Source organism: Lithobates pipiens, unplaced genomic scaffold, assembly GCF_037356315.1.
Source record: "Lithobates pipiens isolate NorthernLeopardFrog02 unplaced genomic scaffold, aLitPip1_a1.2 Scaffold_19, whole genome shotgun sequence".
In the NCBI taxonomy this organism is placed as follows: Eukaryota; Metazoa; Chordata; class Amphibia; order Anura; family Ranidae; genus Lithobates; species Lithobates pipiens.
This window is the reverse complement of record NW_027507764.1, coordinates 35,507,762-35,568,709: the sequence shown is the minus strand read 5'-3', so window position 1 is coordinate 35,568,709 and position 60,948 is coordinate 35,507,762. Positions and strand designations below refer to the sequence as shown.

The 60,948-nt window shown below is 46.9% G+C and overlaps 1 protein-coding gene across 4 annotated transcripts; it reads right to left on the bottom strand.

The window, feature by feature from the left end:
• Positions 1-565: 565 nt before the first annotated feature.
• Positions 566-27,626, bottom strand: GFUS (GDP-L-fucose synthase). Of its 4 annotated transcripts, none has more exons than XM_077490647.1 (11): positions 27,547-27,626; positions 16,953-17,103; positions 14,614-14,728; positions 13,842-13,970; positions 11,586-11,659; positions 9,065-9,198; positions 5,760-5,824; positions 3,666-3,732; positions 2,835-2,914; positions 1,176-1,275; positions 566-931 (listed from the first exon to the last, which is right to left on the bottom strand). In XM_077490647.1, exons 2-11 carry the CDS (start codon positions 17,093-17,095, stop codon positions 876-878), a joined length of 963 nt encoding a protein of 320 aa, XP_077346773.1. In that variant the 5' UTR covers positions 17,096-17,103; positions 27,547-27,626; the 3' UTR covers positions 566-875. The 4 variants fall into 4 exon arrangements, with proteins under 4 accessions (XP_077346773.1, XP_077346774.1, XP_077346771.1 ...); XM_077490648.1 differs by having other exon boundaries at positions 16,953-17,100; positions 27,547-27,609; XM_077490645.1 differs by lacking the exon at positions 27,547-27,626 and adding an exon at positions 17,399-17,438.
• Positions 27,627-60,948: the final 33,322 nt, after the last annotated feature.

The following is a 60,948-nucleotide window of genomic DNA, read 5'->3' as shown; positions in this document are numbered from 1 at the left end:
TATCTATATCTATATATATATCTATATCTATATATATATATCTATATATATATATATATATATATCTATATATATCTATATATCTATATATATCTATATATATCTATATCTATATCTATATCTATATCTATATATATATATTTTTTTTTTTTTTATTCTCATATTTATTATAGCAAATAAGTAAAAAAATATTGTTTTTTCAAAATTGTTGCCTATAGGGCAAAAAATAAAAACCGATGAGGCGATCAAAATACCCCCAAAAGAAAGCTCTATTTGTGGCCGCACGACCACGTAATTATCAGTTAAAGAGATGCAGTGCCGAATCGCAAAAAAAAAAAAAAAAAAAACCGGCGGTCAGACGGCAGCCAAACCTTCCGGGGCTGAAGTGGTTAAGGAGGGTACAATTGAGTTTAAAAATGACTAAATTGCGTAACAATTGTAACAGATGACGGGCCTTACAAGTTAGAAGGGATGTAGGACAAAAAAAAAAAAAAAAAGTAGTTTCATAAACTTTAATAGTTGCGATGGTGAGGGGAGCAAAGTGTTAAAACAAAACAGACGTCCATTTGTTGGGTTTGCATAGTCAGATTTAATCAGAGGAGGGACTGAAGAGAGCGATTGGTACAGCAGCATATTACAGCACAGACTGGGGAAAAAACACCACCGGCACTGGAGGTTTGCATCAGACTAGCAATGTCCGCTCTTAAATGTAGAGACGCATCAAACGCCGGCGTGTAAACAGAATGGGCGGAGAATCGACCTCCATACACAATGAAATGATTTGTAGCACCGAAATATAAAATCCAATTCCCGAAGACCTGGAGAGTCTGAACCAGCAGGGAAGTCGTCGTCTGTAAACTCCGGTGGCTTCTCCCTCACTTCCTGGCCTGCTCATAGTTTGCATTAAACCAGCTACACGTCTCCTGGACCGCTGCAGAGATATTATAAAAAAAAATTAAATAAAATTTTTTTTTAAATAAAAACCCATGCAAAATAAATTTTATAAGCATAAAAAAGTAAAAAACAAAAAAATCTATATAAAAAAAAAAAAAACACTGTACACAATGTTTGTATCGTTTTCAAAACGATGGGTAAGAGTCAGATCTGCAGCAGCATTTTACAGATGTGAATTTACCACCCACTGATGCCCCCCTAAGGGGTGAAGAATGACTCACCTTGGTTAAAGGGGGTAAACTTGAAGTCGGGGAGGTACTTCCTCAGCTTGCTGTTACTTGCTGTTTTTTTAAACTGCCCGTCGGACTTTGTGCTGTCAAACTGAATGTGAAGTTAAGTGAAATCAAATGGCAATACAAACAGTATTTGGTTTCCATGGATAACGGGGGGCTGTTCAGAAAAGTTAAATCTGCTTCTTTATACTTCCCCCGGTTCCCCATTCAGCCCCCCACATTGCCTATCCCTTCCTCATCCAATCCCCTCTCACCATCCCTTCTTCCCAAAGTCCAAAACCTCTATCCCCATTTGCCATCCTCATTTCATCCTTGCCCCCGTCCCATCCTCATCCAGTCTCCCCCCTCCCCCCATCCCATTCTCATCAGGACCAAATCCATACTTGTTCTTTCTCCCCACCTGCCATCCCCATTTCATCCCCTTCCTCACCCAGTCTGATTTTAAGCCAAAAAGTTCTCATTTTGATCTCATCTGAGCAGAGCACCTTCTTCCACATGTTTGCTGTGTCCCCCACATGGCTTCTCACAACCTACAAACAGGACTTCTTATGTCTTTCTTCTTGTCCCTCTTCCATAAAGGGCAGATTTGTGGAGAGACGACTAATAGTTGTCCTGTGGACAGATTCTCCCCCTGAGCTGTGGATCTCTGCAGCTCCTCCAGAGTTACCATGGACCTCTTGGCTGCTTCTCTGATGAATGCTCTCCTTGCCCGGGCCGGTCAGTTTAGGAGGACGGCCATGTCTTGGTAGGTTTGCAGTTGTGCCATACTCTTTCCATTTTCAGATGATGGATTGAACAGAGCTCCGTGAGATGCTCAAAGCTTGGGAGATTTTTTTATAACCTAACCCTGCTTTATACTTCTCCACAACTTTATCCCTGACCTGTCTGGTGTGTTCCTTGGCCTTCATGATGCCGTTTGTTCACTAAAGGTGCTCCAACAAACCTCTGAGGGCTTCACAGAACAGCTATATTTATACAGAGATTAAAATTACACAGTTAGAATTACAGGTGGACTATTTACTAATTAGGTGACTTCTGAAGGCAATTCGATTTTAGTTAGGAGTATCAGAGTAAAGGGGGCTGAATACAAAATGCACACTTTTGACATATTCGTAAAAATAAATAAAATATTGAAAACCATTTATAGTTTTCCTTCAAATTCACAATTATGTGCCACTTTGTGTTGGTCTATCACATAAAATCACAATAAAATAGATTTACGTTTTTGGTTGTAACAGGACAAAATGTGGAAAATTTCTATGGGGTATGAATACTTTAAGTCTCACCCCCCCCCCCCCCCCCCGCCCAATCCCCTTGCTCACCCAGGCTTATCCCCACATTTTCAATCCCTACCCCCCATAAGCCTTCATCATGCCCTCCCCCCCTCTTCATCCTAGATCAGTGATGGTGAACCTTGGCACCCCAGATGTTTTGGTACTACATTGCCCATGATGCTCTGGCACTCTGCAGTGTACTAGAGCATCATGGGAAATGTAGTTCCAAAACATCTGGGGTGCCAAGGTTCACCATCACTGTCCTAGATCTTCTTTTAATACCTTCTATCCACCCCCCCCCCCCCCCACACTCATACTGAAAAAAAAAAAAAAAAAAAAAAAAACACACACACACACACACACATAAGGATACATTCACTTCTCCCTTAAAGTCCATGGCGGCTACGATACTCTCCGCAGCTTCCTTTATAGACACTTCATCTTCTTCTCCCACTGGAAGACAAAGAAATAACATCACTGTCTAAAAAGGTAAATCACTCAAATTCTGACAGTTTTTGCTTTCATAAAATCCCCCCCCCCCCCCCCCAAAAAATGCAAACAGTTGCTGTGAAAGTTTTCATAGCACGGGACATCACAGAAAACCCGTCACATTGCCCATTAAGGACAAAATGATGGGTCCTTTAGAGAAGGATCCCCTTCCAGCGAGTTCACTCTAGCCCAGCTCTCCCCCACCAATCACATTTCACCTACCAGAGGTAAGGCAGTTACAAATGACAAAAAAAAAAAAAAAAAAAAGTGGTTTAACCTCCACATACGGAAAGGCTTCTTTACAGTTAGAGCTGTAAAAATGGGGAACAGACAGCAGCAGGGTCTAGTTATAGGCAATTCTGTACCATGGGTTTAAGAAAAAATAAAATAAAATGCTTGATGTCTTTCTAAGGTCACTGAATCTAACTGGATACATTATATTAATATATATATATATATAAGAAAAAATTATAAATAATATTATTACCACTACACTGAATATTGTTGATCCAGAAAGTATTTACTTGCATTTGTATTCTGTTTAAACCTAAATGGACTGGTTACATAGTCAAGTTGGGGGGGGGGGGGACGGGGACGGGGGGACACACACACCACACCAGTCTGTATTGGGAACTATATGAAACTTTTTAAATGTTTTTTTTTTTTTTTTTTTTTTTTTTTAATACCCTGCCATGCAAAGATAAAGATTTCTCACCTGAAAGGATGATGGGCTCCACCTCGTTATATTCCCGCAACACCCATATGAAGAGTCTGGCCAGATCCTGGAAAAGTCATCATTTACTACCAGAACAACAAAAGACTATGCAGCCATTAAAAACTGGTGGACTTAAAAAAGGGACATAACAATTATTTATGAATAAACTGTATTTAAACAGTCTGCGGACATACAAAGGGTGTCATAGGAATCACATTCTTGTTGACCCACCCAGGGTACAAAGTACATGTAGCACTTGGTCACGTTTGAGTAGCGATGTGCAATAAAAGCACATCTTTATTTTGGTTTGCGTTGGCTGTAGCTCCACCCTATACTGAAGCCCAATTTACGGCCTTCAGCACTTTACCCACCCAACCGTTCTCCTCGATGTACTAGTTGCCACCTTGTGTTGCGATTCATGTCAACTGTCTATTTCTCTGCTTGTCACAGTAGAGGTTCTGAGTCAGGGACATGCTAGCTGGTATAAAAGTTAACATTCATCGAGTAACTTTATTCATGCTGACAAGCCGCCGCCTCCTCCTGCTGCGTTAAATGATGGTGCTCATATTCAATGTGTGTTTGCTGCCAAAGGCAGTACTGTCACCTCTCCCTCTCCATTGCATGAGTGCAGCCCTTCACCTCTCCCTCTCCACCGTGTGCGCGCCCCCTGTCCCGCCCCCTCTCCACTGCGTGCGCGCCGCCTGTCCCGCCCCCTCTCCACTGCGTGCGCGCCGCCTGTCCCGCCCCCTCTCCACTGCGTGCGCGCCGCCTTTCTCCGCCCCCCTCTCCACTGCGTGCGCGCCGCCTTTCTCCGCCCCCCTCTCCACTGCGTGCGCGCCGCCTTTCTCCGCCCCCCCCTCTCCACTGCGTGCGCGCCGCCTTTCTCCGCCCCCCCCTCTCCACTGCGTGCGCGCCGCCTTTCTCCGCCCCCCCTCTCCACTGCGTGCGCGCCGCCTTTCTCCGCCCCCCCCTCTCCACTGCGTGCGCGCCGCCTTTCTCCGCCCCCCCCCTCTCCACTGCGTGCGCGCCGCCTTTCTCCGCCCCCCCCCCCTCTCCACTGCGTGCGCGCCGCCTTTCTCCGCCCCCCCCCCCTCTCCACTGCGTGCGCGCCGCCTTTCTCCCCCCCCCTCTCCACTGCGTGCGCGCCGCCTTTCTCCGCCCCCCCTCTCCACTGCGTGCACGCCGCCTGTCCTGCCCCCTTTCCACTGCGTGCGCGCCGCCTTTCTCCGCCCCCTATCCACTGCGTGCGGCCTTTCTCCGCCCCCTCTCCACTGAGTGCGCGCGCCGCCTTTCTCCACCCCCTCTCCACTGAGTGCGCGCCGCCTTTCTCCACCCCCTCTCCACTGCGTGCACGCCGCCTTTCTCCGCCCCCCTCTCCACTGCCTGCGCGCCGCCTTTCTCCGCCCCCCTCTCCACTGAGTGCACGCCGCCTTTCTCCGCTCCCTCTCCTGTCTGTGCACCGTCTGTCACCGCTTCCTGATCTGCAGGCTTTCTGAGCAAGCACACCACAGATCAGAACAGCACCAAGTGCTACATGCTCCCGTTTTATTTTTTTCCCTTTTCTTTAAAACACATTTAAAACACCTCCACAGTACATGAACATTCCCACACGTTTCATCTCTTTAAACACCCTAAAAGTACAGAAAAAAAAAATAAAATTGTGCCAGAAATATAGTGCGCTCCTACCTTCCTCTGTGACATGAAACTACAGTGTGTTTTTGTCTCCGAATTCCAAAGCGCATGGTGTCAGCCCTGCCTACTTCATTTCTGATGGATCATAAAGAACACAAAGCTCTCCTCATCTCCTCCTTGTGAATGCCACAAGATCATAAGACAAGAGGTTGCAGCCCACCCAGAAGCACACGTGACGAACCTGCTGAATCTAGTTGCCAGGTGAGATCAAGGAAAACTTATTAGACTTTGACCGGCCCCCGCTTCCTGGGTGAAATTATTTTACTTCTGTAACTCAATAGGATTATTATGTGGATTTATCTTGGAGTGGTTTACTCATTTTACAAGATATCCGCCCGTTAGTGAGCTTTAGTTTATAGACCGTCATTTGACGAATTGCATTTATTACAGAAGGTGGCTCACCAGCGAATAGATGAACTGCCGCCGCGGTTTCCCGGTGCCCCAGATAGCCAAAGGAGTTCCGTTTTCTGAAATAAAAAAAAAAAAAAAAAACACACAGCATTTTATTTGTAAGGTGGAGTTGCGTTCCCCGACGTCAGACAAAAGCTCATCAATAGCCATGGGAAGCGATGCACAAAATGATCCCGTTCTGTGCTTCTCTATGCAAAGCAGGAAGATCTAGGCTGGTGGGAGGGGCCAGCAGGGCGCTGCACATAGCTTACAGAAAACATCACAGGACCCTAGAAAGGGAAGACCCCAAACGATGCCAACATCAATCCTTATAGATCACAGCAGCCTGCCTCAGCACTTCTCTCTGGAGCCCTCAGCCCTGGTGCAAGCAGTGGGCCGGCTCCTGGGAGTCGTTATGCAAATATCAAAACGGCGTGATGGGTGGGGTGTCAGTCTGGAGAAGTGGGTGTTCTTATTGGGCAAGCTGCATTTGCATGCAGACCACCAAGGTAATGCCCACATGTGATGATGACCCTCCATAATTTAAAGAGCTGAAATCCAGTGAAAGTAGTGATGCACCGATATATTGGGTGCTGAAAATTATCGGACGAAAATTGGGTCATCAGCATTCTGCGGATAAGAAATAAAAAAATAAAAAAAAGTCTGATAATCGCATTCTGCGTCCCCAAAATGACCCCCCCCCCCACTGACTGCAATGCAAAAATCCCCACCCCCTTCCACTGACTGCAATGCAAAAATCCCCGCCCCCCCCCTCCACTGACTGCAATGCAAAAATCCCCGCCCCCCCCCCCTCCACCGACTGCAATGCAAAAATCCCCGCCCCCCCTCTCCACCGACTGCAATGCAAAAATCCCCGCCCCCCCCCCCCTCCACCGACTGCAATGCAAAAATCCCCGCCCCCCCCCCTCCACCGACTGCAATGCAAAAATCCCCGCCCCCCCCCCTCCACCGACTGCAATGCAAAAATCCCCGCCCCCCCCTCTCCACCGACTGCAATGCAAAAATCCCCGCCCCCCCCTCTCCACCGACTGCAATGCAAAAATCCCCGCCCCCCCCCCCCTCCACCGACTGCAATGCAAAAATCCCCGCCCCCCCCCCTCCACCGACTGCAATGCAAAAATCCCCGCCCCCCCTCCACCGACTGCAATGCAAAAATCCCCGCCCCCCCTCCACCGACTGCAATGCAAAAATCCCCGCCCCCCCCTCCACCGACTGCAATGCAAAAATCCCCGCCCCCCCTCCACCGACTGCAATGCAAAAATCCCCGCCCCCCCCCTCCACCGACTGCAATGCAAAAATCCCCGCCCCCCCCCCCTCCACCGACTGCAATGCAAAAATCCCCGCCCCCCCCCCTCCACCGACTGCAATGCAAAAATCCCCGCCCCCCCTCTCCACCGACTGCAATGCAAAAATCCCCGCCCCCCCTCTCCACCGACTGCAATGCAAAAATCCCCGCCCCCCCCTCTCCACCGACTGCAATGCAAAAATCCCCGCCCCCCCCCCCTCCACCGACTGCAATGCAAAAATCCCCGCCCCCCCCCCTCCACCGACTGCAATGCAAAAATCCCCGCCCCCCCTCCACCGACTGCAATGCAAAAATCCCCGCCCCCCCTCCACCGACTGCAATGCAAAAATCCCCGCCCCCCCTCCACCGACTGCAATGCAAAAATCCCCGCCCCCCCTCTCCACCGACTGCAATGCAAAAATCCCCGCCCCCCCCCCCTCCACCGACTGCAATGCAAAAATCCCCGCCCCCCCCCCTCCACCGACTGCAATGCAAAAATCCCCGCCCCCCCCCCCTCCACCGACTGCAATGCAAAAATCCCCGCCCCCCCTCTCCACCGACTGCAATGCAAAAATCCCCGCCCCCCCTCTCCACCGACTGCAATGCAAAAATCCCCGCCCCCCCTCTCCACCGACTGCAATGCAAAAATCCCCGCCCCCCCCTCTCCACCGACTGCAATGCAAAAATCCCCGCCCCCCCCTCTCCACCGACTGCAATGCAAAAATCCCCGCCCCCCCCTCTCCACCGACTGCAATGCAAAAATCCCCGCCCCCCCCCCTCCACCGACTGCAATGCAAAAATCCCCGCCCCCCCTCCACAGACTCCAATGCAAAAATCCCCGCCCCCCTCCACAGACTGCAATGCAAAAATCCCCGCCCCCCCTCCACAGACTGCAATGCAAAAATCCCCACCCCCCCTCACTGACTGCAATGCAAACCCGCCCCCCCCCCTCCACCGACTGCAATGCAAAAATCCCCGCCCCCCCCCCCTCCACCGACTGCAATGCAAAAATCCCCGCCCCCCCCCTCCACCGACTGCAATGCAAAAATCCCCGCCCCCCCTCCACCGACTGCAATGCAAAAATCCCCGCCCCCCCCTCCACCGACTGCAATGCAAAAATCCCCGCCCCCCCTCCACCGACTGCAATGCAAAAATCCCCGCCCCCCCCCCTCCACCGACTACAATGCAAAAATCCCCGCCCCCCCCCCCTCCACCGACTGCAATGCAAAAATCCCCGCCCCCCCCCCTCCACCGACTGCAATGCAAAAATCCCCGCCCCCCCTCTCCACCGACTGCAATGCAAAAATCCCCGCCCCCCCTCTCCACCGACTGCAATGCAAAAATCCCCGCCCCCCCCTCTCCACCGACTGCAATGCAAAAATCCCCGCCCCCCCCCCCTCCACCGACTGCAATGCAAAAATCCCCGCCCCCCCTCCACAGACTCCAATGCAAAAATCCCCGCCCCCCTCCACAGACTGCAATGCAAAAATCCCCGCCCCCCTCCACTGACTGCAATGCAAAAATCCTTCCCCCTCCACTGACTGCAATGCAAAAATCCTTCCCCCTCCACTGACTGCAATGCAAAAATCCTTCCCCCTCCACTGACTGCAATGCAAAAATCCTTCCCCCTCCACTGACTGCAAAAATACCCCCCCAACTGCAATGCAAACCCCCCCCCTCCACTGAGTGCAATGCAAAGATCACGTCACATCAACTTCAATGCAAAAAACGCCAGCCACATAAATTCCTTTTTTTTTCCCCCCTCCTTCAGTTTGCGTCCTGAATTTTCAGTTCGTGATTTTCATTTCAATGCACCACTAGATAAAAGGGGCAGTCCAAGGACAGTCAGTCTGGGAAGAAAAGCCAGGCTAGGGACCTATAAAAAGTCACTACATGGGGGTGGGGGACTAGAGATACCAAAATTCCCATCCGTGGATAAAAGCACAAGGGGCACCAATGATTGCCCCTCCCCCTCCCCAAAACACAGAGAGCAGCAAGCAGCATTGCTCACGTTTGGCCAGATACACCTTGTGGATGAGCCCCGGCAGGACATGTCCATCCTCGATGTTAAAGTTGTCGTGCGGGCCGAAGACGTTGGTGGGGATGACAGAGGTGAACTTGCAGCCGTGCTGCTCAAAGTACGCCCTGGAGAGGAGAGAAGAGAAGGACGTCATTACATTGTATATCGATATCCAGGAACATTAAAGTGGTTGTAAACCTCAGACATGAAAATTTGAACAAAGCATTTCCCTCTATAGTGTGTACTTGTCTCAGTCCAGAGCACAAAGTGCCATTTCTGTCTCCTGCCTCCTTCCTCTGCTATCGGCATGAATCACTGACAGGTTTTCCTGACACCAAGAAATAAAAAGGTGACAGGGGAGGGATCTCCAGCACACAGCCTGTGATTAACAGCCTCAGCTCTGTTCCTGTGTGCCAGAAAACAGAGCACGCCCAGCAAATGCACTTGTTAGTTGAGGAAATGGTTTGTTTGGACCACCTAGGCCCACACAATCTTTTCAAAGTTGCAGTAAAGGTGGAAAACCGCTTAACAGCTGAACTTATTTAGCCTCTAGTTAACATTTTGTTCTGATTTTAGCCCCTTATTAACCCTTAGTTTACCCTAACCAGCATTAAATTGATAGTAAACATGAAATCTGAGCAAAGCATATCTCTCTCTCAATCTCACCTGAGATCGAAGACCTGGCTCTGTTGCCCATACACCACTCCAGTGGCCAACATCACTCCCGGGGGTTACTTCCGGATATCGCGGCTCCAACTTGGCTGGAGCCGCGATGACGTCACTCTCACGCATGTGCACGGGAGCTGCTAACTAATGGCACACTCACTGAAGCAAACGGCACGTACTCGCTATTGCTTCAGTGCACATGTGCCAATGACGTTGGCACATGCAAATACAGGGGATATCTGGTGTAGGTACAGGTAAGCCTTATTATAGGCTTACTTTTAGCAAAAAGTGGTCTGTAAGGGTTTACAACCCCTTTAACTGACAATATCTACAGATAGAAGCTCATCCCTTTGATCTGCAGATAAATGAAACAGAGCAGACACAAAAGCAACAACGTTACTTTATATCTCTCCATCTCACATAAAAATGTTCATAAACACGGCATCAGATCAGCCCCTTTCAACCAGGGTGCCTTCAGGTGTCTTGGCAAAACGCCTAGAAATTGTATACAAGCTGGGTGGACGGATCGAGCCTGCCCATTAATGACATAAAACCACAAGTTTTCATTGTGCACCATTACAGCCTTCCAGCCACGGGTGTCCTAACAAACATCGACATCATCTATTGCCAAGGAGGACATCGGACACCTGCACATCATCCTCGTTTGCCCCCTTTAGTGCCCTTCTTCATCAGCTCTGGGATCACATTAACCGATTGAGGGGAAAGAAACTAAGGGAGAAGAGAAACACTGGAATACTAATCAGTACCAGTGTGTGCAAAAGTTGTGTTTGCTTTGGAAGAACAATCTCCTCCAACGTTTGGCGTCCTACGTGTGTAGTTGTTGCTGCGTTATGTAAAACGATTTGTTTAGTTTTTAAACTTTAGAATGGGGGTGCCTCGACTGAGGTGGAATTTTAAAGGAAGAAGAAGACTAAGAAGGAGAAGAAGAAGAAAGAAGGAGAAGAAGAAGGAAGGAGAAGAAGAAGAAAGAAGGAGGAGAAAGAAGAAAGAAGGAGGAGAAAGAAGAAAAAAAAGGAGGAGAAGAAGAAAAAAAAGGAGGAGAAGAAGAAAAAAAAGGAGGAGAAGAAGAAAGAAGGAAGAAGGAAGAAGGAAGAAGGAAGAAGAAGAAAGAAGAAAGAAGGAAGAAGGAAGAAGAAGAAAGAAGAAAGAAGGAAGAAGAAAAAAAAGGAGGAGAAGAAGAAAGAAGAAAAAAAGGAGGAGAAGAAAGAAGAAGAAAGAAGAAGAAGAAGAAAAAAGGAGGAGGAGAAGAAAGAAGAAAAAAGGAGGAGAAGAAAGAAGAAGAAAAAAGGAGGAGAAGAAAGAAGAAGAAGAAAAAGGAGAAGGAAGAAGATTTTTTTGACAGCAGCAGTTTCTACGTCTCCTGTATTTACGCAGCAACTCCCGGCTGTATTTTGACAGTTGGGAATTGTCGGAAAGCTTGAGGAAGGGAACTGCAGAAGGTGAGGACGTACTATACACACACCCTGTGTACTTCAGGTTTTTTTCCCGGACATACTGTATGTAGCACGTCCAGTCTAACTCAGGGGTCTCAAACTGGCGGCTCTCCAGCTGTTGCAGAACTACAAGTCCCATCATGTCTCTGCCTGTGGGAGTCATGCTTGTAACTGTCAGCCTTGCAATGCCTCATGGGACTTGTAGTTCTGTAACAGCTGGAGGGCTGCCAGTTTGAGACCCCTACTCTAACTGGTTTACCATTTCACCCTCTGGGTGCGGTCTACTGAAAAATGTGCAGTGACTGAAGGACCAGCAGTCAGCTCCCCTCCAAATCTCATGCACATCCAGTCACTGTTTGTGCTCCGGGCCAGTCCTCTAGCTCCAAGCTCACCTGTTCTGGACGTCGATCATCCTCTTGGCGTAGGAATACCCAAAGTTGGAGCCATGGGGCGGTCCGTTGTGGATCTGGGAAGGAGGTGAAAAAAAAAAAAAAAAAAAAAAATCAAACACGGAGCCTTTCTTATAGTACAGCCATGGTATGAAGCGCCAATAGCCCTTCCTGTAAATCCCCATCTGTATATACAGCAGAGTCTGACATCATTGGAAACCAGACTTCATATTGGAGAAATTAAAGAACAACTCCAGACAACAGGTGACACCAATTCAAGTGTTCCATTCAAATTTCACATGTTGGTGGAATAACTTCTTCTACAGAAGGGATCTCCAAACTACGGCCCTCCAGCTGTGCCGGACCTACACGTCCTATGAGGAGGCATTGTAAAAACGAACATTCACAGACATGATCAGGCATGGTGGGAATTATAGTTCCTGAACAACTGGAGGGTCGCAGTTTGGAGACCCCCAGCTCTACAGTAACTCTTCATCTTCTCATTGCTTAAAAATAATGGATTCCAAGCAGAAAAACGGTGAAGTCATTGAGTTTTTAACAAAGAAGGGGTTCAGGGCTGTCCAACATCCACGGAAGGATGCAGAATCTTTACAAAGAGGACACCATTGACAAGGACAATATGCACAGATGGATGAAGACGAAGATGAAGATGAAGCCAGCATTTAAGACAAAACCACGCAGCGGAGACCATCAATAGATCAATATCAGACAGCCTGTACCCCTCCTTCATCAAGAACTGGGAAAATTGGGTACTGTCAATTTTCATCAAGAACTCAATGACAGCGCATTGCTTCTTCTTGGAATCCATTATTTACCTGCAATGAAAAAGAAGAGCTACTATAGAGGAAGAGTTAGTCCACCGGCATGTGAACGTTAACCGCTCCTGGACCACCCCCACATACAGTTACTGCAACAGGGAGGCCTCTCTGTGCGCAATCATGTACCGGCACGCGACTTCGCTCTTCCTGGTCTGGGTTGAGCACGCACGCCGCCGGCGAGCAGCTCCCACTGCAATTGGAGCCAATCAGCGGGTCATGCAGACCCAAAATGTCCGCCGGGACCTGCCGATCGTTCCCAAGGCAGACAAAACAGTGGTCTATGTAAACAAGGCAGATCGCTGTTCTGCTAGTATGGGAGATGGAGATCCTGTGTTTCTGCTAAGCAGGAACACAGATCTCTGTCTTATCACAGTACAAGCACCTCCCCCACAGTTATAAAGCACTCCCTAGGGCAGTGTTTCTCAACTCCAGTCCTCAAGGCGCACCGACAGGTCATGTTTTCAGGATTTCCACTATTTTGCACAGGTGATTTGATCAGTTTTCACTGCCTTAGTAATTACCACAGCCATTTTATCTGAAGGGAAATCCTGAAAACATGACCTGTTGGTGCGCCTCGAAGACTGGAGTTGAGAAACACTGCCCTAGGGACACAACCCTTTGAGCACCCCTGATGTTAACCCCTTCCCAGCCAGTGTCATTAGGACAGTGACAGTGCATATTATTTAGCAATGATCACTGTATTGGTGTCACTGGTCCCAAAAAAAAAAAAAAAAAATATATATAATTTTTCATCACTTAGTGTCCTTCACAATGTCGCAGTCCTGCTATAAGTCGCCGATTGCAAAAATACATTCCACAAAAACATCCCATAGATTGTAGACACGATAACTTTTGCGCAAACCAGTCAATATGCACTTATTGGGATTTCTGTAAACAAAAAGATGTAGCAGAATACATATTGGTCTAAATTGAAGAAAAAATTAAATAAAAATTAGATTTTTTTTATTGGATATGTTTTATAGCAGCAAGTAAAAACATCCTGCAAGCAGCGTCTTTGGAGCAGCGGAGGAGCGGTGTATAGATTGCCCGTCATTAAAATCAATGGGCAGAGCTTCAGCAGCGGCACTTTTAACCCCTTGTTTGGGGTTAAAAGCGCCCCGTCCCCGCCCCCACAGCACCATTAATACACCACTAAAACAAGTGCCCCGTTCACTTTGACAACTTTCTTTTTTTGCTATATGTAGCACGCCCCGGGGTCCACTACTGGTTACAGAACCCTCTGTGTGTTTGTCAGCTGAGACGGACATCAGTTGTGACATAAATTATACCTTCGGATATTCAGAATGGCCTTTTAGTGCCCGCAGCATCTAACCATTCCCAGAGCTCTGCAATAAACATCCCTCTTCTCTCCACAAGTGATATCACCCCCATACAATCTGATGTGATAAAATCCACTTACCATGGTCTCATCGATGGGGTAGGTGGTCTTGTCAGGGAAGATGCAGGTAGAGAGACAGGAGACCACCTTCTCCACCCCTAACTCGTACGCCGAGTGCAGGATGTTGTCGTTAATCTGGAGATTGTTCCTCTGGAATGGAGACACAGGAAATGGTGTAGATTTAGGACCCGCTGGCCAATCACTTACTGCTTTACCCCCATCAATGCATCTGATATATTAATAAAATAAAAACGCTCTAGAGGGATTAACCGGCACATTTTTTCCAAATCCAGGTGTGTTCCCTGCAAGATGTCCAGCATTTGGGTTTCATATTTTGCAACAGGAAATCCAGAACATTGCAAGTTAAAAAGTGTATGTACCCCATAAAAATGTAAAAGTTGGGGGCTCCTTTCCTTTGTCACATACAACACTAGGTAAGTACTTGGCGATTCTGTCATTCCACTTCAGAGATGTACCCTTGCCGTTTCATTCTGCCCACACTAGGCACAGAAGTAGCTCCATACTAGTGTGGTTAGTATGGAGGAACGGCACCCCTGGTGTCAGTAGGGGGGGGGAGGGTGCCCCGGCACCCCTGGTGTCTGTAGGGGGGGGGGGGGGGAGGGTGCCCCGGTACCCCTGGTGTCAGTAGGGGGGGGGGGGGGAGGGTGCCCAAGTAGATCTCCATCTCTCTAAAGGTAGCCTACCCCTGATCTATATGTATTTTGATGGGTATTCTACGTTCCCAACAAATTTTAACATACAGGAGTCGCACGCTATATCCACCATGCCTTACCAAGAAATCCAGGTTATACTTCATATTCCGGAACAGTCCGCCCACCATGGCTGCCAAGTGAATGACGTGGGTGGGTCTGTGCTTCTCAAACAACGCTCGAGTGTCTGCTGCGCTCCTGGGGGAACAAAAAAAAAAAAAAAAGTGGAGATTAGAGGAGCCCGTTCACAGAATGACATCAAATATAAAAACTGTCAGTGATAAGGTTTCCCAGTATCTGTGATGAAGTGATTACATACTATAGGAAAATAGCTCCGCTTTCTTGCCGATGATTTAAAGAAAATCTGTCATTGTAGAAACAAGCGCTCTCACTATACACAAGTCAAGGCGATTACTGCTGTGCAAGAGGAACCCCCACATAATAATACGAAGCCAGGGGACAGACCTGTAGTTATGCACAAAATCCCAGTTACTAAACCTGCAGCCAGAGGAGTAATGTGTTACACATATACGCTGGGGACCTGAGGCCTTTGTGTACCCAGCCTTTGTATGCCCCCTGCGCTACCTGAGCACCCCCCCCCCAGCTGCCCCCTGCACCACCTGAGCAAGCCCCCCCCCCCAGCTGCCCCCTGCACCACCTGAGCAGCACCCCTCCCCCCCAGCTGCCCCCTGCACCACCTGAGCAGCACCCCTCCCCCCCCCAGCTGCCCCCTGCACCACCTGAGCAGCACCCCTCCCCCCCCCCAGCTGCCCCCTGCACCACCTGAGCAGCACCCCTCCTCCCCCCCCCAGCACCACCTGAGCAGCACCCCTCCTCCCCCCCCCAGCTGCCCCCTGCACCACCTGAGCAGCACCCCTCCTCCCCCCCCCAGCTGCCCCCTGCACCACCTGAGCAGCACCCCTCCTCCCCCCCCCCCCAGCTGCCCCCTGCACCACCTGAGCAGAACCCCTCCCCCCCCAGCTGCCCCCTGCACCACCTGAGCAACACCCCTCCCACCCCCAGCTGCCCCCTGCACCACCTGAGCAGCACCCCTCCCCCCCAGCTGCCCCCTGCACCACCTGAGCAGCACCCCTCCCCCCCCAGCTGCCCCCTGCACCTAACCCCTCCCCCCCAGCTGCCCCCTGCACCACCCCTCCCCCCCCCCAGCTGCCCCCTGCACCCCCTGAGCAGCATATAAAATATATATAAATATTTGGGAAGTTTGCGGTGACAGATGACCTGAGCTGCAGAGTCTGCAGATAGGAGACACCCGTTTTTTCACACCAGGTCGTCTGGAGCCGGAATTTGTGACATTGTACGCGCTGACTGACCTCCCTTAAATGGGGGGGGGGGGGGGGACGCTGATTATCTAGTAAGCCCCACATCTTATTAGTGGTGATTAAAAGGTGGCGGGTCCCACGTGGTCAAGTATATTATTTTTATTCAATCAAGTCACACTATCTGTTGGATTTTTTTGATATTTGTATGGACATTTATGATTTATGGACTCACATATGAATTCATTTTTATTAATTTTTTATTGCACATTTACATGTTAATATGGATTTCATTTGAATGCCACTTTATTTTGGTTTGTCACCATTTTTGCGCATTTCACTTGTGCGATTATTAAATCATTTATTGAACAAGGGCTGCACTTAATTTTTTTTTTTTCTTTGCATTTCTCTGCCCAGTATCTGGGTTATGGTGTTCAGCTGCTGTTAGTGGTTAAAAGTGGGGTGCCCCCTAAAAAATAAAAAAATAAAAAAAATGTAAAAAAGTCAGCAGCTACAAATACTGCAGCTGCTGACTTTTAATAAATCAGACACTTACCTGTCCCAGGGTCCAGCAATGCGGGGGAACGAAGCCCCCCCTCGTTCCCCGCTCCGCTCGCGACGCCGGCATTCTTACTGTGGGCACCCAGCTGTGGCTTCACAGCCGGGCGCCCACTGCGCATGCGCAAGCGGCGCCGTGATACACCGTGTGTATACAACTGTGATACTGTGTGGCGCCGAGGGGAAGTGATGTTACCAGCCCGGGCACTGAAGGAGGCAGACTACGAAAGACCCCCTAGCAACAGGCATTTAGAAGCGAGTAAAAAAAAAAAAAAAATTTGCAATTATTTTATTTTCTTATGAATTTTAAGCCATTTTATTTTTTGTTTGGTGGCGACACCACTTTAAGTTTAACTGAGTGCGGATATTTACCTACTTACACTCTCTAGTAGGCCTGCAATCTCTAACAGTTTCCTGTAGCATTTTGTACACTAAATATTAAGCGCAGCTCCTTGTTGATCGCAGAGGCCAGCCCTACATCTACTAAACCAACCACCACTGCACTAAATAAATCCATGAATAATAAAAATTATTCTACCTGTAAAAAAGAAAAAAAAAATTACGATAAACAAGGTTTTTATTCTCACTTAAGATCGGCATCCTTGGAAGCCACAAAGATCCATTCTTCATCAGGACGTCCCTCTCCGTCCTTCACCACCTTCTCAATGGCCTTCCCCACCAGGCCGGAACCACCGGTCACCAGGATCCTCTTTGGTTTCTTCTCAGACATCTTACCTGCTTTGGAAATAAAATAAGAAAAAGAAAAAAAGAAAAAAAAAAAGAAAAAAAAAAGGAAGATTACAAGTCAATGTTTGAGTTCCTTTCACTTATATGAGCAACGTGGACACAAAGCCCCGCCTTCCACAGCAAACATCAGGAATTACGGAGATATTTTAAAGCAGGAACTAAACTCGGTCAAACAACATTAACTAATGTCTAATCCTCATCCTGCTAGCTTTAGTAAACAGAGCGGAAGGTATATTATATTTTACTTGTTTTAAACCTTCAGAAACAAATTTCTTGTAGCTTTAACCTCTTGGCGCCGACAGTACCCACATACGTGGCCTCTCGGCGGGTGGACCTTAAACGGCGAGTGGCTACATACATGGCGTCCAGCGTAAACAACCGAGCACGCTCCTAGCACAGTAGCCGACCAGGATCAGCAAGCTCCCGATGCATACTTGCGATCGGCAGCTTTCTGATCATGTGACCTCCAGTCACGTGACCCGAATTCCCGCCTTCACCTCCCGGCTTTTAGAACTTTAAAGGCCCGGGAGATGATCGATGCCAAGGGGTTAAAGCCTAAATTTAACTAAACTGAAGAGTCTACTACTCTTTATGTGAAGGAAAAGGCGTAACTCCACCTTGGTTAAGAAAAATAAATAATAAAAAAAAACATTCCCCTCTGGGCGATCGATTTACATTGCAGGCAGTGGCGGCTGGTGGTATTTTTTTGGGGGGGCAAACAATCTAAGAATCCTAGTGCAGACTTCTGGGGAAAAAATAAATAAATCAGAGCGCCAATCGCACAAGCAGGAAATTAAATTTCTGGGGGGCGCTCTGTACACCATGCCATGTATACGGAGCGCCTCCGGGTTGCCATATTGAATTTTACAGGAAATTATAGATCAAGACCCCTTTCACACCACACCACCCACAGCGTCGGCGGTAAAACGCCGCTATTTTTAGCGGCGTTTTACCGCTGGATTTGTGGCGCATTTTGGCCGCTAGCGGGGTGCTTTCACCCCCACTAGCGGCCAAGAAAGGGTTAAAACCGCCAGCAATAGTGGCGTTTTGGCAGTGGTATTACAGCGCTGCCCCATTGATTTCAATGGGGAGCAGCGGTGGAGGAGCGGTAAACACACCGCTCCAAAGAAGCTGCTGGCAGGACTTTTCCCTGAGGTCCTGCCAGCGCACCGCTGTAGTGTGATAGAGAGAGATAGAGAGAGATAGAGAGAGATAGAGATAGATTTTAAGTAGACACCCTAGAGAATAAAATGGTGGTTGCAATATTTTATATCACACTGTATTTGCACAGTGGTCTTTGAAATGCAATTTTTTTTTTTTTTTTTTTAAAAAGGTCTAACTTTACTGGTTGTTTTTTTTTTTTTTTTTGTATAATGTGAAAGATTTTACGTCGCGAGAATCGTGATTTTTTTATTTTTTTTCCCCTCTCTTAGCATAAAATCGAGATTCTCATTTTGGCCAGAATCATGCAGCTTTACCATAAAGGCAACTGTTTTTTTATTTTTATTTTTTGTGGTTCCATTGCGCTGATTAGTCGGAAGTTTAGAAATGTCACCGGATTCCATCAATGACCACCTACACAGTGACAACAGACAGCCGCTCCTTTGTGCTGTAGACAGGTGCCTGGTGTGCCTACATTCTCGTACAACCAGCCTGGCAGCCTGTCACCTCTTCTTCCGTGTCGGGCGTTTTTCCTGAACGGCCAGGAGGTGTGTATCCGGCTATTCTCAGTGTTTGCACACTTAGGGAATCCACTGAACTGTGCTCAGATCACGCAATACGTGCTGCCAACTCAGCCTTATTATGGTGCATCTAAACCCAAGAAAAATAGTCTCTAATATTGCAGCTCATCTGTCCTTAGATGTGGTGGCTGCATTCCTTTTCTGTTGCAGGATTTTTTTTTGCTTTAACCCCTTGCCTACCGGGCACTTTTACCCCCTTCCTGCCCAGATTTTAAGCTTTCAGCGCTGTCTAACTTTGAATGACAATTGTGTGGTCGTGCAACACTGCAAACAAATTACATTTTTCTCTCTCTATTTTTTTTTAGCCAGAGCTCTCTTTTGGCAATTTTTATTCGCCACTGGGTTTTTTGTTTTTTGATAAACAAATGAAAAAAAAAAAGTTTTTGTAAATAAGTAATTTTTCTACTGCCCTGATGGGGCCCCTCTACCAGGGATGCCCTGATGGGGGGGGCCCATATGCCGGGGATGCCCACCCTCCCTCTGCCGGGGATGCCCTGATGATCCAGACCCTTATAATCAGTGCCCTGGTTATCAGTGTAGATGTCCCCTTTGTGGATTGCCGCTTACCAGCTCTCCTCACTCGCTGCCAGTGTGAGGAGAGGAAGGCCGATAACCGGCAAATGCTGTTTACACTGTGATATGCTGCGATTGGACACAGCTGATCACATGGTAAACCACCACTGCGATTGACTCTTTAACCCGATCCCAACCGATACAAGCTGCAGGGGGACGCACAGGAATCGTGATCACGCGAGGACCTCAATAGATGCCCTCTCAGAAATGCGCGACCGCACAGTAGCTGTCATTCAATGGCTATAACATGGTCGGGAAAAGGTTAATTTCACCTGGCGATCGTGCTAATAACACACTTCTGGTCATTGGGGGTTGACTTCAAAGATCGCTGTGCAAATACAGTGTGGCATAAAATATTGCAACAACCATTATTTTATTCTCTAGGGTGTCTACCTATATATATATTTTTTTTTTGGCCAGAAAGTTTCAACTTGAAACCAACAAATGCCAGAAAAGGGTTTATTGTTTAAGGGTTTAAGTGATTAAAACTTTTTTCACTCACACACCAAGTCTATTCCATTGACAAAATTGTTACAATGTTTATACTTAAGTTCAACTAAGAGCCCGTTCACACTGAGGCAGCACGACTTGCAGCGCGACTGCCTCAGGCGACCGGGATCCGACTTTAGCGGCGGCTTGTGAAATTACTTCTGTATCTGTATCTGAAGTCAATGCAAGTCGCCCCAAAAGTCGTACAGGAATCTTTTTCTAAGTCGGAGCGACTTGAGTCACTCCGATTAGAACGGTTCCATTGCATAGAGCGGGACGCGACTTGTCAGGCGGCTAAGTCGCCTGGCGGGTCGCCCCTGTGTGAACCGACCCCGATAAAGAATGTTGTGATTCTTGGCAGGCTGCCTATTTTTTCTCTTCCTTTCTTTTGAGGGCTTCAGAAGAGCGGAGAGAATTCCCTGCATAGAAAGAATTGTGAAACACTTTAACCACTTGAGATCCGCGCTATTGCCAAATGACGGATACAGCGCGGATCTCCTTTTCCGGGACGACGTCAATAGACGTAGTCCCGTGTACGAGCGGCCTGAGGGGCGCGCGCGGCACGCTCTGTGATCGGCGAGTCCATGAGACTCGCCTGATCACTGATCCGTGCAAGTGGTCGATCCCGACCCCTTATCACGTGATCAGCTGTCAGCCAATGACAGCTGATCATGTGATATAACGGAGCCGGTAATCGGCTATTATTCCTCCTCGCGCTGACAGCGCGAGGAGAAAAAAAAAAAGCCGATCACCGGCGGCCGTGATCGGGACATCAGTCCCGATCACGGCCAGCCCTGCTAATGCCTACCTGCCCCCTGCCAGTGCCCACCTGCAGTTCCACATGTACTAAAAGTAAGTGCCCCCCGTCAGTGCCACCCAGCAGTGCCCACAATCTGCCTCAAAGGTGCTGCACCCCAGTGCCACATATCCGTGCCCATCAGTGCCCACCAATGCAGCCCATCAGTGCCCACCAATGCAGCCCATCAGTGCCCACCAATGCAGCCCATCAGTGCCGCCTAATCAGCGCACTTCAATGAAGGAGAAAAATGACCCGTTTGCAAAATTTTATAACAAACTATTAAACATGATTTTTTTTTTTGCATCTTTTTTTGTTTGTTTAGCAAAAAATAAAACTCCCAGCTGTAACTAAATACCACCAAAAGAAAGCTCTATTTGTGGGAAAAAAAATGATAAAAATGTCATTTGGGTACAGTGTTGCATGACCGCGCAATTGTCATTCAAAGTGCGAGAGCGCTGAAAGCTGAAAATTGGTCTGGGACTGAGGGGGGTTTAAGTGCCCAGTAAGCAAGTGGTTAATCATGATCACGATAATGATTATTGGTGATTAATTGTGCAGCTCTACTTTATGGTAATCTGTCTGTTCTATTTCATTGTAGAAGTGAAATATAAAATCTAATATATATATCATGTACACTAATCCGCCATAACATTATGACCACTGACGGGAAGAACATTATCGTTACAATGACATCTGAAAACCAGTGGGATATATTAGTAGGGGTGCAACGGATGGTCACCGATCCGTATGGGTCACCCCGTTCGGATCGGTACACGCCGCGATCTCGGGCCTTAGGAAAGGCCACGGCTTCAGCCTAGTTCTGAAGCGGCGACCAACTTGGTGCACCCAATGGCGTTTACAATGTGATCTAATCTAAACAAACTGGCGTCATGATGGTTCCTCTCCTCTCTGTGTACAGATCTGTACAGTGGAGGGGGAAGAGATCGGATGGCAGCAGCACTGTGGGCTGCATCTGTAGTGCCCACAGCGCTGCTCTGTGACAAGTGCCGTCACAGCCATCCCTCCATACCCAGCCAATACTACAGTGGGGGAGATGGCATAGATATTACAGTGGGGGAGATTGTGGATATTACAGTGGGGACTATATGGTGGTGGAATTTTTACAGGTTTTTGCAAATTCAATTATTATTTGCTGATCCGAAAAATGATCCGATCCGTGACTCTGATCCGAGGAACGATCCGATCCGTGAGTTTTGTGATCCGTTGCACCCCTATATATTAGGCAGCAAGTTGATGTGATGAAGGCAGAAAACAATGGCCGAGTGTAAGGATTTTGTAACGGCCGGGTGGCAGGGTCAGAACATCATCAAAAACTGCAGCTTTTGTGGGATGCTTGGTGGTCAGGACTCGCCAAAAGTTCCTCGGGAGAGAAAAAAAAAAAAAAATCGTGGCAGGGTCATGGGCAGCGAAGGCTCATGGATGGAGGCGCGGGGGAGGGGGAGAGGGAGGGAGCCTCATATTGGGCAGAATTCTCTTCACTCCAACGCATTTCGAACAAATCTAGTGTCTTCCTCAGGGAAATTAGAATTTGCAAGTTAAACAAACAATCATTAATCGTCCAATAATATATATCATACAACTCCTGCATAATACACAGTATCTCACAAAAGTAAGTACACCCCTCACATCTTTATAAATCTTTTCTTCTATCTTTTCATGTGACAACACTGAAGAAATGACGCTTGTCTACAATGTAAAGTAGTGGAGTGTACAGCTCGTATAACAGTGTAAATTTGCCGTCCCCTCAAAATAACTCAACACACAGCCATTAATGTCTAAACCGCTGGCAACAAAAGTGAGTACACCCCTAAGTGAAAATGTCCAAATTGGGCCCAAAGTGTCAATATTTTGTGTGGCCACCATTATTTTCCAGCACTGCCTCAACCCTCTTGGGCATGGTTTATCTTGCAGATTCTGTTATTGCTGCACCTCTGAAAAGTGAGCTGTAGTGGATAGATTTTCAGAGGCGTTTGATAGGTCACCTCCTCACCACCTCCTTAGCCCTGTAAAATGCTGCAGCAAAACCATGGGCATTGCATGAGGTCACGGGAAGGTTGTGGCAGGCCCCCTAGTCACTTGAATAGGTTGCATTAAGCGGCAGTACTGACCGCTAAAGGCATCAAATTTTGCTGCAGCCACAAATGTAAACATTGCAGTCGCAGAATGTGTGCGCCCCTGTCCGGCTTAAAAGAGGTGCGGTAAAAACACGGTTCAACCACAAGTATCAACAATGAAAGCAGATGCGGCATGGCCCCCTTGGTTTGAATGGGTAGAGTCCAACAGGCAGTAAAGGAGGAGGAGGCGGGGCAGTTAAAGCATGGCTCAACTGCCTGATTTTACCCCCCTTAGTTAAGATTTAGTTCCACTTTCTTTTAAACAAATAGTTTGTAATGTTGTCTGTTGGAGGGCTGGGGGCGGAGCCTGCAGAAGACACTCAGCTGGTCTGACGGCAGAACGGCTCCTGTTGCCGTCAATCACAATGTTGGAGCCGACCTAAAAGTGGTCACACGGGGGCTGCTGTCACCAGAACAGGTGTCCCCATTGGAAGATACGGTGCCTTGAAAGAGTATTCACACCCCTTGAAATTTTCCACATTTTGTCATGTTACAACCAAAATCGTAAATGTATTTTATTGGGATTTTATGTGATAGACCAACACAAAGTGTCACATAATTGTGAAGTGGAAGGAAAATGATAAATGGCTTTCAAACTTTTTTACAAATAAATATGTGAAAAGTGTGGGGGGTACATTTGTATGACGCCCCCCGGAGTCAATACTTTGTAGAACCGCCTTTCTCTGCAATTACAGCTGCAAGTCTTTTTGGGGATGTCTCTACCAGCTTTGCACATCTAGAGAGGACATTTCTGTCCATTCTTCTTCTTTGCAAAATATCTCAAGTTCTGTCAGATTGGATGGAGGGTGTCTGTGAACAGCAATTTTCAAATCTTGCCACAGATTCTCAATGGGATTTAGGTCTGGACTGTGACTGGGCCGTTCTAACACATGAATATGCTTTTATCTAAAACATTCCATTGTAGCTCTGGCTGGATGTTTCGGGTCGTTGTCCTGCTGGAAGGTGAACCTCCGCCCCGGTCTCAAGTCTTTTGCAGACTCTAACAGGTTTTCTTCTAAGATTGTCCTGTATTTGGCTCCATCCATCTTCCCATCAACTCTGACCAGCTTCCCTGTCCCTGCTGAAGAAAATCATCCCCACCACATGATGCTGCCACCACCATGTCTCACAGTGGGGATGGTGTGTTCAGGGTGATGTGCAGTGTTAGTTTTCCCCCACACATGGCGTTTTGCTTTTAGGCCAAAAAGTTCAATTTTGGTCTCCTCTGACCAGAGCACCTTTATCCACGTGTTTGCTGCCCCTCCCCCACATGGCTTCTCACAAACTGCAAACAGGACTTCTTATGACTTTCTTTCTCCAATGTCTTTCTTCTCGTCACTCTTCCATAAAGGTCAGATTTGTGGAGAGACGACTAATAGTTGTCCTGTGGACAGATTCTCCCCCCTGAGCTGTGGATCTCTGCAGCTCCTCCAGAGTTACCATGGACCTCTTGGCTCTTCTCTGATGAATGCTCTCCTTGCCCGGGCCGGTCAGTTTAGGTGGACGGCCATGTCTTGGTAGGTTTGCAGTTGTGCCATACTCTTTCCATTTTGGGATGATGGATTGAACAGAGCTCCGTGAGATGTTCAAAGCTTGGGAGATTTTTATTTTATACCCTAACCCAGCTTTATACTTCTCCACAACTTTATCCCTGACCTGTCTGCTGTGTTCCTTGGCCTTCATGATGATGTTTGTTCACGAAGGTTCTCTAACAAACCTCTGAAGGCTTCACAGAACAGCTGCATTTCTACTGAGCTTAAAGGGGTTGTAAAGGTTTGTTTTTTATTTTCTACATAGGTTCCTCTAAGCTAGTGCATTGTTGGTTCACTTACCTTTTCCTTCGATTTCCCTTCTAAATGTTTTATTTCTTAGTCTGAATATCTCACTTCCTGTTTCTCCTCAGTAAACTTCTCACCATCATCCGAGCGGTGGTTAGTCAGCCAGAACAGCTTACTGAGGAGGAACAGGAAGTGAGAAATTCAGACAAAGAAAACAAAGAAAAAAAAACATTTAGAAGGGAAATCGAAGGAAAAGGTAAGTGAACCAACAATGCACTAGCTTAAAAGGAACCTATTTAGAAAATAAAAAACGAACCTTTACAACCCCTTTAAAATTACACACAGGTGGACTCTATTTACTAAATTAGGCAATTTCTGAAGGCAGTTGGTTCCACTAGATTTTAGTTAGGGGTATCGGAGTAAAGGGGGGCTGAATACAAATGCCCCCCCCCACACTTTTCACATATTTATATGTAAAAAAGTTGAAAAAAAAAACATTTATAATTTTCCTTCCACTTCACAATTATGTGACACTTTGTGTTGGTCCATCACATAAAATCCCAATAAAATACATTTACGATTTTTGGTTGTAACATGACAAATTGTGGGAAATCTCAAGGGGTATGAATACTTTTTCAAGCACAACTTCTTATTCTGGTGACAACATCTGAATTTCTGATCATTTCCTATCTCTGTGACGATGGTGATTGGGATAAACAGAGAGGACGGATCTCCAGAACACGGATCCGCTACAGAGGAGTGTTATGTACAGTGCTGGATGATGTACATTGTCACCTGAACTGTACAGTAACAAAGCAACATTCCCCTCCCCCCCCCCCCATGTTGTCTCATCAGACTACAATACCATGCGTGATCTGACCCACACTTTAGCAGTGTGACCGTTACCTGGAACCAGCACCTCAAATGGCCATTTGTTTGGACCAATCAGAAAAAAGGTATGGTCTCCCCCTGACAAGCCAAGCCAGTGATTGGATGGTCTGTGCCCGCCCCCCCAATATGTCCTGATCAGTAATTTCCAGGGGCAAAACTTACTGCGAGCCAATCAGAATGTACAAATACACATCCAACCAATCACTGCACACAGGAGATCACATTGTATCCCCCATCCTGTGTTATCAGATCAGAGAGATCCACAAGTACTGCATCGTATAATGGGATCAGAGAGCGTGTCAGTACACAGCCGGGGGCGGTATATAACCGACATGAGGGGAGGACATAGTACAGAAAGGGGGGGGTATATAACTGACACAAAGTATATGGGGGGCAGTATATAACTATATAACTGACAGAGAGTAGTATATGGGGGGCAGTATATATCTGACACAGAGCAGTATATGGGGGGGCAGTATATATCTGACACAGAGCAGTATATGGGGGGGCAGTATATATCTGACACAGAGCAGTATATGGGGGGGCAGCACATGACACAGGGCAGTATATGGAGGGGCAGTATATAACTGACACAGGGCAGTATATGGGGGGGCAGTATATAACTGACACAGGGCAGTATATGGGGGGGCAGTATATGGGGGGGCAGTATATAACTGACACAGGGCAGTATATGGGGGGGCAGTATATAACTGACACAGGGCAGTATATGGGGGGGCAGTATATAACTGACACAGGGCAGTATATGGGGGGGAATATATAACTGACACAGGGCAGTATATAACTGACACAGGGCAGTATATGGGGGGCAGTATATAACTGACACAGGGCAGTATATGGGGAGCAGTATAACTGACACAGGGCAGTATATAACTGACACAGGGCAGCATATGGGGGGTGGTATATAACTGACACAGGGCAGTATATGGGGGGCAGTATATAACTGACACAGGGCAGTATATAACTGACACAGGGCAGTATATGGGGGTAGTATATAACTGACACAGGGAAGTATATGGGGGGGCAGTATATAACTGACACAGGGCAGTATATGGGGGGGCAGTATATAACTGACACAGGGCAGTATATAACTGATGGGGCAGTATATAACTGATGGGGGGCAGTATATAACTCACACAGGGCAGAATATGGGGGGTAGTATATAACTGACAGAGGGCAGTATATGGGGGACAGTATATAACTGACACAGGCCAGTATATGGGAGGGCAGTATATAACTGACACAGGGCAGTATATGGGTGGCAGTATATAACTGACACAGGGCAGTATATGGGGAGCAGTATAACTGACACAGGGCAGTATATAACTGACACAGGGCAGCATATGGGGGGTGGTATATAACTGACACAGGGCAGTATATGGGGGGCAGTATATAACTGACACAGGGCAGTATATAACTGACACAGGGCAGTATATGGGGGTAGTATATAACTGACACAGGGAAGTATATGGGGGGGCAGTATATAACTGACACAGGGCAGTATATGGGGGGGGGCAGTATATAACTGACACAGGGCAGTATATAACTGATGGGGGGCAGTATATAACTCACACAGGGCAGAATATGGGGGGTAGTATATAACTGACAGAGGGCAGTATATGGGGGGCAGTATATAACTGACACAGGGCAGTATATGGGAGGGCAGTATATAACTGACACAGGGCAGTATATGGGTGGCAGTATATAACTGACACAGAGCAGTATATGGGGGGCAGTACATAACTGACACAGGGCAGTACTGGAGAGTGAAAAACCTGGTGCAGCTCTGCATTGCAGCCAATCAGCTTCTGACTTCAGCTTGTTCAGTTAAGCTTTTACAATAAAACCTGGAAGCTGACTGGTTTGTAGAGCTGCACCAGATTTTGCACTCTCTAGTTTTAGTAAATCTCCCCCAAGTATATAACTGACACAGAACAGTCTATGTGTGGTGGGGGATGGGGAGGACAGATAAGTGACACAAGAAGAGAAGACAGAAGTTTTGCTCTCACCTCTCTGATCATTCAATCCCTTCCAACACCACTTCCGGTTCTCACCTCACCCGATGCATGCCGGGAAATGTAGTCCAGCCCCTCCCCTCGCCGGCTTTTAACTCCTCCAGCGCCGGATAGAAGTGTCTGTTCTGATAGAAGAAAGTTCTTTTCCGACACCAACTGATGTGTGATGGGAGAATAGTGTCACTGTGCTCTGGGAGATCATTAGATTATCTACAGAAATCTTGTGATCAATAGTTATTAATCTATAACCGATTAATGAGTGTTCCGAGTCCAACATTTGCCCATTTATTTATTTTAATAATAAAAAAAAGTATTTTATACTTTAAATAGAATAATTCTTTATTATTAGTTAATATCTAGTATTTCAATATTTATTTAAATGGTTGTATTATTTAATATTTATTATTGTATTAGGCATTGTAACTATTTATTATTCATTTTATTATTTTTTAGTTATTTTATTATTTATTATTGTGATAGATATTTTAACTATTTAGTATTCATTTTAACTATTTTGTTAGTTCATTTGATTATTTATTTCACTTATTTTATTAGTTATTTTATTATTTCGTATTGTATTAGGCATTCTAACTATTTATTATTCATTTTATTATTTTATTAGTTATTTTATTATTCATTTTTGTGTTAGGTATTTTAACTATTTATTATTCATTTTAACTATTTTGATAGTTCATTTAGTTTTTTTTTTTTTTTTTTATGTAAATGATTTTATTAGTTCATTTTATTATATATTTAAATTATTTTAATATTTATTTTATTTTTCTTATTTCTTATTGTATTAGGCATTCTAACTATTTATTATTCATTTTATTATTTTATTAGTTATTTTATTATTTCTTATTATATTAGGCATTCTAACTATTTATTATTCATTTTATTATTTAATTATTAATTTTTGTGTTAGGTATTTTAACTATTTATTGTTCATTTGAACTATTTTGATAGTTCCTTTTGTTTTTTTTATTTAAATTATTTTATTAGTTAATTTTATTTTTATTTAAATTATTTTATTAGTTAATTTTATTATTTATTTAAATTATTCTACTAGTTATTTAATTGTTTTTTTTTCAATCCTTGGAGACCCCGTGTGTGGTTGGTCAGTTAAAAAAAAAAAAATATTGGAGGGGGGTGGGGGTATAAGGACAAATCCAAAGACATATTTTTGTAACATAATAAAGGCTTTTTAAATCACATGTGCAGTGCAACTGCAGTTTACATACACGTTGGCCACATGGACGTGTGTTTGCATTTGTGAGTGCAACAAGGGGTTACGGTATTTTTATTTATTATTTTTTACATTTTTTTAATACATTTTATTATCATTTTATTAAATTTTTTTTATTCCTATCATTTATTTATTTATTTATTTATTTTTACTTGATTGCTATCACAAAGGGTTAACAAACCTCTATGTCGCATGCATCAAACTCAAGGCCCGGGATCCGAATCCGGCCCTCCACGCCATGTCACGTGGCCCTCGCATCTCTCCTGCACAAAATTAGTCTCCACCCCCCCCCCCCCCCCCCCCCCCACCTTGTCTCAACAGTCGGCAGCAGAGAGGAGGACAGAACTCCTCTGCCAGATCCTGCGCTTCTCCCTGAAGCCACAGAGCATCACTTCTTGACCTCCTGCACGCTTCCCTGTGAATAGCTCTGGTCTTGGCCCCCTCCCCTTCTCAGCAATCAACAGCAGCAGAGAGGAGGACAGAACTCCTCCTACAGATCCGGTGCCTCTCTGTACAGCTGCCGCACCCCCCCCTCTACTCCACCTCCCCTGATCTCAGCATTCAGCAGACTCCGGGGCAGCTGACTCCAACCCTCCTCTGGTCCTCCTCCAGACCCTGCACTTTCTGCTACCCAGCTTTGCAGTAGCACAAGGTAAGGGGGGGGGGGGGGGGTGCACTGTGATGTAAGGGAGGACGGAGGACTCTTGATGACTTCTGATGGTGTGGGGGGGGGGGGTGTCTTGACATCGGATGTAAGGGGGATGGGGTGCTCTGTAAGTCTAGTCCTACAGATAAATCTGGCCCTTTGAGGACGACCGTAATGGTGATAGGGCCCGTAATGAAATTGAGATTGACACCCCTGCTCTATGTGATAGCATTTGGGAGGTGACAGGTACTCTTTATGGTGACATTAGGGCAGTGATGGTGAACCTTGGCACCCCTAGATGTTTTGGAATTACATTTACCATGATTTTATTTTTTTAAATCAATTTTCTTCTTAACCACTTGCCACCCGCCATATAGCAGAATGATGGGGGCAAAGTGGTTTCAATATCCTGACTAGGGATGAGCTGAACACCCCCCTGTTCGGTTCGCACCAGAACCTGCGAACAGACCTAAACTTCGTGTGAACTTTAGAACCCTATTAAAGTCTATGGGACTCGAACGTTCACAATCTAAAGTGCTCATTTTAAAGGGTAATATGCAGGTTACTGTCCTAAAAAGTGTTTGGGGACCCGGGTCCTGCCCCAGGGGACATGGATCAATGCAAAAAAAAAGTTTTAAAAACGGACGTTTTTTCAGGAGCAGTGATTTTAATAATGATTAAAGTCAAACAATAAAAGTGTAATATTCCTTTAAATTTCGTAGCTGGGGGGTATCTATAGTATGCCTGTGAAGGGGCGCATGTTTCTGGTGCTTAGAACTGTCCCTGCACAAAGTGTCATTTGTGCAGGAAAAAAAGTCTTTTAAAATCACTTGCGGCTAAATTGTCGGGTCCCCGTAATACAGAAAACACTCAATTAGTGTTCTCTGTATTAGCCGACAATTCATTCATTCATTGATAAAAAAAAAAAAAAAGCGTGGGGGTTCCCCTAAATTCAATTACCAGGCCCTTCAAGTCTGACATGGATATTAAGGGGAACCCCGCATCAAATTTAAAAAAAAATTGACGTGGGAGTCCCCCTAAAAATCCATATCAGACCCTTTATCCGAGCATGCAACCTGGCAGGCCGCAGGAAAAGAGGGGGGACGAGAGAGCGGCCCCCCCTCCCTCCTGAACCGTACCAGGCCACATACCCTCAAAATTGGGAGGATGCTTTGGGGGTCTGTGACCCCTCAAAGCACCTTGTCCCCATGTTGATGAGGACAAGGGCCTCATCCTCACAACCCTGGCCGGTGGTTGTGAGGGTCTGCGGGCGGGGGGCTTATCAGAATCTGGAAGCCCCCTTTAACAAGGGGACCCCCAGATCCCGGCCCCCCCCTGTTTGAAATGGTAAGGGGGTACAAAAGTACCCCTACCATTTCACAAAGAAAGTGTAAAAATGGTTAAATAAGACAAACACACTTTTGAAAAATTCCTTTATTAAAAATAAAAAAAATAAAAAAAAGATTCCAGCGGTGCTAATCCACTCTTGCTATCCAGCGACGGGTCTCCGGGGTCCAGCGATGGATGATCATATCCAGCGACGGGGGATCTCTCAGTCCAGCGCTGTCCATACATCCGACTTCTGTCTCCACTGCGGAGACACTGCGGAGATCCCAGCGCTGACGTTTCTTATATTAGGAGGGCGGGGCCACCCGTCACCTGACCCCGACCCTCTGACGCTGGAGAGGGAAGCCAGGGGTTCCCCAGTGACGTGTGGGTGACCCTGCCCCCTCTGATGTAACGCAGGTTTCCGTTACATCAGAGGGGGCGGAGTCACCCATACGTCACTGGGGAACCCCTGGCTCCCTTCACCAGCGTCAGAGGGGGCGGGGTCAGGTGACGGGTGGCCCTGCCCTCCTAATATAAGAAACGTCAGCGCTGGGATCTCCGCAGTGTCTCCGCACTGGAGACAGAAGACGGATGTATGGACAGCGCTGGACTGAGAGATCCCCCGTCGCTGGATATGATCATCCATCGCTGGACCGCTGGACCCCCCCCCAACTATGATCTCGGTAAAGAGTCTCTCTGTCAGCCGATCAGCTGCTCCTCTGACGGGGGGACGGGGGGGTGTCTGTGCTGATCGATTATCAGTGCAGCCCCCTACGAGGATGCCCACACTGGACCACCAGGGACGCCACCAGACCACCAGGGATGCCCAGCACCAGGTATGCCACCCTAGACCACCAGGGATGCCAGTCAGTGCCCACAATGGATGCCAATCAGTGCCCACAATGGGCATCACTGGTTGGCATGCATTATTGTTTGGAACTGATTGGCATCCATCAATACAATAGTTAACACTACAATGCCACCTATCAGTGCCCATCCGTGCTACCTATCAGTGCCCATTCGTGACGCTTATCCATGCTCATCCATGTCCCCCTATCCATACCTATCCATGCCCATCCATGCCACCTATTAGTGCCTATTTGTGCCACCTATCAGTGCTGCCTATCAGTGCTACATATCAGTGCTCATCAATGCCACCTCATCAGTGCCACTTCATTGGTGCCACCTCATCGGTGCCCATCAGTGTAGCCCCATCAGTGCCTATCAGTGAAGGAGAAAACATTTACAAAGTTGTGTAACTGAAACAAAAAAAATTTTTTGTTTCAAAATTTTCGGTCTTTTTTTATTTGATTAGCAGAAAATAAAAATCGCAGAGGTGATCAAATACCACCAAAAGAAAGCTCTATTTGTGGGAACAAAATGATAAAAATTACGTTTGGGTACAGTGTAGCATGACCGCGCAATTGTCATTGAAAGTGCGACAGCGCTGAAAGCTGAATATTGTCCTGGGCAGGAAGGGGTATAAGTGCCCCGGATTGAAGTGGTTAAATTTAGGCGAAGTGTTCTGATACATGTTTTTGGTAAAAACAATTCCCAATAAGTGTATATTGTGATTGGGGTAGGCACAAGTTACAGTGTCTACAAACTATGGGATGTACTGTATGCTGCAATTCTAATTTTTTTTTTATACTAGTCATGGCATTGATCAGCGGGACTGCGATATTGAGGAGGACAATCGGACACCTAACTGACACTTTGTGGGAATCAGTGACCCCAATACAGTGATCAGTGCTAAAAAATATGCACTGTCACTGTACTAATGCCACTGGCTGGGAAGGGGTTAAACATCTAGGGCAATCAAAGGGTTAACTGTGCGCGCATAACCATTTTTCGTGTGTACTATGTTTGGTGTTTTTTTTACTTAGGGATGTGATGGATTTTCTTTCCCTGGCTTTGCAGGGAATGGAAATCCATCACTCCCCCCCCCCCCCCCCCCCCTTGTTAGGACGGAGCTCTGCATTGTTTTCATAGTTAGAGCTCTGTCCAGCCTTTCTCCTCAACGATCAGCGGGTGCCGGCAGACATCCATTGCCCGGCACCCGCTGATCGGCTTCTGCTGTGACAAATCGCAGAAGCGGCACGCCAGGGTGCCGCGCGCCCCCCGACCCTGGAATTGTAGAATCAGGTACAGTCTATATATACGTGATTCTGCACAGCGTGGGCCCCCCCCCCCCCCGCCCCGGTAGCAGTAAATCTGCTATGGGGCGGTTGGTAAGGTTAATAGTACAAAAAGAAACAATGTGTCAGTTACTTGCATTGCATTCCATCAACAACTTCAGACCAGGCAGAAGGCAAAGTTGAAAGCTTTATTTAGTTTTATTTAGAAAGGTGCGAAACATGACAGAATCCACGCAAATCAATTATTTCCCCCCTACACCCCCATCAAAGGTAGAGTCCATGCCGGTGTCTTCAGGAGGACTACAGGTCTCAGCAGCTCCATAGATGTTGGCAGGTTCCTCTCACTCTGGTGGCTGCAGGTGACACGCACTCACCCCTCCCAACATTTTGAGATGTGAAATGAGGGACACCTACTAGCAAACGTATGTAGGGATAGGACACGCCCCCCCCTACCACGCCCCTTAACCACTTAAGCCCCGGACCATTTTGCTGGCCAAAGACCAGAGCGATTCGGCACTGCATCAATTTAACTGACAATTGCGCGGCCGTGCGACGTGGCTCCCAAACAAAATTGACGTCCTTTTTTTTCCACATAAATAGAGCTTTCTTTTGGTGGTATTTGATCACCTCTGCGGTTTTTATTTTTTGCGCTATAAACAAAAGAAGAGCGACAATTTTGAAAAAAAACACATTATTTTTTACTTTTTGCTATAATAAATATTCCCCAAAAATGTATAAAAAACATATTTTTTCCTCAGTTTAGGCCGATACGTATTCTTCTACATGTTTTTGGTAAAAAAAATCGCAATAAGCGTTTATTGATTGGTTTGCGCAAACGTTATAGCGTCTAAAAAATAGGGGTTAGTTTTATGGCATTTTTATTAATATATATTTTTTTTTTATTAATAATGTCAGCGACCAGCGATTTTTATCATGACTGAGACATTGCGGCGGACACATTGGACATTTTTGACACTTTTTTGGGACCATTCACATTTATACAAGCAATCAATGCTATACAAATTCACTGATTCCTGTGTAAATGACGCCTGGGGAGTGTTTCTAACTGTGGGGGGGGGGGGCGTGGCTGTGTGTGACATGTCACTGATCTCTGCTCCCGATCACAGGGAGCAGAGATCAGTGACAGTGTCACTAGGCAGAATGGGGAAATGATTGTTTACATTCGCATCTCCCCGTTCTTCCTCTCCGTGCCGTGAGACGATCGCGGGCATCCCTGCGTCGATCGAGTCCGCGGGACCTGCGTCCTGACTCAAAGAGGTCCCAGCCGGCGCGCACACGCAATGGCGTGGCGGAAAATTTAAAGGGACATACAGGTACACCCATTTGCCTGCCCGTGCCATTCTGCCGACGTACATCGGCGTGCGCCAGTCGGGAGTCGGTTAAAGTGGTTGTAAACCCTTACAAACCACTTTGACCTACAGGTAAGCCTTAATCTAGGCCAGTGATGGCGAACCTTGACACCCCAGATGTTTTGGAACTACATTTCCCATGATGCTCTGGCACTCTGCGGTGTAGTGGAGCATCATGGGAAATGTAGTTCCAAAACATCTGGGGTGCCAAGGTTCGCCATCACTGGTATAGGGGATTATTCTTGTAAGATATTTGCTTAAACACATAAACCATATGATAAAAAGTTATTATCTTACAAGAATAATCCCCTATACCAGTGATGGCGAACCTTGGCACCCCAGATGTTTTGGAACTACATTTCCCATGATGCTCCACTACACCGCAGAGTGCCAGAGCAGCATGGGAAATGTAGTTCCAAAACATCTGGGGTGTCAAGGTTCGCCATCACTGGTCTAGATTAAGGCTTACCTGTAGGTCCAAGCAATATCTCCTAAACCTATATGGTTTAGGAGATATTTTCCCGAAAACAGGCACCGCTGTCTACGGCGCATGCGCCGTAGACAGCGGCGCGCAGGCGCACTGAGCGTGGCATTTCCAAGAATGGAGCTGCTGCGCGTGTCGACTCCCGTGCGCATGCGCGGGAGTGACGTCATCGCGGCTTCACCGAATGACAGCGGCGAAGCTGCGAGACCCCACCAACAAGATGGATGCGGTGGACTACAGGGGACAGCGGTGACTTCGCTGGCTCCTGTGTCAGGTAAGTGACACATAATGGACTACTATGTGATGTGATGCGATGCATAGTAGTCCATTATGCTTTGCCTTTGCAGGGAATGAAAGAGGAAGTAAACTCATCAGGGTTTACTTCCTCTTTAAGGGGGACATAACCAAATAAAAAAGGTTATTTAAAGCGGTGTTTCCACAAAAAGAAAAATTTAAAAATAAAGTCAGCAGCTACAAATACTGCAGCTGCTGACTTTTAATAATCAGACACCTACCTGTCCCAGGGTCCAGCAATGCGGGGGGGGGGGGGGGATCGAAGCCCCACTCGTCTCCCTCTCTGCTTGGCGGTGCCGGCATTTTAACTGTGGGCGCCCGGCACCCACTGCACATGCGTGACCCGCGCCGCGATTGGCCGTGCAATCATCTGGGACGTCTCACTTGTCCCAGATGATCGCCTAGAGGGAGGGGGGAGAGGTGATCTCCCTTCTTGCGCCGAGGGAAGTGACATCAGGAGCCCAGGTGCTGAAGGAGGCAGATTACGAGGGACCCCCTAGCAATAAGCAGTTAGAGGTGAGTAAAAAAATGTTTTAATTAATAATTAAATAAATAATAAATTTTTTAATTTATTTTTTTGGGGTGAAACTCCACTTTAAATCCACACAAGAGCTTTTTTTAACCACTACTATTCCTTTACATTGGCTTTTAAAATTGACAAATGCAGCAATTTAGAAATTGGATGAAAGATTTAGCGATGGGAAACACTTTTTGAAAGATAAAAAGTGCATTTGATATACAACTGTAGAGATCAGACCAAAATGAGGGACAAACGAGGAGGAATGAGGGACAGGGGGACATTGCTCCAAATCAGGGACAGTCCCTCGAAATCAGGGACAGTTGGGATCTATGCACACTGTGTGTGGTGGGACTACAGGTCTCAGCAGCCCCAGGTATGTTGGCAGGCTCCTCTATGCAGGCGATTCTCAGTGATGACAGCTGGACAAGAAGACAGCTTGAAGGAGAACCGAGCAGCCCCCCCCCCCCCCCCACTCGGGTGAGAAGCTGCAGGGGGATTGGATTACATTTCAGCAGTCAGCCTGTCTTGTCCCATGTGGCTGGACTCTGTCTGGGCAAAACTCCCTCCTGCTTTTATATGAACAAGAAAAAGAGCAGAGCCCAAGTGCAAAAAAACAGGAAATAAATTAACTCTTTCCCTCCCTGCCGGGCAGCAGCTCACTAGCAGTTTCTGCATAAATAACAATGCAGTACAGACAGGGCTAAAATACTCACCGCAACCCTGTCAGCACCTGCTTACAAGCTAGTTAGAACTTGTTCAGCATTGCCCAGCAATAGTGTACGTCCCAAATTTTCCCAAATCACAGGAAATTGGCTTTGTCCTGTTATATCTCCAGAGCCACCGTTAGCCCTTGTACACACGGTCGGAGAATCCGTCGGAATGTGTCCTATAGGACCGTGTCGTCGGAATAATCCGACTGTGTGTGGTATGCATCGGACTGATTCCGTCGGAATATCCGTCGGACCCAATTTTCCAACATGTTGGAAATATTTCCCGACCAACTGGGCCGGTCGGACATACTTCGATCATGTGTAGAGAATTTTGATCGGACCAAGTGCCACACATGCTCAGATCAAATTCCTACATCAAAGCTATTGGCTACTAGCCTGAATGTAGTCCCATCGTAACGAAATTACGCCATCACGTTCTGAAAGATCGGATTTTTCGACAACTTAGTCCGACCGTGTGTATGCAACCGTTTCGGAGAAAATCCGACGGATTTGGTTGTCGAATTCTCCGACCGTGTGTACAGGGGCTTAGAGGTCTGGGGCCAGCACTGGTGATTTGTCCTCTACAGCCATTTTACAGTAGACCAGCTCTTATAGGGAAGAAACAAAAAGTGGCTGCCAATAGAAATGCAGCTGCCGTCAGCCCCTCCCCCCCCCCGCACCACAGCCTGTGCCGGTCTGTGACCTGATATGGGCAAGGCCATGGGGCGTGGGATTGGCAACAGCTCCATTTCTATTGGCAGCTGCTTTCATTGCAACCTGCGCTTCTCCTTGTTTTTTCCCCACGAGAGCTGGTCTTCTGTAAAATGGCGACGGAGACCTAGTCACCAGTGCCGGCCCCAGACCTCTAGCAGCGGCACTGGTGATACAGCAGCGAGCATGCAGGTCTCATGTATCTGGTGGCAAGTTGCATCTGGTGGCAAATGACACGCTGCGTCTGGTGGCAAGCGACGGTGGCAAGTGACATGCCGAGGGCTCCCAATGATTCTGCATTATGGTGAGTTGAACTGTTTAATTCTAAATTGCAATGTAATAATAGAAATAATGCGCTTCAATCATCCTGACACCATACCAACCATGGTGTTGTGATGATTGAAGCGATTTTCCGTTGGAAAATGTTCGATGGGAGCTTGTTGTGGGAAATTCCAACTGTGTGTAGGCTCCATCTGGCATTTTCCATCGGAATTTCCCGTCACACAAAATTTGAGATCTGGAGCTCAAATTTTCTGATAACAAAATCCGTTGTCGGAAATTCCGATCGCATGTACACAATTCCGACGCACAAAGTTCCACGCATGCTCGGAATCAAGCACAAGAGCCACACTGGCTATTGAACGTAATTTTTCTGGGCTCGTCGTACATGTTGTACGCCACCGCATTCTTGGCGAATTTCCGACAACATATGCTGTGTGTATGCAAGACAAGTTTGAGCCAACACCCGTCGGAAATAAGTCCAGCATTTTGTTGCACAAAGTTCCAACGCATGCTCGGAATCGAGCAGAAGAGCCGCACTGGCTATTGAACTTGAATTTTTCTCGGCTCGTCGTACGTGTTGTACGTCACCGCGTTCTTGCCGATTGGAATTTCCAACAAGATTTGTGTGACCGTGTGTATGCAAGACAAGTTTGAGCCAACATCCATTGGGAAAAAAACATGGATTTTGTTGTCGGAATGTGCGATCGTGTGTACAGGAGATTAGGCCTACACTACTTGGAATTTATTGTTTCATCTGCCACCTAACGGATTACAATTAATAAGCTCCAGCTAAGCTAGTGAGGAACAACATATCTTCCACGAGGAACTTTACTGTTATCCCTAATAGGAGATTTATTATAATTATATATATATATATATATATATATATATATATATATATATATATATATATATATAAACACCAGTGGGAGATTAGCTCTCCCATGAATATAGCAAAGGCTGTTTAGATTACATTTATCTTAGTGTGGCCACTAGTGTATTTAACTGAAACATCCACCAGGAGTTGAATTTGGATCTGAATATAGTGTATCTGTCGGGTCACCTTGAGGCCAGGTGACAGATGCACACTGTAGGGATCAGGAGTGCACCGCAAGGTTGTGGACCCTACGGCTGACTGCTGCGGACCGGGGTTCAAGGTGATAGGAAGGCAGGGCCGCCAGAACACCAAGATGGATCCCACCGGGGTTAGAGCGTAAGATTCCCTGGGGCGCGGAGTCTAAGAACCAGCAGGTGTTCACCAGCGCCTCTAGTGGTGAGGATGGACTTGGCTGCAACTGGCTCCAGGTCACGACCCCCAGGGTCCCCCAGCTCACACCCACAGTAGGCAACAGGAGGATAGGGATGGTGAGGGACAAAGCCAAGGTCAGGGCCACAAGCAGACAGGAATAGTCAGGGACACGCCAAAAGGTCAGGATCACAGGCAAACAGGGATAGTCAAGGACACGCCAAAGTCGGTAACGGAAAACAACAGAAGAGCACACGGCAGGTAACAGGAAGCTAACAAAGGTTGATCAGCAGGGTTGGTCTGCAGTGCACAGGTTAATATAGAGTTCTCTGATAGGAGCTAGGGTGGAGCCATGCCAGAGGATGGATTACAAAAGCATCTAGAGATAAACACATGGAGACAGGTAAGCGAACGAACTCTATTGCATAACCATGACAGTATCCTTGCATAAATAACATTCTTCATTGTTCAACCATTGTTGTGTTTTGGGAGGAGTCTGTTTGCTGAGTTGGCACTGTTATCAACGCTCAGTAGAGCTACTCCTTTCTTTGTGAAATAACTTTCATACTTGGTTCCAGTAAAACATTTCAGAACCTTATACTACTCAGTTGTTTGATTCTTGCTTTATATTATTAACAGGATGTCTGAACCCAGAGTGTCAGGTAAGCAGGAAGGTTCACTTGATCATGGCAAATGAGCAGGTAATTCTTAACAGTCCTCAAGGGGGCAGTTCTACAATTGGGAGCTCGTCCGGGATTTCACCTGCAGCAGGCCCCAGTAGACCTAGACTGGAGCCACAACCCAAGTGGGAAGCTGCATCCATGACCATGGTCCAGTGGGGTCGAATTTATGGGACCCACATTGACAGAAGCACCTTTGTGGAGATCTTGGGGAGTGAACATACCGAGAGGGAGATCAGAAGGTGGCTGAGAGCTTTGGTGCTAGGAGTCTGGGCTTACCTGGTGGAGACTGAAGCCTCCACGGAGATGGATCAAGTCAGGGCACTGATAGAATGTCAGGAAGTAGTGCCAGTGTGTTTTCAGGAGGAAGAGATCAGCTTGACGGAATATGTGATGGCAAGGGTATTCCTCCTCAGGAGCAAGAGAGGAGGGAGTGAGAAGCCACCTCTGACCTAAGCTCACGAGAAAAGTCCTGTGTCTATGGGGACTGACTCTCAAGGGGCCAGCGCCCCACCACTCTCTTTCTACACCAATATGAATCATCTGGTCGACAGCTTGGTGAAGAATGGGCCTGGGAATGCTAACCAAAGTTATCGGAGACTTAGATTCTTCTCAGGACAGTTGCCGATGCCTGCGGGAGAAGATGAGTTTGAAACCTGGATGAGCCAAGCTTTAGAGGCTGTGGAAGATTGGAGTGTTTCAGAGGCTGTGAAACAACAGCGACTTAGTGAGAGCCTTCGGGGCCCAGTGGCCGATGTGACTTGTAACTTAAGAATAAGCAAGACGACTTGTGTTGCTAGGGACTACATTGAGGCTTTGTGTGCCATCTTTGGAAGAGTTGAGACAATCACTGATTTGATGTACAAGTTCAACCACACTCATCAACAAAGAGAGGAAAGTTTGTCCGAATAAATTTTTTGGGGTAGATCGGATGCTACACCAAATCATCCTCAAGAAGGGTCTTGACCCCAAAGACCCTGATCAGGCAAGACTGGACCGGGTATTACATGTGACCCGGCCCAATCACCCTATTGTGCTGAAGCTGTTATTAAAAATATTCCAGATGGTACCAACCTATCCTGAGTTAATAAGAGAGGTTCTAGAGGAAGAAGCTCTGCTGGAAGAAAAGAGTCAACGACCGAGAGATATGAATCCTGTGACTGGAAACAAAGAGAAAGTAGAAGCCCATGCTATATATGCTGAAATGTAGTTTTCCAATAATGATAGTGGGACCGAATCTGAACCCAAGGGACCGGCTCTCCCCGAAACCCATAAACCAGTTGTAGAACTAGGGCTAACAGAACCGATGGCACAGGTAGCTCAGGCTCAGACTCAAATGTACCACGTGCTGTTGCGAGTAATGGAGACCCAAGCAAAAGTTCAAAAGCAAGGGACTTGTGAAAGCAAACCAAAACAGTACCCGGGACTAGAGAGGAGGTGTTATGGATGCGGAGAAGTTGGGCATTTCCGAGCCAAGTGTCCCAAGGCGGGTGACCCCCAACTCCTTAATGAAGTTCTGAAAGCTCAGAACTCCTCTTCACTAAGCCGGCGGGAAACTTCAACAATGAGGGAGCTAGTTGGGAGTCCCAAGGGAAAGCTGTGCTGCAAGGACAATAAAAGAAATGGGAAGAAAACCCAGAGGGGAGAACACAAGTTACCAATCCCCTCGCGCCCGTCCGTGCTCAAACTCAAAATTCAAATCCCCGGAGAATGAAAGAAGGGGACAGGGAATTGATGCACACCTCGCTAAAGATGCAGTTAAACCTCAAATAGGCGATGTGTTCATTTTCCATCTGCATGAGCCACGAGGGAGGAATTAGGCGCCTACTTATGAGCACCTCCCCTTCTCTCTATCACGAACAGCGTGACGTTGGTGGGGATCTGCTGGCGGGCGGATTGTCCTTCAACACTATTCCTTATGGACAATACACTTTTGATCGTTATCCATCTGGACACATCCACCCTACTTTTGACCATATGCTACACTGCAAGCCTTAAGTAAACTCACTTTAGTGACTTTTTCCAATTCTTATATGGGGGTTTGTTACTATATTTACCATCTTTCACATATTTTCTTCTTCACCCATTACAGTGTCTTACATGCTCCTACCTCACTTATACACCCATGCTCTATCCTCTTGTTTCCTACCTTCCACCAGTTCATTATTAGTCACTTGCCGTCTACCCCATAACAGTTTTACTGCTACAAGGCAGCAGCTATATATATATATATATATATATATAGGGGTCAAGTCCTGGGAAAAAAAGTACGGGAACTCACCCAAGATCCCCCACCCCCCACCTCAAAAATACAAAATGTGTGTATATCGCCTCTACATCAGGGTCCGCAGAGTTCCCCCTTGCAGTGTAAGGGGGAATCCTGCAGACTCTGATGTAAAGGGAAACGCTGGGAACTCTGCCCCCTAGTGTTCTCTGTATCCTTCACCCCCCCCCCCCAGTAATGTCCTCTGCCCCCTTCACTCCCCCCCCCAGTAATGTCCTCTGTCCCCTTCACCCACCCCAGTAATATCCTCTGTCCCCTTCACCCCCCCCCCCCCAGTAATGACCTCTGTCCCCTTCACCCCCCCAGTAACATTCTCTGCCTCCCTTCACTCCCCCTCCCAGATATGTGCCAGGCACTCAATGTCCTCTGGCACCCGCCAATCATTAGTAAACAATATGTTGTGTTCCTGCAAACCAGGATCCATTACATCCTTAGTAAAAGCAGCACACACGGTACATAAACACTGGCTAGGCACACAGCGAACCCTTTGATCACATCTGATATTAACCCCTTTCCAGCCAGGGTCATTATTACAGTGACAGTGGATATTTTTAGCACTGATCACTGTATTAGGATCACTGGTCCAGAGAAAGTGTCAAGTTAGTGTCAAAATGTCCGCCACAATGTCGCAGTCCCACTATAAGTTGCTGATCACCACCATTTCTAGTATATAAAAAAAAATCCAAAAATATATCCCATAGTCTGTAGACACTATGAGCAATATATGCTTATTAGGATTTTTTTTTTTTTTTACCAAGGATGTATCGGAATATATATTGACCTAAATTAATGAAGAAATTCGATTTTTACAGTTTTTTATTGGGTGTGCTTTATAGCCGAAAGTAAAAAAACTATATATATATTGTAGACATGTCACTGGAGAAGTGATCGAGGGGGTGTACATCTCACCTAGGTTGCTACACAGTGTGAGATGGTAAATCCAGGATGGATCAGTTTCTCAGCAGCGATATGCTGCTGAGTTGTTATTTAAATTTTGCCGGGCCTGGGTTTATATGGAATGGCAGGTAGGTTTGGTAGAGGGACCTGTCATTCCACATCCCCCGATCCAGTTCTGGGTTTGGGATCAGGTGAGCTTTGATCCTAATTAGCCTGGGAAGCTAAAGGCTCTGCAGAGTCTGCAGGTGATTGCTCAGCCAGGGAATGAACAATCTGTGTGTTGAAGGAAGCTGCAAGCACAGCCACTGCTGGAGCTAAAACCCACCCTGCGATATCCAGGTGAAAGACGCTGTGTTTGTAAGTGTCAGATAGGTGAGCAGAACCTGTTAGTAAGCGCCCAGCCGGGCTAGGACTTTTATTTTTGTTGTACTTAGAAAGCACGGTGTTGCTGTATATTTTGTTTGCTGGACTGTTTGTACCACGAATAAACGCCAAGATCTGCTTTATAAATTCCAAGTCTGCTGTGAACTGTCTCCAAACACACCCTACCCCGGGAAGATCCCTTACAATTGGTGGAGAATGCGGGCAGTAAAGTGGGCCCTAGAATCGTTAAAGTATTACTTGCTAGGCAGGAAATTCAAGTTGGTGACAGACCATGCCCCCCTAACATGGATGAAGTTAAACAAGGAGAGAAATGCAAGAGTGACTAGATGGTTTCTCTCCCTACAAAACTTTAATTTCACTGTGGAACACAGGCCAGGGAAATTACAGGCAAATGCTGACGCATTGTCAAGGGTAAGTTGTCTGTGGGGACAAAAGGCTCAGCCCTCCGGTCTGAAAAAGAGGGGGGGGATATGTAGACATGTCACTGGAGAAGTGATCGAGGGGGTGTACATCTCACCTAGGTTGCTACACAGTGTGAGATGGTAAATCCAGGATGGATCAGTTTCTCAGCAGCGATATGCTGCTGAGTTGTTATTTAAATTTTGCCGGGCCTGGGTTTATATGGAATGGCAGGTAGGTTTGGTAGAGGGACCTGTCATTCCACATCCCCCCGATCCAGTTCTGGGTTTGGGATCAGGTGATCCTAAGAATGCAAACGAACTTGTCAACCTTGTGGAGAGGTTCCAGGCGACTGAGGACTACCTCCGTGATGTTCCTGCAGCATCTTCACCTCCCCGGAGCGCCAGATCTGTGCCGTCGGCTGGTAAGAGACTTCCATCTATTGGGGGAGTGTGGAGGGGTGCTGATGGGGGGAAAAGGGCTCAAGTGGTGTCTCAGGGACAAAAGACTGGTGATGGTCCCGGGTGGCTAAGGGGCTCTCGAAAAGACTCCTTGCCAAAGAGACCAGGCCCTATCCAGTGTTGGAGATGTCATGAGGCGGGACACGTGTCGGCCCATTGCCCTCTTACCTCTGAACCCATGGAATGTGACGCTAGCCGGCGTCAGTCGCTATTTGCGGAACCATCTTGTGCTGCAGTTCCTGGACTAGAGACTGAACCGCAAATCTGCGATATTACAATCAATGACTTTCCTGTTAAAGCGTTAATGGACTCAGGAAGCCTTGTAACCTTGGTGCATGCTAGCCTGGTGACTGGGGACTTAGAGTCTAAAAAGCATATGAGCGTTGTGTGTATACATGGTGATACAAAAGTGTACCCTATAGTGCTGGCTAAAGTCGGGACTGAACAAGGCACAGTACAATATGAAGTGGGTGTGGTTAAAAACCTCATGCATAATGTAATATTGGGGCGCGATTTTCCTTTATTCTGGGCTCTCTGGGAAAAAAGAAAAATCCCCAAAAGGAGTGAGGATACCTCTAAGGTGGTTGCCTTGTCCACGGTGAATGATAAAAGTGTGCAGGATGAAAATGATTGTTTTCCTTTGCAGGTCCTGGCTGGGGAGGAGGAGGCTCCTCCCACTGAGCAAAATATACTAGATTTAGAGGTGTCTAGCGATAATTTTGGGACTGCACAATTACAGGACCCCACTCTCAAAAATGCGAGAGAGCAGGTTGCTGTTATGAACGGGGTACCTCAGGAACCAGATGCTGAAAAAAGATTTCCACATTTTTCGGTGACTAATGATCTTTTCTATAGAGTTAATAAGGTTAAGGATGAGATTGTGGAACAGCTTCTGGTACCTAAGCCGTACCGGCGTCAGGTGCTTGACATGGCACATAACCATGTTCTTGGGGGACACTTGGGGACTGACAAAACGCGAGAGAGGGTTCTCCAGAGGTTTTTTTGGCCGGCCATATATGATGACATTAAAAAATACTGTGAGTCGTGCCCCACATGTCAGGTTAGTGCCCCAGTGTCACATTTTCGCAGTCCTTTGGTTTCGCTCCCTATTATAGAGGTGCCTTTTGAGCGTATTGCCATGGATTTAGTGGGTCCCATTGTAAAGTCAGCTAGAGGACACCAGTATATTTTGGTAGTCCTGGATTATGCGACCCGCTATCCTGAGGCTGTACCCTTAAGAAACACTGCATCTAAAACAATTGCACGTGAGTTGTTTTATATGTTCTCTAGGACTGGGATCCCTAAAGAAATCCTAACTGACCAAGGTACGCCATTTATGTCGAAAGTAATGAAGGAATTATGCAGACTATTTAAAATCTCACACATCCGTACCTCTGTGTACCACCCTCAGACGGACGGATTGGTGGAGAGATTTAATAAAACTTTGAAACATATGTTGAAGAAAGTGGTGGCAAAAGATGGTCGTGACTGGGATCATTTATTACCCTACCTCATGTTTGCTATTAGGGAGGTGCCCCAAGCGTCCACAGGGTTCTCACCATTCGAGTTGGTCTATGGTCATCACCCTAGGGGTCTACTAGACATTGCAAAAGAGACATGGGAGAATGAGTCCACCCCATACAAGAGTGTTATTGAGCATGTAGCACAAATGCAGGACCGTATAGCCACTGTAATGCCCCTGGTAAGGGAACACCTCCAGAGGGCTCAAGAGGCCCAAAGTAGAATTTACAACCGGTCCGCAAGAATCAGGACATTCAACCCAGGCGATAGGGTCCTTATACTAGTCCCCACTGTTGAGAGTAAATTCTTGGCGAAGTGGCAAGGTCCCTATGAAATTGTTGAAAAGGTCAGTGAGGTGAACTACAAGGTGCACCAACCAGGTAGAAGGAAGCCTTTCCAAGTTTATCACATAAACTTGATCAAGCCCTGGAAAGACAGGGAATCCTTGGGGGCGACAAATACTGTTAATAATTTGTCACCACCAATCCCTCCAGTCAAGGTAGGTGATACTCTATCAGTGTCACAGAAACAGGAGGTTCAGGAATTTTTACAGAAAAACAAAAACAAGTTCTCTGACCTCCCAGGGCGTACACACCTCATCCATCATCACATTGAAACTGAGCCTAGAAGCAGAGTAAACCTTAAGCCCTATAGGATACCCGAGGCACGTAGGGAAGCCGTATCTGCCGAGGTAAAACGTATGCTTGATCTGGGGGTAATTGAGGTGTCACAGAGTGAATGGTCCAGCCCAATTGTGCTAATCCCAAAGCCCAATGGAACTTGGAGGTTCTGTAACGATTTCAGAAAGTTGAATGAGATCTCCAAGTTCGATGCTTATCCTATGCCCAGGGTAGATGAGTTGATTGAGAAGTTGGGTAACGCCAGGTACATAACCACCCTCGATCTCACAAAGGGCTACTGGCAGATTCCACTTTCTGACGAGGCTAAAGAGAAAACTGCTTTCTCCACCCCTGATGGGCTATTCCAGTATGTAGTGATGCCGTTCGGGTTACATGGAGCGCCTGCAACTTTCCAGAGGTTGATGGACTTGATTCTGCGACCACATCGTGATTACTCAGCCGCCTACCTCGATGATGTGGTCATTTTTAGCCCTGATTGGGAAAGTCACCTCTGTAAGGTACAGGCCGTGTTGGATGCCATAAGTGATGCAGGGTTGACCATAAATGCCGAGAAGTGTGCTCTAGCCCTAGAAGAGGCCAAATATCTGGGCTACATTGTTGGAAGAGGGTTGATTAAGCCACAGCTAAATAAAATTGAGGCAATACAGAATTGGCCTAGACCCCTGACAAGGAAACAGGTTAGAGCTTTCCTGGGTATTACGGGGTATTACCGTAGATTTGTGCCGAACTTTGCCTCAGTTGCTGCTCCACTAACTGACTTGACAAAGGGCGGAAAGACAGCAATGGTCACGTGGACCCCAGAGGCCGAGAAGGCTTTCCAAAGCCTTAAGTCTGCCTTGTGCCAACCACCTGTCTTAGTTACCCCCGATTTCAGGCGAGAATTTCTGGTCCAGACAGATGCCTCTAACACAGGCTTAGGTGCAGTACTCTCACAAATAGTGAATGGTGAGGAGCATCCAGTGACGTACTTGAGTAGAAAACTAACCCCGGCCGAGAAAAATTATGCCATTGTGGAGCGAGAATGTTTGGCAGTAAAGTGGGCCCTAGAATCGTTAAAGTATTACTTGCTAGGCAGGAAATTCAAGTTGGTGACAGACCATGCCCCCCTAACATGGATGAAGTTAAACAAGGAGAGAAATGCAAGAGTGACTAGATGGTTTCTCTCCCTACAAAACTTTAATTTCACTGTGGAACACAGGCCAGGGAAATTACAGGCAAATGCTGATGCATTGTCAAGGGTAAGTTGTCTGTGGGGACAAAAGGCTCAGCCCTCCGGTCTGAAAAAGAGGGGGGGGATATGTAGACATGTCACTGGAGAAGTGATCGAGGGGGTGTACATCTCACCTAGGTTGCTACACAGTGTGAGATGGTAAATCCAGGATGGATCAGTTTCTCAGCAGCGATATGCTGCTGAGTTGTTATTTAAATTTTGCCGGGCCTGGGTTTATATGGAATGGCAGGTAGGTTTGGTAGAGGGACCTGTCATTCCACATCCCCCGATCCAGTTCTGGGTTTGGGATCAGGTGAGCTTTGATCCTAATTAGCCTGGGAAGCTAAAGGCTCTGCAGAGTCTGCAGGTGATTGCTCAGCCAGGGAATGAACAATCTGTGTGTTGAAGGAAGCTGCAAGCACTGCCACTGCTGGAGCTAAAACCCACCCTGCGATATCCAGGTGAAAGACGCTGTGTTTGTAAGTGTCAGATAGGTGAGCAGAACCTGTTAGTAAGCGCCCAGCCGGGCTAGGACTTTTATTTTTGTTGTACTTAGAAAGCACGGTGTTGCTGTATATTTTGTTTGCTGGACTGTTTGTACCACGAATAAACGCCAAGATCTGCTTTATAAATTCCAAGTCTGCTGTGAACTGTGTCCAAACACACCCTACCCCGGGAAGATCCCTTACAATATATATATATATATATATATATATATATATATATATATATATATATATATATATATATATATATATATATATATATATATATATATATATTTATTTTTTTTTTATTTTTTTATTTTTTTTTAACTTGTCGCTCTTTTTTTGTTTATAGCACAAAAAACTGCAGAGGTGATCAAATACCACCAAAATAAAGCTCTTTTTGAGTACAACGTCGCACGACCGCACAATTGTCCGTTAAAGTAACGCTGTGCCGTATCTAAAAAATGGCCTGGTCACGAAAAGGGGAGTAAATCTTCCGGAGGGCAAGTGGTTAAAACCTTTACCCTCCCAAGCACATGTATTGTATGCAACACAAGGCAACTATCAGTGTCAGACACATCACGGTGATGGGGAGGGTAGGGAAGGAGGAGCAAGGCTACCATTGCAATTTGGTGAAATTATGAATTTTTAATTCATAATTTCCTGATTTTCAAACGTAATTTAAGCTACAAAACATTACCTTTTGGTACTTTTTAAATGGTAAATCACGCTATGAGGCCCCATTCACACCAATGCGTTTTTTTATGCTTTTTGCAGAAATGCAGGACATTTTTTTAACATGGGTTCCTATGGAACACGTTCACATCAATGCATTTTTGTGCCTCTGCGTTTTTGGAAAGGGCAAGGGACTTTTTAAACGCACAATTGTGCTTTTTTTCACGTTTTTTTCGGTTCAATAGACTTCAATGAGGAAGCTGCAGAAATGTAAAAAAATAAAAACGCAAAATGCTAAATCGCTGTAAAAAAACATGGAAAGCACTGCAAAAAGCACTGCAGAAACGCTCAAAAGCAACATACATAAGTGCCAGTTCACACCATAGAAATGTAGTCTGGATGCGTTCCAGATGCTTTTCTGCATGCGCGATTTTGACACGTTTTTGATGCGTTCCGATGCATTTTTGGTGGAGAAAGCATAGTCGGGATGAAAGCTGAGCTTATACATGAAGAGGCAAGGCAGAGAGGGGGTCGGAGTGTGGTCAGCAACAGTCAGGGTCATACACAGGAATCCAAGGGAGCAGGCAGAAGATTCGTCAGGTGACAGGCCAGTGTCATGCACAGTTGGGCAGGAGAGGCAGAGTCCTTAGAGCAAGCCAGGGTCAAACCAGGAATCAGACATAAGGAAGGTCCAGAGACAAGCCAGGTCGGTAACAGGAGGTCCAATCAGGGCTGCTGCAAGGATTTATGACACACTAGGCGAAACCTCATTTTGCCGCCCCCTGGCTCCACCCCCTTTTCCCTGCCCATGTATACCCCAACTTTTTAATGAAGCTCCCATTAAATGCAACCCACCAGCGCCCATCAATGCAGCCTCACCAGCGCCCATCAATGCATCCTTACCAGCGCCCATCAATGCAACCTCATCAGCACCCATCAACGTAGCCTCACCAGCACCCATCAACGCAGCCTCACCAGCACCCATCAATGCAGCCTCACCAGCACCCATCAACGCAGCCTCACCAGCACCCATCAATGCAGCCTCACCAGCACCCATCAATGCAGCCTCACCAGCACCCATCAACGCAGCCTCACCAGCACCCATCAATGCAGCCTCATCAGCACCCATCAATGCAGCCTCACCAGCGCCCATCAATGCAGCTTCACTAGCGCCCATCGATGCAGCCTCACCAGCGCCCATCAATGCAACCTCACCAGCGCCCATCGACACAACCTCACCAGCGCCCATCAACGCAGCCTCACCAGCGCCCATCAACGCAGCCTCACCAGCGCCCATCAACGCAGCCTCACCAGCGCCCATCAATGCGGCCTCAACGGGCCCATCAACGCATCCTCACAAGCACCCATCAACGCAGGCTCCCCAGCATCCATCAAATGCAGGCTCACCAGCGCCCATCAAATGCAAGCTCACCAGCACCCATCAAATGCAGGATCACCAGCACCCATCAATGCAGCCTCACCAGCACCCATCAATGCAGCCTTACCAGCACCCATCAATGCAACCTCACCAGCGCCCATCAACGCAGCCTCACCAGCGCCCATCAACGCAACCTCACCAGTGCCCATCAATGCAGCCTCACCAGTGCCCATCAATGCAGCCTCACCAGCGCCCATCAAATGCAGCCTCACCAGCGCCCATCAAATGCAGCTTACCAGCCCCCATCAATGCAGCCTGCCAGTGCGCATCAATGAATGTTTGCTTGCTTCTGTTCATTCATGAGTCAGGACACAGACACAGTCCTCCGCTTTGCCTCTGACACTATGTGCGAATGGAGCGGCGGCTGCCTGCTGATGCTGAGACTTAGTTGCTTGCTGCAGAGAGAAGAGAGTAGGAACACCAGTGGCCAGGTGCCCTAGGCAGCAGTGCGCCCTAGGCGGCTGACTAGTTTGCCTAGTGGTAGCACCGTCCCTGGGCCCAAGCAATACAGGATACCCAGGAGGAAGGAGAACCTACGGTCACGTTTGTGCGTATTTCTGTGCAAGCGCGTACGGCCATGCATAATACTGGCAACTATGCCAGGTTCTTTCCCATAGCTAATTTTTATCCTGCTGTCTTTTTCTCAGCATATGCCCACCTCTGCTCTACCTGGTGCCCTGCCAGGGCCTAAGGAGAATAAAAAAGAAAAAAAGCTATTCTTTCTTGTTCTTGGTCTTTTCCATTTAACCCTTTATTTGCCCCCCTTTTTTTTTACACCTTATTAGCCTTCATTCCATATAAAATGGGGTCAACAAATGGTTCAGTAGAAAAGACTCTTCCTACTCTCTTTTGTTTAAATTTCAATTTATTTGTCACCTCTGATTTCGATTGCTTTTCAGAGGGCAGTTGACGGCCATCTGTGAGAGGTTATAGCGCCTTCTCATCACCTGTTTTAACCCTTAAAAGCTTGCAGTGCCACGCCACAACTGCATGCATTGCACGTAGCTGTGGCACAGCCCATTCACCTGAACAGGTCACGTTCAGAGGTGGTATCGCCCGCCAACTGCGACATGGGTTATCATTTTTTTGCTACCTCTGTGGTATGTGTACAAACCTGCTATTTTTGCCACCATGCCCCCCGAACTGCAAGCATAAGCAAGACCTAGAAAAGGGATTTTCCCGCTGTTCCATCTGTACTGGAATTCTGCCTCCATTCTTTGACGTGCCGTTTCCTTCCCACTCGCCCATCTCAGCAAAGTCACCTCCTCCACCCCTCCATTACTAAAATATTACCAGGCAATGGTAATGGGGATAATGGTGGGTAAAAAGTTTTTTTTTTTAATTTCAAGGAACAATTATGGAGATCCACCATTGCTGGACTCCCCGCCTAAAAATACTAGTTCTCTGGCTGTCAGGTGTATCCAATGGCTACAGTAATTTCTCAGTAACTGGCTGTAATAATTGGCCAGCGGTACAGAATGGGTTACAGGCCATTTGCCCATCCGTGACATGATGCAGGTCCACTGTGACCCTGAACATATTGTTATCAGATCTTCCAGCTCTTTGTTACAGCTAATTACCTGTAACAAAGGTCTGGAAGATTCGATAACAATATGTCCAGGGCCACAGTGGAGACAGGCGGGACACTGCGTGTTTACAGGCAGCGGCGGACCTGAATCATGGATAGGTATTTGGGCTGTAACCCATTCTTTACCACCGGCCAATTATTACAGCCACTTATTAAAGCCGGCCATACATGGATCGAAAAGGACTATCTAAATTTCTATCCATGTGTGGGCTAGCTGGTTGTGCACAAGTCAATCTATTGATCAACTTATGTACAGCCAGCCTAAAAGATCAGTGCCACCAGCTTTAACGGGCAACACTGATCATTGCATTATGATGGCGGGGAAAGGTGCCCGCTGACAGAGTGTGGCATTCTTTTTCCCGTTCAACCCCCTGGTTACGCATCTAATTTCCTGACTTTTCACATTTCTTGAGACCCTGGAGTGCCAGGACAGGAGAAACACCCAAAAAATCACCATGTTTTAGAAAACAGACACCCCAAGGCATTTTTTAAAAGGCATAGTAAGCCTTTTTAAAGAAATACAATTTTTGGAAAACCTGGAAAGAAGATGAAAAATTATTTTTTATGCAAAGTTGCCAATTAATAAAATATTTATAACACACATCATAGGCATACTTAGAATGACACCCCAAAACATTCTGCTACTCCCCCCAATTATGGAGATATCATACTACATGTGTGAGACTTTTCATATGTGAGCAAGAAAAGAGGGGGCGGGGTAAGTGGGACTTTATATGAGGAAACGAATGGGTAAATTCATCTACCTCCATCCCTGTTATATGCAAGGAATTTGCAACATTGGCAAAAAGAATGTTGAGACTTTATATGAAGCACAGCTAAGAAAATTAAAATCACGAGATCATGGGCTCCAAAAATATAAACATTAAGTCAAGAAACTAACATGATAGTATGGTTCAATAGAATCTGAGTAATTTATTATATATGATAATGACATATTTCATAACAAAAAATTTAAAATAATAATACAGAATGGTAGTTATCTTAATATAAAATAATAATGTAGTAATAATTCATGAACAACATGATTAAGTTGATAATGGTAAAATATAAAACCAATCTATGGGTAATAGAAACATTGGTACACGGTAATGTGATTATATTAATTCATAAACAACGATCATGTAATCAGTAAAAAAGGTAGATAAATAAAGTAAATAAAAATAAATAAAAATAAAAAGTGATAATAAAATTAATATCACTAATTGCAGAGTCTTAAGATCACATGATGTTGGAGATGGCTCTACGCATTTCGTGGGGACTCCCACTCATCAGGAGCAGTAAACAAGTGCAACGATCTATGATAAAAGGTAGAAATTTACAAAGTGAACATTTGCTGGACAAAAAGGAAAGAAATGTAAGAGTATACTAAACGCTCTTACCTATAGTTACATAAAAGTAAAAGGATAATATAATTCAAAGTAGAGGATGCCATGAGGGAAGCAGAGCCTCCCCCAAACAGAGCGTGCTGATGGAGCACACATCATACTATCCTTCCTTGTTCACATACACTGGCCTAGATCGTTGCACTTGTTTACTTCTCCTGATGAGTGGGAGTCCCCACGAAACGCGTAGAGTCTTAGCCTTATGCTACATCTCCAACATCATGTGATCTTGAGACTCTGCAATTAGTGATATTAATTTTATTATCACTTTTTATTTTTATATACTTTATTTATCTACCTTTTTTACTGATTACATGGTCGTTGTTTATGAATTAATATAATCACATTACCGTGTACCAATGTTTCTATTACCCATAGATTGGTTTTATATTTTACCATTATCAACTTAATCATGTTGTTCATGAATTATTACTACATTATTATTTTATATTAAGATAACTACCATTCTGTATTATTATTTTATATTTTTTGTTATGAAATATGTCATTATCATGTATAATAAATTACCCAGATTCTATTGAACCATACTATCATGTTAGTTTCTTGACTTAATGTTTATATTTTTGGAGCCCAGGATCACGTGATTTTAATTTTAATTTTCTTAGCTGCGCTTCATATAAAGTAGCAAAATTATTTTTGCCAATGTTGCAAATTCTTTTCATATGTGAGACCTGCTGCATAGAGGGGCCCAAAGTCCAAGGAGCACCTTTAGGCCTTCAAAGGGCATAAATTAGGCATCCAATTTCCTTACTGCCTATCACATTTTTTGGACATCCTGGAGCAACAGGATAGTATATGCACCCTAAAATTGACCACATTCTGGAAAACAGACACCCCAAGGTATTTTTTAAGATTGCCTCAATTATTTGGAAAATGTGAACAGAAGATAAAAAAATATATTTTTTACCCAAAGTTGTCAATTATTAAAATATTTATAACACACATCATGAGCATACTTAGAATTACACCCAGAAACATTCTGCTACTCCCCCTAGGTATGGAGATACCACATGTGTGAGACTTGCTGCATAGAGAGGCCCAATGTTCAAGGAACACCTTTATGCTTTCAAAGGGTATTAATTAGACCTGTCATTTTCTTACTGCCTATCACATTTTTGGACAGGACATTATATACCAGGACATTATATACACTCCAAAAAAATACCACATTTTAGAAAGCAGACCAAGGTATTTTTAAGAGTCATAGTAAGTCTTTTAAATATTTTTTTTTGCCACAATTATTTGTAAAATGTGGAAAGAAGATGCAAAATTATTTTTTTTCCGCAAAGTTGTCAATTAATAAAATATTTATAACACACATCATGGGCATACTTAGAATAACACCCCAAAACATTCTGCTACTCCCCCCATGTATGGAGATTCCACATGTGTGAGACTTTTCATATGTGAGACCTGCTGCATAGAGGGGCCCAAAGTCCAAGGAGCACCTTTAGGCCTTCAAGGGGTAAATGCACCCAAAGATTGACCACATTTTGGAAAGCAGACACCCCAATGTATTTTTTTAAGAGCTATAGTAAATCTTTTAAAGGTTTTTTGCCTCAATTATTTGGAAAATGTGGAAAGAAGATAAACAAAATATTTTGTTTACACAAAGTTGTCAATTATTAAAATATTTATAACACACATCATGGGCATACTTGGAATTACACCCCAAAACATACTGCTACTCCCCCTAAGTATGGGGATACCACATGTGTGAGACTTTCCATGTGAGACCTGCTGCATAGAGAGGCCCAATGTTCAAGGGGTACCTTTATGCTTTCAAGGGGTATTAATTAGATCTGTAATTTTCTTACTGCCTATCACATTTTTGGACATTTTGGAGCACCAGAACATTATATAGACCCAAAAAATGACCACATTTTAGAAAGCAGACATCCCAAAGAGTCATAGTAAGTCTTTTAAATATTTTTTTTTTGCCACAATTATTTGGAAAATGTTTAAATATGAAAAATCTTTTTTTTTGCAAAGTTGTCAATTAATAAAATATTTATAACACACATCATGGGCATACTTAGAATGAGACCCCAAAACATTCTGCTACTCCCCCTAAGTATGGAGTCTTTTCATATATGAGACCTGCTGCAAAGTCCAAGGAGCACCTTTTGGCCTTCAAGGGGAATAAATAAGGCATCTAATTTCCTGATTGTCTATCACAATTTTGGATATCCTGGAGCACCAGGACATTACAGTGGAACCTTGGATTGTGAGCATAATCCGTTCCAGGAGAATGCTTGTGATCCAAAGCATTTGCATATCAAAGCGAGTTTCCCCATAGAAGTCAATAGAAACGAAGATATGTTCCACATTGACTTCTATTACATGCAATACCGCATGTGGCCAGAGGTGGGGGGGGAGCACCGGAGAAAATCAGAAATACAATTTTTGAAGTTATATTAGTTATCATTGTGAATTATATAGTTGATGATACCATTATTGCACTATTTATGCACATTAAGGATTATATTGTTATTAGCACTTTAATATTGTTACATTTGTTTCAGAGGTACTTAGGAATAGTACTAGCACTTTTTTGAAGTGATATTTAGTGCTGCTTCATCACTTATTGTTAAACCTTGTGGACAGGCTTCCCAGAAGTGTTGAAGCTGTTATAGCTGAAAATGGTGGGCCAACTCAGTATTGAACCCTACGGACTAAGCCCTTATACACACGGTCGGAGAATCTGTCGGAATGTGTCCTATTGGACCGTGTTGTCGGATAATCCGAATGTGTGTGGTATGCATTGGACTGATTCCGTCGGAATATCCGTCGGACCCAATTTTCCAACTTGTTGGAAATATTTTCCGACAAACTGGTCTGATCTGACCTTGTCCGATCATGTGTAGAGAATTCCAATCGGACAAAGTGCCACGCATGCTCAGATCAAATTCCTACACCAAAGCTATTGGCTACTAGCGTGAACGTAGTCCCGTCGTAACGAAATAACGTCATCACGTTCCGAACTATCGGATTTTCCGACAACTTGGTCCGACAGTGTGTATGCAACAGTTTCGGACACAATCCGTCGGACAAAATCCCACGGATTTGGTTGGCAGAATGTCCGACCGTGTGTACAAGGGCTAAGGCCGCGTACACACGCGCGGACTGTTTGCCCAACCTTGTTTGTCAAACAGTTTCGGCAAACAGTCCGCTCAAAATTTGCATGAGCGGACTTGCCCACACACGAGCGGACTGTTTGACGAACAAGGTTGGGCAAACAGTTCGCTCAACTTTTGGAATGAACGGACTCGCCCACGTAAGGAGGCAAATCCGCCCATTTCGAGCGCGTGTACAGGTAGGCGGGGCCCGCGAAGGAGACGTCGCGGGCTCCGCCGCCTGGAATGGGCTTAAAGGGGAACCCCTACGCCGAAAAAAATCGGCGTGGGGGTTCCCCCAAAGTCCACACCAGACCCTTGTCCGAGCACGCTACCCGGCCGGCCAGGAAAGGGGGGGCGAGCGAGCGCGCCCCCCCTCCTGAGCCGTACCAGGCCGCGTGCCCTCAACATGGGGGGTGCCTTGGGGAAGGGGGGGCCGCGCGGCCCCCCCACCCCAAAGCACCTTGTCCCCATGTTGATGAGGACAAGGGCCTCTTCCCGACAACCCTGGCCGTTGGTTGTCGGGGTCTGCGGGCGGGGGGCTTATCGGAATCCGGGAGCCCCCTTTAAGAAGGGGGCCCCCGGATACCGGCCCCCCACCCTATGTGAATGAGTATGGGGTACAATGTACCCCTACCCATTCACCTGTGAAATAAAGTACAAAAAAAAAACACAACACAGGGGAAAAAATATTTTATTGCACAGCTCCGGGGGTCTTCCGTCTTCGGGGGTCTTCTCGCCGGACTCCTCCGCTATGTGTGTGTAGCTCTTTTACTAGCGGAGGAGTCCGGCTTTCTTCCTCCCCGCCGCCGGCCTCTTCTCCCGACTTCGGGGGTCTTGTCCCCCTCTTCGGTTCTTCTGCCGGGCCACCGCGCCTTCTTGTAGCTCTTTTGCAGGCGGTGGCCCGGTCTTCTGTCGCCGCTGCCTTCCGTTCTTCTGTCGCCGCCTTCGGTTCTTCTGCCGGGCCACCGCGCCTTCTTGTAGCTCTTTTACAGGCGGTGGCCCGGTCTTCTGTCGCCGCTGTCGCTGTCGCCGCCTTCCGTTCGTGTTCTTCTTCTTGTTCTTCTTCTTCTTCTCCAGGAGATGTTGACACGTCGCTCCCTCCGGCCGGAATGCCAGAGACACGCTCCGCTGCCACTTATATAGTGACAATGGGGCGGTGTCACATGGTATATGTCACATGGGTTGGTCACATGGTGACCCCGCCCCCTTACGATGTCATAGTCCCCATGTGACATCAACCCATGTGACCAACCCATGTGACATATACCATGTGACCCCGCCCCATTGTCACTATATAAGTGACCGCACAGCGCGGCTCTGGCATTCCGGCCGGAGGGAGCGACGTGTCAACATCTCCTGGAGAAGAAGAAGAAGAACAAGAAGAAGAACACGAACGGAAGGCGGCGACAGCGACAGCGGCGACAGAAGACCGGGCCACCGCCTGTAAAAGAGCTACAAGAAGGCGCGGTGGCCCGGCAGAAGAACCGAAGGCGGCGACAGAAGAACGGAAGGCAGCGGCGACAGAAGACCGGGCCACCGCCTGCAAAAGAGCTACAAGAAGGCGCGGTGGCCCGGCAGAAGAACCGAAGAGGGGGACAAGACCCCCGAAGTCGGGAGAAGAGGCCGGCGGCGGGGAGGAAGAAAGCCGGACTCCTCCGCTAGTAAAAGAGCTACACACACATAGCGGAGGAGTCCGGCGAGAAGACCCCCGAAGACGGAAGACCCCCGGAGCTGTGCAATAAAATATTTTTTCCCCTGTGTTGTGTTTTTTTTTTGTACTTTATTTCACAGGTGAATGGGTAGGGGTACATTGTACCCCATACTCATTCACATAGGGTGGGGGGCCGGTATCCGGGGGCCCCCTTCTTAAAGGGGGCTCCCGGATTCCGATAAGCCCCCCGCCCGCAGACCCCGACAACCAACGGCCAGGGTTGTCGGGAAGAGGCCCTTGTCCTCATCAACATGGGGACAAGGTGCTTTGGGGTGGGGGGGCCGCGCGGCCCCCCCTTCCCCAAGGCACCCCCCATGTTGAGGGCACGCGGCCTGGTACGGCTCAGGAGGGGGGGCGCGCTCGCTCGCCCCCCCTTTCCTGGCCGGCCGGGTAGCGTGCTCGGACAAGGGTCTGGTGTGGACTTTGGGGGAACCCCCACGCCGATTTTTTTCGGCGTTGGGGTTCCCCTTTAAGCCCATTCCAGGCGGCGGAGCCCGCAACGTCTCCTTCGCGGGCCCCGCCTACCTGTACACGCGCTCGAAATGGGCGGACTTTCCGAGCGGGAACAGTCCGCTCATTTCGAAAGTACAGCGGACAGGCCCACACACGGGCGGACTGTTCGCTCAAACACAGTTTCAGCGGACAGTTTTTCGGAATTTCCGAAAGACTTTGTCCGTCCAACTGTCCGCTGAAACTGTCCGCTGAAAGCCCACACACGGGCGGACTGTCCGCCCAAACACTGTTCAGCGGACAAGGTTGGGCGAACAGTCCGCCCGTGTGTACGCGGCCTAAGACTGGGATGCCATTAACGTTCATGTTCCTGTAAAGGCAGGCGTCCCAATACTTTTGGTAATATAGTGTAGCTTAGTTCACCTATAACAGACTTTGATCCTATAAGTCAAACAAGCCTAGTCAACTGACACATGTCTGTACCCAGGAATGCCATATTCACTGGCCAGGAAATACAGGAGGTTGAATAAATAGTGAACAGAAGAGTACCTGTGGATCCAAGAGAGTCGTTTTCTGCCGAAAATGGCTAGGACTGATGTCTTGCAGGAAGGTAGTCAGTGGGATGTGCAGGCGGGTCAGTATAGGCAGCAGGCAAAGGCAACCCTGCACTGGTGTGGCGGTGTAGTGTCATATTTTGCTCCCCATCGTAGAATGCTCAGGAAGTGATGCTGCGGCCAGAAATTTCACACTGCGCATGCGCGATACGTTCCAAACACTTGCACCATGCATCCCAGAAGATTTGCGACAATGCAGTTCAGGGAAACCTTCAGATAATGTCACGGAAGTGAGGGGAGGTAATCATGATGTTAACTTTAGACAGAGTGACGTTAACTGTAGACAAAGCGGAGAGCGGCGGAGAGCAGGTTACCGTGGCTCGGGGAGGGGATTACCTCACCTCACTTCCATTACATTATGTGACGGTTTCACTGATGTGCATTGTCGCAAATCCTTTGGAACGCATGGCGCAAGTGTTTGGAACGCATTGCGCATGCACAGTACAAAATTTCTGCCCGCAACATCACTTCCAAAGCATTCTATGATGGGAAGCAAAATATGACACTACAGCGGCAATCAGGAACACTGTTGCTGGCTTACACTGGCTCTGGTGACATTGGCACTGGTGTGATGGCAATCAGGAACACTGTTGCTGGCTTACACTGGCTTTGGTGAGACTGGCACTGGTGTGTCGGCTATCAGAAACACTGTTGCTGGCTTACACTGGCTCTGGTGACATTGGCACTGGTGTGGCAGCAATCAGGAATACTGTTGCTGCCTTACACTAGCTCTGGTGACATTGGCACTGGTGTGACATCAAGCAGAAACACTGTCGCTGTCTTACACTGGCTCTGGTGACATTGGCACTGGTGTGGTGGCAATTAGAAACACTGTTCCTGGCTTACCCTGGATCTGGGGACACTGGCACTGGTGTAGCGGCAATCAGGAACACTGTTGCTGGCTTACACTGACTCTGGTAACATTGGCACTGGTGTGGTGGCAATCAGGAACACTGTTGCTGGCTTACACTGGCTCTGGTGACACTGGCACTGGTGTGGCGGCAATCAGGAACACCGTTTCTGGCTTACACTAGCTCTGGTGAAATTGGCACTGGTGTGGCGGCAATCAGAAACACTGTTGCAGGCTTACACTGTCTCTGGTGACACTGGCACTGGTGTGGCGGCAATTAGAAACACTGTTGCTGGTTTACACTGGCTCTGGTGGCACTGGTGTGGTGGCAATCAGGAACACTGTTGCTGGCTTACACTGGCTCTGGTTACACTGGCAGTGATGTGGCAGCAATCAGGTACACTGTTGCTGGCTTAAACTAGGTCTGGTGAGACTGGCACTGGTGTGGCGGCAATCAGAAGCACTGTTGCTGGCTTACCCTGGCTCTGGGGACACTGGCACTGGTGTGGCGGCAATCAGAAACCCTATTGCTGGCTTACACTGGCTCTGGTAACATTAGCACTGGTGTGGTGGCAATCATGAACACTGTTGCTGGCTTACACTAGCTCTGGTGACACTGGCACTGGTGTGGCAGCAATCAGGAACACTGTTGCTGGCTTACACTGTCTCTGGTGACACTGGCACTGGTGTGGACGCAATCAGGAACACTGTTGCTGGCTTACACTAGCTCGGGTGAAATTGGCACTGGTGTGGCAGCAATCAGAAACACTGTTGCAGGCTTACACTGTCTCTGGTGACACTGGCACTGGTGTGGCGGCAATCAGGAACACTGTTGCTGGCTTACACTGGCTCTGGTGACACTGGCAGTGATGTGGCAGCAATCAGGAACACTGTTGCTGGCTTAAATGAGCTCTGGTGAGACTGGCACTGGTGTGGCGGCAATCAGGGACACTGTTGCTGGCTTACACTGGCTCTGGTGACACTGGTACTAATGTGGAGGCTAGCAGAAACACTGTTGCTGGCTTACACTGGCTCTGGTGACATTGACACTGGTGTGGTGGCAATCAGGAAGACTGTTGCTGGCTTACATTGGTCTGGTGACACTGGCACTGTTATGGCAGCAATCAGAAACATTGTTTTTAACTGGCAGCCAGTAAAAAACAGGCACTTTTCTCCTACCATTAAATATCAGTGACAGGAAAAGGTTGCCAGTAAAAAATATGGCTGTGATGCTTGGCTTGGAACTGTGCTTCCAAAAAAGTGGCTGACCATCCGAATGCCTGCTACAGTCTGCTCAGGCAGTGCCGGTCTGGAGTAGCCTGTGCCTGAGCATGTTGTGTGATGTCATAGTGAAAGGGATCCAAGCAGAGCAGGTGGAGCCAAGTGTGCGGGTCTGTAAGACGGGAGCAAGGTAAGCTGGGAGTGGGACCGTCAGTGCTGTTTGGACTGGAGTGGACTGGAGGGACAACCTGGCATTGAGAGAGACTGTCACTGTGACACAGGAGGGGACATGTTGTGCCGGTGAGGTGTCACCATCTGTGGTGCTGCACACTGCTGTCAGTGTCACTGTGAGAGTCGATTTCTTG

What these genes read in the sequence shown, in the direction of transcription:
- GFUS (XM_077490645.1), bottom strand. Translation starts at nt 17,423, where the DNA reads ATGTGGGTACTGTCGGCGCCAAGAG. An exon ending in ACCCCATCGATGAGACCATG is followed by an intron (nt 11,660 to 13,841) that starts GTAAGTGGATTT and finishes CCTCCTTCCCAG; the next exon opens with ATCCACAACGGACCGCCCCA. An exon ending in GTTTACCCCCTTTAACCAAG is followed by an intron (nt 932 to 1,175) that starts GTGAGTCATTCT and finishes ATATCTCTGCAG; the next exon opens with CGGTCCAGGAGACGTGTAGC.